General features: G+C 43.0%; 2 protein-coding genes across 2 annotated transcripts; one reads left to right on the top strand and one right to left on the bottom strand.

Moving 5' to 3' along the window:
• Positions 1-29,499: 29,499 nt before the first annotated feature.
• Positions 29,500-44,662, bottom strand: FAM228B (family with sequence similarity 228 member B). Its single transcript, XM_049784672.1, has 6 exons — positions 44,573-44,662; positions 42,085-42,153; positions 39,656-39,847; positions 36,805-36,885; positions 29,750-29,837; positions 29,500-29,660 (listed from the first exon to the last, which is right to left on the bottom strand). The coding sequence occupies exons 1-6, from the start codon at positions 44,660-44,662 to the stop codon at positions 29,500-29,502; spliced, it is 681 nt and encodes a 226-aa protein (XP_049640629.1).
• A 2,556-nt stretch (positions 44,663-47,218) lies between these two features.
• PFN4 (profilin family member 4) lies at positions 47,219-55,323 on the top strand. Its single transcript, XM_049784500.1, has 4 exons — positions 47,219-47,335; positions 50,470-50,611; positions 53,226-53,327; positions 55,295-55,323. Exons 1-4 carry the CDS (start codon positions 47,219-47,221, stop codon positions 55,321-55,323), a joined length of 390 nt encoding a protein of 129 aa, XP_049640457.1.
• Positions 55,324-67,806: the final 12,483 nt, after the last annotated feature.

Raw genomic sequence — 67,806 nt, 5'->3', positions numbered from 1 at the left:
AAGGTGAAACACTCCACCAGTACAAAAAGAAGTGTCAAATATCCAGTGAGGACTCCAACAATAATGATAAGCACCACACAAAAAAAAGCCATGGTCTTGAGATAAGAAACATGGCAGAGCACATAAAGATTTCGAAAAGAAAAGAGAAAAAAAAATAAGTATAAATGGGGACAACAACTTCAATAACCACACCAAAGCTAAGAAATCGACCAAAAATAGATATGTAAATAAAAATAATAATAATAAATGAAGATAAAAAATAATATATAAAAAATAAACAATGTTTTGTGCTTTCTGCCTTTTTTTTCCCCTCCTGCCCTGGCACAGTAAATATTGGGGTCATTCGAAAAGGAATTCACTTGGCCTAAGAGATATGGGGTTTCTCCACCCTTGGAGTATATTGTCATGGGACTAACTATAGACTTCGTTCAGGTTCATTTACTCTCCCGGTGGTGCTTTCGTGGTGTTTGGAAGACTTCTGCTCCATCCTGGGTGATAAAATCAGACCTCTGTATCTAGAGATCTCAGTATCTGCACAGGTCCAGGAGTGGGACTTATGATGAAGTCAGTCTTTGTGGTTCTAGAAGTTCTGTTCCCTCAGTGTCATTTTAATCCATCTTCTGTGGTTGGTGGTCTTGGTCTTTGCACTGAACCTAGGATGGCACCTAGGATAGCGTCTTTCTTTGTGTTTCCAGAAGCCCCATTCCGTTGCAATTGTCTCTGCCAGACCTTTGGAACTGGGGATCATGGTTATTGTGCAGGTCGTAGTTCAAACCCTAGACTAGGGCTTTTTTATTGGTCCCAAGATATATACAGTCTGGTCATGGTTCTAGCAGCCAGTCATCTGTAAATCACGATCTTGGCTTTTGGACCTACCAAAGGGTGACAAGTCTTCTGATTTTGTCTTATCATTAGCTGGTAAGGTAGGATAACCTGCTCTTAGGTCAAGTTGTTCCCATTTTCCTCGTTGTCAGGATATTTAATTCCCTTTTTATAACCAGAATCCTGAGATGGATTCCATTTTTCACACCCTGAACAGACTGACTTTATAACTGAACTGTTTCTGGAACACATAGACACCCTGCTCTTTCCTACTCCTACTTCTAGGCATTCCCATTCTCCCCTGGGAAGTCCAGGACTGACTGGAAGGAACTCTTGGGGCTGGAAACCTTCACTGCACAGGGGGCTAGGTGCTGACCTTGGATCCCTAACTGCATTTGGTCCTGTAGGAGGGACCCATGAGCACAGACCCAGGAGAAGCTCCAGAGCATCACGGGGTCATGAGGCCCATCCCCTCCCTTAAAGAAGAACTTTCTTCATTCACTCCTCCATTGAGCCAGCTCTGACCCATGTCCTACTCTCCACTAAGGGGCTTCCCAGGGGACTGCACATTGGGCAGAGGCAGGGAATCGGGGTGGAGGCGTATGTGAGAGCGGCAGGAAAGTGGGAGCAGTCAGGGAGTTCTCCAGAGTCAACAAGACCCAGACATTTCTTCGAGGTTTAGGTCTCCTTTTTTTTTGTTTGTTTGTTTGTTTTTGTTACCCAGTAACGCTCAGGGGCTCAGGGGTTACTTCTGGCTCTGCGCTCAGAAATTGCTCCTGGCTTGGGGGACCATATGGGACGCCAGGGATCAAACCAGGGTCTGTCCTGGATCGGGCACATACAAGGCAAACGCCTTACTGCTGTGCTATTGCTTTCGCCCCTCAGATCTCTTTCTTTTGGGGTGGGGATATGTGTTTGGGGGACCAGAGTCACAGAGTGCCAGGGATTAAATCAGAGTCAACTACATGTTAGACAAGCCCTTTATTTTACCTCTGGGACCCGGATACTTCAGACAGAGATAGTAAAGGGCGGGTGGTGAGCACTCTGCTCAGAGTGTGGGAGTGGGCCGGGGCTTTTTGTTGGGGTTCTATCACTTCAGAGTGATTCCTCCAGCTGCTGGGCCGAGACCCCACAAGAGAGACACAGACAAGTGCCCTGGAGTTGGTCTCCTGCATGCTGCCATATGGAGGCCTAGTGTCCCCACGCCCTTGGTTCCAAGCATCATCACATGGCCAGATATGAGCACTGGACCATCTGTCCTGGATGGCAGCGTAAGGCTGGGCCTGACTCCCTTGAGTATGGCTTGGAGGTTCCTCCCCCAGGAAAACACAACAGGGCAGAGGTAGGATGTCATGTAAGGGACTTTAAGGGTGGGAGAAGCAGAGAGTAGAGGAGGAAGTCAGGCCATTGTCTGGCGAAGGGTGGGGGGCGCTAATCACGTTTGATGTTTAAATAAAAATATTTGCTAAGCGTGATTAAGTATGAACCCAGAAATAGAAGATACAATTTCCAGATCACTAGGGGAAACCGAAACAAAGTGACCCTGTTTATTCCGGCCAAACACAGGATGGGGCTACAAAGGAAACATCCAAAGAGCATGACAGGGCTTCTATTTTGGGCTGGACACCGAGGACTGCCCGCTCCATGGCTCCAGATGGAACCACCAGAAAACAGCAGGAAAGGCAACATCCTTAAAAATAAAATCAGTTCAAAGCCTCTGGGGAGCTGTGGACAAGGTTTAGAGAGGAAAAGAATTTTCTGGAACGGAACGAAGTCTCTGGCCCTTTTCTCCCCAGGATGTTTGCTAGCTAGGTTCCAGCAGCCTGAAATCTAGATTCTCCCCCAAGCCAGCCTCCAAGGAGCCCAGGCTCGCAGCATCTCTCGCCCCCTGGTGGCCATATCAGGCAGCGCACAAGGAGTAGAAAGGCCCCTGCCTAGGTGTAGAGAAAGACCCTGCCCCCCAAAAATCTCTTTGCAAAAAAACCAAATAAAGTGTTAGAACTCTTAAGGCTGAACCTAAAAATAGAAACTTTGTGTTCGGGCTTTACAACAGATCATTAGGTATCAACTCTGAGCACAGGACCGTTGGCAGGTGTGCAGGATAAGTCACTTCTGCACGTGCATAGCATGCAGGAGACCTGTTTAATTCCTAGCACTACATGGTCTCCCCAGGACCTCAGGAGTAACCCCTGAGCAATGAGTCAATAATTGACCTCCCTGATCACTGCCATCCCCCCCCCCAAAAAAAAGAACTCCTAGAGTCACGAGCATCCCCTGAGCAGTATTAGGTGTAACCGAAAAAATAAGCCAAAATATGAAAGAATGAGACATTATCTTGAAACTACTTTATTCCAGCCTTAGGAAGATTTTTTTTTTTTTGGTTTTTGGGTCACATATCTGGCAGTGCTCAGGGTTTACTCCTGGCTCTATGCCTAGAAATTGCTCCTGATAGGCTCGGGGAACTATATGGGATGCCGGGATTCGAACCACCGACCTTCTGCATGCAAGGCAAATGCCTTACCTTCATGCTATCTCTCCGGCCCCTAAGAAGATCTTAAAAGCAATAAAAGAAATGTTGTGTTGAAGCAACATTGTGTTTCTGAAAAAATTAATATTACATTATTTCAAGTCATAGGGCATAAATAAGTAATCAGCCAAATTAAAAAGATAATTGTCTCCAAAGGAACCACAGAACTGGCTGCTCAGTGAAAGAATAAGAGAACAGAATATACTTTAAAAATAAAGTGCTTGTTAAGGCTTATGCCTAGTACAAAGCCAAACCTGGTTGAATTGACTACATTATGAACAATTCTGTAAACTATAGTGTCTAAAATAAAAAAAATTTAATTAAAAAAGATTAGAACAAACACCCAGCTGCTCCAGCCATATTTTCAGCAGAAAAGCAACCCCACTCCTCTATCAAGCTCAAAAGAACAAAATGGCTCCTGAGACAGCCCATGTTGCCCAGTCCAAGCTGAAATCTCTGTGGATTTCTCAGAAAGGGGTGGGGGGATATAGACTCCCTTTCCTACATGAACTACAGCAGCCCAACACTACCCACTGCACCAGTGCTTCTCAATTATTTTCTGTCATGTCCCCCAGGAAGAAGAAAACATTTTTTCGCGCCCCCCCGAGCGACTGTAAATAGTATCTTTATTAAAAAAAAAACTTTAACCTGCAAAACAAAAATATATAAAATAATTTGAGTTGATTTTTTAATCAGAGGTGATGTCTGGATTAATGGCTACAATGAGCACTTTTTGCAATGCATAGCTTTTCGAAGTGGGGTTTGAAGCAGGACACAGCAACTCTCAGCTCCAGAGACATACAGAGACATAAATAAGGGGCTTAACTTGTTATGACAGTGTTTGCCGGGGGGGGGGGGTGCCTGCGGGGTGCGCCCCACTATTTGAGAAGCACTGCCTGGAAGGCAAGGCAACCATATCAAACTTCCAAGCCACCAAATTTGTTTTAGGTCTTATAAATCCTGGATACCTCAATATTTTATAATAGTGTCTTCCCAGTAGTATCACAGGAAATATGAGGGGAAAGTTATATAAATATCTCCCAAGCCCAGGGAGTCTAGACAGCAATACAAAAGACTCAACTGGCACCAACCACAGCCTAATGACACTTAGACATTGACTTTATTAACATTTTGGGGAAATAGAACAATCTTTTCAAATTGACCCATGTTGATCTAAGTTTTGATAATTTCATTTGCCTTGAAAGAATTTGAGTCCATGTGTTTGTGCCTGTATGAAGGCAGGCTATGGTGGTGGGTGGGAGATTGGGGACACTGGTGAAAGAAGGGTCACACTGGTGGTGGGGTTGGCGTTTGAAATTTAATGACTGAGATGACTTATTATGATCAATTTGGTAAAACACGGTATTATAATAAAAATTAAGGATAAAAAAAGAAATCAAGGCAAAATGTGGAAAATGCGTGGATATGTATAATTCTGACGCTGCAATACCTATAAAAGGAAAGTAAGAGGAGAACAGGAACTTGGCGCTCACCTGGGATTCGTCTGATATCTGCCTCGAGCAGACCTCTCAGAGGTCTGATCCTTGTGCAGATCCTTGGGAGTGGCTTCATGGAGAGAAAACGGGCACTGGGGCAATCCAGAACACTGCTTGGTCTTCTCTATTTCTTTCAACTCCTGGGAGGTTGAAGGTCTTTCTACAGGAAAAGTACAAAACCCAAATGAGCACCGTAAACGGCCACTCTGGGGTCGGAGAGAGAGCACACTGAGGAGGGTGCTTGCCTTGCACCCAGATGACACTATTCAGTCCCCAGCACCCTGTATGATCCCTGAAGCCTGCTAGGAATGATCCCTAAATGCAGGGCCAGAAGTTACACCCCTGTGTACACTGTCAGGCATGGCCCCAAAGCAAAACTGAAAAAAAATTAAAAAATTAATAAAGACCATTCTGGGGCTGGAAAGACAGTACAGTAATGGGATGTCATGCACACAGATAACCTGGGTTCAATTCCCAGTACCCCATCTTTTCCACTAAGCCCCACTAGCAGTGATACCTATACACAGTACCAACGGTAGCCCAAAGATGAAAAAAAAAATTCAGGGGCCAGAGCGGTGGCGCAGTGGTAGGGCATTTACGCCTTGCATGTGGCTGACTCAGGATGGACTGCGGTTCTATCTCCCGTCCCTTATATCCCATAAGGTCCCCTAAGCCAAGAGCAATTTCTGAGCACAGAGCCAAGAGTAACCCCTGAGCATCACCAGGTGTGGCCAAAAAAAACAAACAAACAAACAAAAACGAAAAACAAACAAAAAGCAAAAAAATTTTTTCATTACATTACATTACAGCACCTGTGTCAAACTGCAAAGTGATTCTCCTCTCTTCATCCTTCCTTCGCTGGCTTTGAAACAAAGGGTCGTAAAGTGCTGGTACTGTGACCTACAAGAAAAATGACTCTGAGGACTCTGGGTACTTTGGAGTCAGCATTTAACACCCTTCCCAAGGGAAGGGCACAGGGAGGTCCAGGGCAGCACTGAATTTTCCAGTGGAAGCTGCTGCTCATGAAGTTCATACAAAGGGGATTGGACTTAGAAACAAAGGTGATGGGGCCGGAGAGATAGCATGAAGGTAGGAACTCCAGAGTAGGAAGGCTGATGCTTCAGAGGATTGTGGAGAACAAAACGGCAGAAGATGCAGAAGAAAGACCTGATGGCTGCTTGCCTTGTCCACAGGGAAAAACTCCAACCATGGACCACACTGGGCTCAGGGTAAATGCTTTTGTGAATGTGATTACAAACAAGGGGGCTCAGGCAGAAGCTGGGTGTGTGCAGCACCCACTGAGTCACATTTCGCAGCTTCCCTAATATCATCACACGTGAGCTTGGTTCTCCCTGCTCGTGGCTGGGCCAGAGCACTGCTGGGTGTAGGGTCCCCAAAAAGTGAATGAGTCATCCTAAGGCCTCTGAACCAACTCTGCCCGAGATTCTAAGAACCTAGAAACAAAAGAAAGAAATGTTCCTACCTTTCCATAACTCGGATGCTTTACTTTCAGGCTGTATGGATCGTATTCTTCAGGATCATAGAGATCTCCAAATAGATTTGGCTTTAGAGAAAAATAATGAAAGGTATAGCTAGGAACAAATCCATCCATACAAATATGGTTTTGTCAGATTAAAAAAATATCCAAGTACTTTATTCCATTTTCATGTAAAACCAGAGATTCAAAGGATCAGAAGAAATCTCAGGGGCCAGAGCAATAACACAGCGGTAAGTCATTTGTCTTGCACTTGGCCAACCTAGGACAGACTTGGGTTCGATCCCTAGCATCCCATATGTCTCCCAAGCTTTCCAGGAATGACTTTTAAGCATGCCAGGTGTGGTCCCAAAATAATAATAATAATAATAATAATAATAATAATAATAATAATAATAATAAATAATTTATTTAATAAGTCAGAGGGAGAGAGAGACACAGAATTGTCTCACTTATCTATAGATTTTAAGAAAAATAAGGCATTGTTGTATTAATGACCAGAGACAAGGGATGGAAGGACTGAAACCCAACTACAGTCATGTTTGTAATCTCAGTGTTTAAATAAAAAAATAATAAAATAAATAATTTGTCGAAAATAAAAGAATAAATCTCAGAAGTAACCGGAACTTTTGTGAATCTCCAGCACCTTCTAGAAGAGGCCAACCTTGGGTCTGCCATCATCCATCCCCCAGAGCCTCTCATATCTTGCTTTGGGTTTCCTGAGGTTTCCTTCTGGTTCTCTCCCTCAGGGGGGTGCCCTCTGTTTTTCCTCACAAAGCTAGGCCAGAGCAGAAAGTCTCCTGGCAGTTAGGGGAGAGCAGAGAGAGCTGAGAGAAGTCAGCTTTGCTCTTAGGCACATTTTTTTTTTTTCCTTTTAGCTTTTTGGGCCACATCTGGTAGTGCACAGGGGTTTCTCCTGACTGAATTCAGGGATCATTTCTGGCAGTGCACAGGGAACCACGTGGGATTCTGGTGATCGACCTGGGTTGACCATGCATGCTTACCTGATGTACTATGGCTACGGCTCAGACACTTGCCTCTTTTCTTTCATTCATCCCCCAAGCTTGGATGTTTTCCTGGAATCCAGCTTACTTGGTGAATTCAGCTTGAATTTACTATCACTGAAAACCAACTGGGAGGCTATGTAGAGTGTGCAGAGGGCTGGAGTATGAGCCTGGCATGTGAGGCCTCAAGTTTGATCCCCAGATCTGCATGGTTCTCCTGAGCACCTTAGGTATGGACCCTCAGCACTGTCTATGCAGGACAACTGCACTGAATGCACTGGAGGTAGCCCCAGGACCCAGGACTGCTTCAGATACCAGACCTCCCCTAAGAAAAAAAACTGGACTTAAATATGTGGTTTTTCTTTTTTTGAAGTTAGTGTTATATGAATTTTATTTTTATTAATTATTTACTTGAATATCCATGAGATACATGGTTACAAATTTGTTCGTGATTGAATTTCAGTCATACAATGTCCAACACCCTTTACCAGTGCACATTTCCCACCACCAATGTCCAGTTTTCCTGCTTGCCTCCATGGCAGCCGTTTCTTTTCTTTTTTCTTTTCTTTTCTTTCTTTCTCCCTTCCTTTCTTCCTTTCTTTCCTTCCTTCTTCCTTCCTTCCTTTCTTTCTCTTTCTTTCTTTCTTCTTTCTTTCTTTCTTTCTTTCTTTCTTTCTTCTTTCTTCCTTCCTTCACTTTCTTTTCTTTTTCTTTCTTCTTTCTTTCTCCTCCCTTTCTTCTTTCTTCTTCCTTTCTTTCCCCTTCCTTCCTTCCTTCTTCTCCTTCCTTCCTTCCTTCTTTCCTTCTTCTCCTTCCTTCCGTCCTTTCTTCCTTCTCCTTCCTTCCTTCCTTTCTTCCTTCTTTCTCCTTCCTTCCTTCCTTCCTTTCTTCCTTCTTTCTCCTTCCTTCCTTCCTTTCTTCCTTCTTTCTCCTTCCTTCCTTTCTTCCTTCTTTCTTCTTCCTTCTTTCTCCTTCCTTCCTTTCTTCCTTCTTTCTCCTTCCTTCCTTCCTTCTTTCTCCTTCCTTCCTTTTTCCTCCTTCCTCCTTCCTTCCTTTCTTCCTTCTTTCTTCTTCCTTCCTTCCTTCTTCATTCCTCCTTCCTTCCTTCTTCCTTCTCTCTCTCTCTCACTCTCTCTCTCTCTCTCTCTCCCTTCCTCCCCCCCTCCTCTCATGTTTCCTAGTTCTACTTCTAGGGAGGTCTTGGAGTATGGCCTAGTTAAGGCCAATGGGACCTCAAGGAGCTTCCCAGAACTTTATTTTCTGGTCAGATTCAGGTGGGATAAACAAGCCCCCTGGGGCCACTTGCACCCGTTCTTTATGCCTTGAACACAAAGACCTAATGCTTGAAGCTGCAAGCAACCAGCTGTGCTTCTGACCTTGAGGGAAAGGGGAGAAATGAAGCATTAGTGTCAGTTCTAAAGGAACTGACTTGGGTGGGAAGTGAGGACATGTTACATTGTTAGAACATGTCTGATAGCACCTAACCCCCCATATGTTTTCCTTTTATTTGAACACTGTGATTACAAAGTTGTTCATAGTACCCCCAATCTTTGTTAAATAAGAAATATCCTGGGGCTGGAGAGATAGCATGGAGGTAGTGTGCTTGCCTTGCATGCAGAAGGATGGTGATTAGTATCTGGCATCCCATATGGTCTCCCCAAGCCTGCCAGGAGCAATTTCTGAGCATAGAGCCAGGAGTAACCCCTGAGCGCTGCTGGGTGTGATCCAAAAACCAAAAAAAGAAAAAAAGAAATGTCCTCGGAAAATGTGCAATGGTGAAGGTTGTTGTACATTGTATGACTGTAATTCAATGATGAACAACTTTATCTGTGGAAACAAAAAACTGTAGTATGAACAAACTTGTAACCATGGTGTTTAAATTACAAAAATTTCTTTAAAGAAATGTCTTATGGTTTCAGATATTATTATCTTAACATATATGTAAAAACAATCTGATAAATCTGGTTCCAAATTAATACTTCCATAGCCAATATGAATTCTTTGTTTTGTTTTTGTTTTTGTTACAAGATCAAACCCAAGGCAAGTGCTCTGTTGAACTATATATAGTCCCATATTTTCATAAATTCATCTAAAATTCAAAAATAAGCATGGCAATATTTGTATAGCCCAGGGCTGTGGAGTCAGAGTCAAAATCGGAGTCGAGGAGTCAAGAGTCAGAGGAAATTTTGTGTACCTGAAGTTGGAGATGGAAGTACAAAAAAATGAGTCGAAGTTGGAGCATTTATCTACCAATTCCACAGCCCTAGTATAATCAATAATAATATTGGCCCAACTCTTTAACTTATACTCTTGGAAGGGACACCTAGTGGTGCTCAGGGGCTAATCCAGACTTTGTGCTCCAGAGTCGTCCCCACTGGTGCTCAAGGAGACGATGAGCTACAAGGGGATCAAACCCAGGTCCGCTACATGAAAAACAAGCACCCTTACCCTTGGAAAAATTATACTTTGAAAATAACAATTGAGGATCTATAGAGATATTGCAAAAGTTAAAAGTAGTTTTTCTAGCATTTGGCCAAAACTTCAACCCTGGTTCCAATCCCAACCCTATATATATGGTCTCCAGAGCACCTACAAGAGTGATCTCTGAGCAGAGCCAGATTTGGCCATGAGCACCAATGGGTCTTATCAAAAACAAAAGGCAAACAATAATAACCAAACTCAGTACCTTTTTCCTTGTGTGACTTAAAAACTGTTCAAAATCTTCTTCTTTCTTTTTTCTCAACCCTCGGTAGGAAAGTACTTTTTTCATAACACTCTCCTGAAGGGGGAATGCAACATTTTCTGTCCATTTTTTATGTAACAGCTCTTTTTTTCGTTCCTTCAAAGTATCTAAGGCCTTAATATAGGTATCCAATCTCTAATAAAGAAACAAGAAATGATTAAGAGTTTCTTTTCATTGTCATGGGGGTGGGGGGAAACTACTTTTTTTCAAACCTCAACTCTCTGTACAGAGCAGTTGAATATGATAATGAAACAACAGCATTAAGTTCAGAAATACAAGCAGAATAGGAAAATTCATGAAAACTTCCAAACCTCAGCTTTGCCTCGGATTAAATCACAGCCCTAACTCCTAAAATTGCTGCTTTTTGAAGATTTCAAAGCCTTTTCTGGTTCTAGCCATGGAGTATAGACATATGAATCGAAGGAGGCCCATTGTTCTCAGACATGAATTTTCTTATTGCTGAAACATGCCCTTGGCCTTATTGTCCCATGTCACATCCACTTACCTAGAACATACTAAGAATCCATGAGCTGCAGCCAACTCTTACCTTCACAACATACTTTTCTCTAAATAATATTGCATGCACAGCTTCATCAATGTCTTCTCTAGCTAATTCCTAAAATGACAGATAGAAAGTATAAATCCTGAAGAAGTAAACCAGACTAACCAAACTGGATGTATGTTACCAACAATATTAGAGTAAATCTAGAATCCATATCTCTGAGGATATTTTGTTTATCTAGTTATTGGAAGTTTTCAAACATAGTTCTGTGTAAACCTATCACCCAGATTTGTAGAGATATGCAGCATGCATGATTCCATTTATTAGGGAAGCACGCATTAGACATGGCTTTTGGCTTTCCTGGTGCAGTGCCTAATTTTCCTCTCAAGAAATATCTCTGCCAGAAGGCCCATTGGAGAAGTCAAACTCCTGCATGAATCACTGGCAATATTTCTGTCATACTTCTTACATGGTAGTGACTTAACATTTCCCTTTAATTCGTTTCTGCTATACTACTAAAATTCGGCCTTAGCTATCCTGCAGTCACAAAGAAATTTCAGTACCAAAGAAAGCCCGCCAAAAGCTCCCTGCTGGCTAGTTTATTTGTAACTCTTCGAGTATAACCTGGCGCCAGCAGCTTGTTTTTATGAGTCTAGCTCCATGATGGTAAACAATTATTTCCGTTCCCCCCCCCAAAAAAAATCCATTTTCTGGCCACTGCAAATACATTTCTTCCAAAACCTGTCTCTCTCCTCCTGTTTCTTGAAAAACCCGTTTTTTGCTTACCTAAAAACATCTTCAGCTCATGTTTCCCTTTACCTCTAGCAGGGCTCTTTCTTACCTATAGTTATTTGATATGTAGATTCTAGGGTCTGGTACCATTGTGTTGTTCCTCCTAACAATCCTCTGCTCTTTGTTTTCCCTGAAGACACCTTGCATACCAGAGTTGTGCTTAAAACGTCATCAGCTGAACAGTAAAATTTGTTTCTTGTCTCATAGACATGGGTCCCCATACAATGCATTTTGTGTGGTCTCAATTATTTCATATTTCATATTCATCCATCTCATGTATCCACTTTCTTGTGTGAAGGTTTTATGACCCCACTAAGGTTTTGCTTAGGGATGCAAGATGTCTGCAGCACAGGTTCAACTCTCGTTATATCTAAATCCCTACCTAAATCTCCTGCCTCACACCCAATATCTTCCTTTTTTTTGGGGGGGGGTCATACCCCGAAGTGCTCAGGGGTTACTTCTGGCTCTCTGCTCATAAATCCCTCCCGGCAGGTTTGGAGACCATATGGAATGCAGGGATTTGAACCACTATCCATCCTGAATCAGCTGTGTGCAAGGCAAATGCCCTACTGCTGTGGTATCTCTTCGGCCCCCAATTTCTTTTGAAACAAATTTCTTTTTTCTTTCTTTCTTTCTTTTTTTTTCTTTTTTTTAGAAACAAATGTCTTACATCTTATTCATCTTATTCATTTAGCAGTGTTTTTGACAGGGATCAAACTCAGACCCTCAAATAATAGGCAAAGCATGTGTTCTGCCACTAATTTACATCCCTGGCCCCAAATCATATTTAAAGTACTAAGAAAGCTAGGGACTGGAGTGATAGTACAGTGGTAGGCATTTGCCTTGCACTCAGCCAACCAGGGACAGACTCAAGTTCTCCTGGTATCCCATATGGTCCCTGAGCCTGCCAAGAGCACAGAGCCAGGAGTAACCCCTGAGCACTGCTGGAGTGGCCCAAAAAACCAAGAATCAAAATAAGATAAAGTACTAAGAAAGCTTACTAATTAAAGCTTCTCTAACATTTAGTATATATAGTTTTATGTTTTGTTTTGTTGTCCTTTCAGCTACACCCAGCCTGCTCAGGACTTATTCCAAGCTCTATATTCAAGGATCACTCCTTGCTGGACTCAGGATATGTGGCTCTGCAGATAAGACTCAGGCTGGCTGTGTGCAATCAAGCATGCTACCTGCTGAACTACTGTTCTGGCCCCTTGGTAGATCTGCTTTTTTGGGTGGGTGAGCTTGGGGACCACACCTAGCAATGTTCAGTGATTACTCCTGGCTCTCACTCAGGAATTACTTCTGGTGGTGATTGGGAATCATAACAGGATGCCAGGGCTATGCAACCTAGGTTGGCCATATGCAAGGCAAGCACCCTACCTGCTGTACTATCATTCCAGTCCCCTCAGTAGATATGTTTTAAAGATCCCTTGAAGTTTCCTGAGTTCTAGGTCTCTTTAAAAATAAAAATTAGAAAAAATAAAATAAAATAAAATAAAAAGTAGAGGGACCGGAGAGATAGCATGGAGGTAGGGTGTTTGCCTGCAATCAGAAGGACGGTGGTTCGAATCCTGGCATCCCATATGGTCCCCTGAGCCTGCCAGGGGCAATTTCCTGAGTGTAGAACCAGGAGTAACCTCTGAGCGCTGCTAGGTTTGGCTCAAAAAGCAAAAATAAATAAATAAAAATTGGAGGGGCTGGAGTGGTAGCACAGTGGTAGGTTGTTTGCCTTGCATGTGGCTAACCCAGGATGAACGTGGGTTCAATCCCCAGTATCCCAAGCCAGAAGTGATTTGAGTGCAGAGCTAGGAATAACCCCTGAGCACCGCTGGGTATGTCCCCCCCCTAAAAAAAAAATCAAAATTGGGGCATAAAAAAGAAGGAAAAATCAAAACTGGAACCAGAGACATAGGACAGTGTGTAGGGTGCTTGCTTTACATGCAGTGACCAGGATCTATCCCCAGCACTACCCTACATAGCCCCCTCCCCCCAGGTCCCACTAAAAATTTTCCCTGGGCACAGAGCAGGAAGTAAGTCCTGAGCAACACTTGAGTGTGGCCCAAAAAATATGAACACCAAATATATAAAAATAAAATCTACATTTTATAAATTGGGAGGGTCACACCCAGCGATGCTCAGGAGTTTACTCCTGGCTGGCTGGACACTGAAGATTCACTCCAGGGCAATGTGGGGTGTGACAAACACACACACACACACACACACACACACACACACACACACACACACACACACATTTTTGCTAGGGGCCAGAGCAATAGATAGCACAGCGAGTAGGGCTTATACACAGCAGATCCAGGACCTATCAGGGATTCATCCGTGTTCTATTACCGGTATCCCTTATTGTCCAAACCTGCCAGGAACAGTTTCTGAGCACAGAGTCAGGAACAACCCCTGAGTGCCACCGGATGTGACCCAAAAACCCAACAACAAAAATCTTGCTAAGTAACATTGCTCTTCCTGCTCCAGAATGAACAAGGGAAGCCATCCAGACCTGGGGGTCGCTTCTTCCCATAATCGATCCCAGCAATATTAATATTATTATTATTATTCCAGGAATTATTCTGAGTTCCAGTCAATGCCAGGTGCTGTTTCAGATCTGGGGGAGACACCACTGTTTATACTAACTCGATCATGATGGCAAGAATCTCAGATACCCCCTAACCCCCAAGAACTCACCCACCCCATCCCACCCCCATGAGCAGATTCTAGTTTTACCTCCATCAAAGCAACTGTGTCAGGCTCAGGCCAGTCTTTTAACTTTTCGACCTTGAAATGATCCAGGAAACAGGGCGACTTGGTGATGGACATCGCTAAGGACTCCGGGGGGGGGGGGGGGGAGGGGGCGGGATGCAGAGAAAAATCAGGGCTGGGTGAGAAAGGGGTGGGTTCCCCGAGATGGTTCCAGAAGGTTCTGAAGGCCAGTTGAATCCCCCAGCTATTTGCAGAACCACCTAATTGTGCTTCACCCTGAGACAGGTAAAGTCCCAGTCCCGAGGGCTGGCGAAAGCTGGGGTCCCCTTAGGCAGGTAGGCGAGAGCGAGTTCCCCCAGATCTCCTCGTGGCCTCCTGCACCCGTAGGTCCCGAGGTCAACCGCCGCAGCCAAATCCGGTTCTGTATTGGATTGTGTCGTTGTTTCAACCGAGGTCAGGTAGGTTTATGCCCAAGAGAACTGAGACGTTTGTCTGTATCTTTGAGGGCTCCAAAAAGGAGGAATTTTTTATTGTTCGTGTTGGTTCCTTTGGTGGGAACACCCCTGTTTTTCTTTTCTTAGAAATCCGCTTGGTTTGAAGGTGCAGGCAATTCAGCTCTGAGTTCTTACGTGGGTAAACAGCTGTTGAGAACAGCTGGAGCTGGGTGAAAGGCAGGCTGGACTTTCAGACTCTAGGTAGCTCTGGCTCATCTCAGCCAAGATAAAGCAGAGAGGTAGATCAGTTTATAATAAGTGGCGCACAAGTTCTGTTGGTTCCTTTCTATGGACCTCTTTGCAGCAAAATTGGGCCCTGGAACGTGGTAGGTAGAGCCCAAGTACTAAATATGACCAGAAAGGCCAGAGAGATAGCACAGCTGTAGGGCATTTGTCTTGCATGCAGCCGACCCTGGAGGAACCTGGTTCGATTAAGGCATCCCATGTGGTCCCCCAGCCTGCCAGGGGCGATTTCTCAGTGCTGAGCCAAGAGTAACCCCTGAGCACTGATGGGTGTGGCCCAACAACCAATCAATCAATCAAGTTTAAAAAAAAAAGTAAAAAAAAAAACAAAACAAAAAAACATGACCAGAGAAGAGAAACTTCAGAGAGGTTACATCTGTGGGCCCCAGAGAATGTTTTCCCAATCTTGTCTGTGAAAAGTTCTCCCAGCCCCAAGACATTGGACTTTCCTCTCCAGGTAAGAGGCTCACTCCAATCTTAGCTCCCGGAATGAATGGGACTTTTGCCTTGCTTGGGGTTAATCTGGGTTCAGTTCCTGGCATCCCATGTACTGGTCCCAGAGTCTACCAGAAATAATTCTTGAGTGTAATTAGGAGTAACCCCTGAGCATCAACAGGTATGCCCCCCCCCAAAAAAAACATATAAAACCCTGCTTCCATGAAGAAAAGAGGAAATAGGAGAGCAATAGCAGCAGGGTATTTGTCTTGCATGTGGCCAATCCAGGTTCCATCCCCAGCACCCCATATGGTCCTCGAGTCCTGCCATGAGGTACCTGACTACTGCCAGGTGTGGCCCCCCAAATAAAAACAAAGTTTCAATTTTTCTTTTTTCATCTGCTCTTTTCAAATTTCTTTAATTCAAAAGAATCCTTATGCCAAAATGGTGGCATATTTGCAGGTGACCTGCCTGGCCACCTTCCACAAGGTAGCAAATGTGAAATGCTAAATATTTGACCCAGTTCAATTTTATTCTGTGTGTGGGCATCAAGTTCATAAGTTGGTCTTATGTGACTCCAGTGCAATCAACACTGCTGCTGTCTTTCTGTGGAAGTGAGATCACTGTCTGGTGGAATCCTGAGATTAATTGTGGATAGAGAATGAAGACCTGTGACTTCCCCCAAAACCCTTTAAAAAGGTTCTCTGGGGCCCGGAGAGATAGCACAGTGGCGTTTGCCTTGCAAGCAGCCGATCCAGGACCAAAGGTGGTTGGTTCGAATCCCGGTGTCCCATATGGTCCCCTGAGCCTGCCAGGAGCTATTTCTGAGCAGACAGCCAGGAGTAACCCCTGAGCACCGCGGAGTGTGGCCCAAAAACCAAAAAAAAAAAAAAAAAAAAAAAAAAGGTTCTCTGGTGTCCCCTGTGCCTCAGGAAAACATAAATTCTGTGCTCCCAGGCTCTGGGACCTGTTGTCTTCCTATGTCCAAAATTCAAATTCCAGACGACAAGAGGCAGCAAGTGGGTAACCAGCCTCAAAATGAATTTTTATATTTTCCGAAGATCTATGGGAAAGCATGAGAATGCCCAGGGGTGTCTGACAGAAGGAGCACGCCATACTTGGAGAATTGAGCAGGCATTGGTCAGTCTGGTTTTTATTGAGTGTTTCAGGTAGTACTTCTTAATTTCCGGGGGAACTACATTTGCAGTAACTGTCAGTGCATGACACTGTTATTTCTTAATTATCACACAGACTTACTTTAAATTAAGTGAAGTTTATTATGGATTATTTTTTGGGACACAGAATAATTCTTGGGAAGTTTCCCGCCCTCGCCCTGTGTAGTTTCTGCTGGAAGTCGGCACCTCTGATGCAGCTCAGTCAAGTGTCAGGTATGTATGTGCTCCTGGGGGAGGCAAGAAAAAAGTTCAACTTATTTCAAGAGTCTATAGGACAGATGTGGTTCTGCGGCCCATCCCCTTGCTATGAGAGTTTTTAAGAATAGACACAGCTTTGCCGGCCCATCCTCGATGCCCACTTCTGCCAGGGCTGGATGACTCCCCTTGCTAGCAGGATCCTTCCCAAATCACCTGCAGCCCCTCTCCTGACCATCTGGATTCAAGCAACATGTAGCAGGGACACAACCAATCCTGAGGGGGGGTAGGGGAGGCAGATCACTATGGATCACAAGGTTTGAGGGGTTCCGCTCAGGATTCTGAGTTCACTCTGTTTAGAGCAGGGACTTACATTCAGTCTACAATGAGAAATATAAGATTCCTTTTTCCCAATCTCTATCTAATCCCCAAATTTGTCTTCCTTTTCCACTGTTTGTCAGTGTCTGGCCTCATTTCTGAGAAAATGAAAAGGCAGAGAAGAAAGCTCTCCTCCTTGAGGGTCCATCTAGTGAGCTTAGCTTCCAGCTTTAGCCCTCGCCTCACAAGGACAGGAGAAGCTGTTCTGCCTCCCTCCCTAGGAGCCTCAGGAGGGTTTTAAGTAGTAGAGGCAGAGAAAGCTTCTCTGAAGAGGTATTTGTGCAGAGGGAGGGCCATGGAGAGGTCTGGAAAGAGAGTTCTAAGGTATGGTTCTAGTTAGTGAAGTAGGGAAAATTGGAGGAAATTCCAAAAATAATAATATTTTGGCATAAAGAGAAGCAAGAAGTGCCTTTGGATCCTGCTTAGGGCTGATTAAATCCAAGACACATGTAACTGTTATAACATGTAAGGAAGGTCTGTAAAGCATGATTATAATGCAACTTAATATTTCCCCTTGCTGTCCATTTTAGCCTTGAGGTGGTTGTGCCCCCACTCTACAGCCCCTGTTGTATTTTCTTCACTACACTTATTAATAAGCCTTTGTAATAAGTACATTTGTTTGCTCTTCGTTTCCCTCATAAAAGCAGTTAACACCTCAGATCAGAGCTTCCTTTTACTTACCACCTTCTCCTGCCTGTCAAACAGAGTTCTAACTTGGGCCTGACCGACCAAGTGTGACCAGTGTGGAGAGGCTGGCCAGGAGAAGAAAGTGTCTCCAGGGCTGCATGCGGGAAGGGCAAGTCTGCCTGTCAAACAGCCAAGTTCATGCAGTTGCCTAAGAATGAGGACTCTGTCCTCTGGGTTCTACACATTTTCCACTTTAATCTGGGGACTTCTAGTTTAGTTCTTAAATTTTACTGCTTTAACTAGGATATGGTCCCTTTGAAAATGCTCTGCTGATCTTGACTGAATTAAAAGAAACAAAACGCAGGACAGAACGATAACACAGTGGGAAAGGCGTTTGCCTTGCACGTGGCAGACTCAGGTTCAATCCCTGGCATCCCATATTGTCCCCTGAGCCTGCCAGGAGTAATTTCTGAGCACAGAGCCAAAAGTAACCCGAGTACCACCAGGTGTAGCCCAAACACCAAAATAAAAAAAAGGGAACAAAACTTAAGACTCCAGCTCAGGGGCCCGGAGAGATAGCACAGCGGCGTTTGCCTTGCAGGCAGCCGATCCAGGACCAAAGGTGGTTGGTTCGAATCCCGGTGTCCCATAGGGTCCCCCGTGCCTGCCAGGAGCTATTTCTGAGCAGACAGCCAGGAGTAACCCCTGAGCACCGCCGGGTATAGCCCAAAAACCAAAAAAAAAAAAAAAAAGTCCAGCTCAGATGTGTTTCACGGTGAGTGGCAGCAAGGTGTGGAGATGATGAAAGAACGGACTCGGGAGATGGGCCTAGGAGCTCATAGTTCCCCCACCTGAGGCTTCCTCTTCCATGCAGTCCTCCTAGATCGATTCTTCCAGGCCTCCCAAGGGACACCTGTCTCTTGGTTTCTTCTGTGCCCTTCTGCCTCTGAGAGGGCTACAAAGTCTCGACTTGCTTGGACTGATAAGTCATTGTTGATCTGTCTGTAGGGTGTCCCAGCCCCAGCTCTCATTGCATCCTGCTGATCGAGGGTCAAGGAAGGAAAGTGCTCTTCATACATGATTTGTTTGAGGCTTGAGTTTTTTCCCTCCTGAGAGTGAAGAGGCATTTTTTTCAGAAAGGGAAAACCTTTGCTTCTGTAAAAAAAAAAAAAAAAAAAAAACCAGAAAAGGGTTTAAATTTTATTTAAATTTGATGAGTTCTGCTCGTGGAATTTTTTTTTTGGGGGGGGGGCACACCCAGTGACACTCAGGGGTTACTCCTGGCTATGTGCTCAGAAATCGTTCCTTGCTTGGAGAACCATATGAGATGCTAGGGGATCGAACCGTGGTCTGTCCTAAGTCAGCCGCATGCAAGGCAAACAAACACCCTACTGCTTGCGCCACCGCTCCAGCCCCTGCTCATGGAATTTTTTTTTTGATTGTAATGGCTTACATTATTAGAGGCATTTTTAATTTTTTTCACAAATCTTACACAGTGATATTTAAGGTACACAGTGACAATAAATGAGGGCCTTTCCACCACCAGTGTTTCCTCCCTTCATCCCTGTTCCCAAGCATATATCCCTTATCTCCCTCCTTTATCCCCCAGAATGCTAGTGTAACTAAAAGCATATATGCAGTTCCAGATATTTTTACTAGTGGTTTCTTAAAGGTTTAGAGTTAAAGGAGCTCTGTAAAAACAATGTTAGAGTGACAATTATCGTTTGCATGGGCCCACCAAAGTATGGGGGTCGTGGAAAGGAAAAACTTTGGCCTAAGTACACGGAGACCCTACCCCTTAAGTTTCCTGACATAAGACCATTTCTAGGCTCCAGGCAAACTAGTTTGTCCAATCCCCGTCATTGTCTGTAGTGCCCATACAGTTATATTTTTCACAGTCTCTGTTGTTGGTATCATGTTTCTGTACTGAAGATCCTGGAATCTGTATATCCTACATTGAAGTCAGGATGGTGCGGAGCGGCGTCTAATTTCAACTCACAATTGAAGGGCAATGCAAAAAGTCCTGTACAGTACGCAGGTCATTGTTATTGTTTAAATCTTCTCAGTGTTAAGGGAAGACTCTTTTGAGTAAATCGATGTCAGAGCAGCAGTAGGTCTTCCCTGGTAGAGGATTGCTTCCAGGTGATGTTATAGATAACTTTGGATGTTTCGTAGATGGCTTCGTAGGGGTGCCTGGAAAATGCCCAAACCTCTGAGGCATGTGCCAGGTCATCATGTCAATATTCAGAGTGTAAGGTTCCATTGCACCACAAGATTTGTGTGTTCCTATCTCTATTAGATAAGAACTTATTTGTATGTATAGTATTTTCCATTTTAATGTGCCCATGCAAACAAGGAATAATGCCAACTAGCATTATCAGCACATAAGGGGGCCGCCAGAACAAGTTCAACAATCCCCATGACCTAGTTCAAACATAAGCATTAAACTGAGGGACTCTTTCACCAAAATTCCTTATTGAACAGTTCACAAAGAGAAAAAAAGATAAAAAGTGGGGAAAATAAACAATCTAACTTAAGACAGTGGACACAATAGTCACCATTTAAGAAAATTTGTGTGTTCCCATCTCTATAAGGGAAGAATGTGTTTGTATATAATTTCCCATTTTAATGTGCCTATGCAAAGGAAGAACAGTATCACATGGCGAGATTGGAGCCTATGGGGATGCTAGAACAAGTCCAACAATCCAATTGACTTGGTTCTTATATAAATGTTAAATGGAAGGACACTTCTACAAACTTCCTTATTTAACAAATAACAAAGGGAAGGAAAGATAGAGAGGGACTCTTTCACCAAAATACCTTATTGAACAGTTCCCAAAGAGGAGAAAAGATAAAAATTGGGGAAAATAAATAATCTAACATAAGACAGTGGACTCAATTGTCACCGTTTATGGGAATTAATCAAAAACCACAGTTACACAATGAGAAAAGGAAGAGGCCAAGAAGCTGCTGGGAGTAAACAAGTAGGTAAAGAGTACTGGCCTCTTCCCAGCCTGAGAGTCCATCCTCTCATTTTTATTTTGAAAATATGGGGCTGGAGAGATAGCATGGAGGTAAGGCATTTGCCTTTCATGCAGGAGGTCATCGGTTCAAATCCTGGCGTTCCATATTGTCCCCCGTGCCTGCCAGGAGCAATTTCTGAGCGTGGAGCCAGGAATAACCCCTGAGCACTGCCAGGTGTGACCCAAAAACCACAAAAAAAGAAAGTATATGGTACTCCCACCTGAACTGGTCTCTTCCCAAACTGAGAGTCTATTCTCCCATTTTTATTTCAAATAAATATGGTACCTCTGCATGGTTTTTGAAATGGAGACCAATGAGAGAAAAAAAGAATACCAGTGGTTGTCACGACATAATGTCCCGACATACACCAGTGCTGCATCGGCCCACCATCCACCCCATGTGTCCACCCTTTAGTGAAAGGGGGAAAGCCTGAGGACCACGACAGAGTCCACCTGGGCCAGCAACCAGGGAAAAACTGGAGTAGAAGGGGTGATAGGGGAACGGCTGGAGGCCTGTCAAGCCTCGTAGCACCCCCCAAGCTAGGGAGAATAACTCCGGCATAGGGTGTCCCCTAACCCCATACCTGGGTAGAGCAGGCCTCCAGGATCAAAACACCAGAAACCAGCTATCTGCCCGGCCCCTCCCTGAGCTCCTCCTCCCTGAGTAGGGAGGAGGGAAAGCCTAGAGACCCCTAATAGAGTCCCCCTGGAACCCACGGCAGGCCACCCGAGGTGGCACTCAGGCCAGGCCTAGAGTCCAGGGGGAAATAGGGGAACGGCTGGAGGCCTGCCAAGCCTCGAAGCACCCCCCACTGCTCATGGAATTTTAAGAAATCTAAACAATACCTTTCTTGTCCTCGTAATATTCCATATGAATTCTCTGCTTTTTAAAAACTGTTTTCACTCATATTATTATAACTTGGGTTACAGAGTTATAATAATTTACATTTCTGGTACTAATATACAAAGTTCCTGCCCATCCCATCATCAAAGTGTCTATGACCCTCATTGCATCTGTATATCACCTCCAGTCCAGTGTTCCTCCTCTCAACAACCATCCCCCCATTACTGAAATCTCTGCTGCATTTTTGTTTGATTGGCTTTTGGGGTAAAATATAGCAGTGTTCAGGGGTTTATTCCTGGCTCTACACTCAGGAATAACTCCTGGCAGTCTCAAGGGACCATATGAGATGCCAGGGACCAAACATGGGCTGGCCACATGCAAGTCAAATGCCTTAGGGGCAAGAGCAATAGCACAGTGGGTAGGGGTTTGCCTTGTCCATGGCCAACCTGGATTCAATCCCTGGCATCCCATTGATCCCCTGAGCCTGCCAGAAGTAACCCCTGAGTGCTGCTGAGTGTGGCCCAAACCCCACCCCCCAAAAGCACCTGATCATTGTACTATTGCTCCAGCTGAGTGATTGCCTTCTTTTACTAATTATATTTGTTCTGAAGTTCATCCATGTTATAGGATTAATCAGTAATTCCTTTAATTGTTAATAACATTCCATTGTATGAATACATATTTAGTTTATCTGTTCTTCAGCTTATGAACAGTTGTTCAACTTTTTGGTTATTTTGAGTAATGCTGCCATAAGTTAACTCATGTACAAGTCTTTGTGTGGACACATATACCATATACCCCTTTCATATTTTTTTGGCTTTGTTTGGGTGTGATACCAATATGTCCTCAGGACTTACTCTTGGCTCTGTGCTCAGGCATCACTTCTGGTGAAACTCAAGGGACCATATGGAGCATGGGAATCAAACCTAGGTCAACTGCATGCAAGACAAGTGCCCTACTCACTGTACATAAGCCCATTCAGCCCCTTGAATACCCTTTCCTCTTAGGTAGAAATACAAGAGTGAAAGTACTATATCATGTGGTAATTTAATGTTAAAATTTTAAGAAAGCATCCAACTGTTTTTCTAAAGTTACTAAGCCACTTTATATTCTCTCCATTCAACAATATATGAAGGAGAGTAAAACTTTTAAATATATAATAAGTTACTCAACTATTCCCTTAAATTTCATAACTAGATCATTGAGTTGATTTTCACCTTAAGGCATGGTAATATGTAACACTTCTCAGTTTTGTTTCTTGTTTGTTTTTGAGCCTTACCCAAAGGTGCTAAGTGCTTACTCCTGGCTGTGTGCTCAGAAATCACTCCTGGCAATGCTCAGGGGATCACAAGGATCAAACACAGGTTGCCCATGTACAAGGCAAGCATCCTACCCACTGTACGGTTATTCCAGTCCCAACCCACTTCTCAATTTCTTTTTTGGGGGGTTTTTGGGTCACACCTGGCAGCGCTCAGGGGTTCCTCCTGGCTTCACACTCAGAAATCACTCCTGGCAGGCTCGGGGGACCATATGGGATACTGGGATTTGAACCGATGTCCTTCTGCATGAAAAGCAAACACGTTACCTCCATGCTATCTCTCTGGCCCCAACACTTCTCAATTTTTGAACACTGTCTCATTCAGGATATTAGAACAATACTAGAATAACTATTACCACCAAACTTGTCCAGCCCTGTAACATTTAATTCCTGTATGAGTTACTAACCAGTTTTAATCTGTTTATAATTTCTGAATCTGTTGGCATTTTTTCTTTAAAATCATAAAGTCATAAAGGGAGGCTGAAGAGATAATATAGCATGTAGGGTGCTTTCTATGACACAGCCAATCCTGGCTCCATCCCATACTCATGATCCCCAGCCCCAGTGAGAGTGATCCCTGAGCACAGTGCCAGAAGTAATCCCTGAGTTCTACCGGGTGTGGCCCAAAAACCAAAAAAATTAAAACTAATAAAAAAACAGAGAAGCCACCTCATATCCTGCAGCTACTGTCATGTAAATTCATCTGCCAGCTTTCATAGACTCATTCTATTTTCAGAAGAGACGCAAGCCAAATCACTAAAATTCATGGGCATGCCAGTGTATTGGCTGAAACTCTAGGGCGTCCTCAGCAGGAAGATGGGCCAAGTCCCCATTATGCAAAGCCCTGGCAGTCATTTCCATACCCCACATTTACCAGCACACCAAGCGCCCAACTTCATTGCTTTACAACTAATCTCTGCAGAAACACCAAACCAACAAAAACTCCAAGTACACAGGTTTTAATGAAAATTCTCTTGTTTTCTCAGTGGGGGTATGCAACTACCCTCCAGAAATGCCCCACCATACTTACAAAAGCGTAGCAGCTAAACTCACATCCTATATCCACCACCATGTAAACTCATCGGTCCAATTCTTTAAATCCTAAAGTTCTTAGAGCATGTGGCCACTTATGTAGCCATATATGTGACCATGCAACAACTCCAAATTCCTTAACAAGGGACACACTATGTTAGATGAAAAGGTAGTATAGAAGCTGCCTAAACTCAACAAAAACACCACCACAGAATTCTCAGTTGGCAGTTTAGTAAACCCTAAGAGAATAACTTACTCCATTTTGAGATGTAATAATTTCCACAAATTTTCTCTTAATGAAGTTTTTTTTCTGATAATTCTATTACCAATTAGTTATAACAAGCAATATAAAAGAAATTATTTTGTACTTCTTTTTTTTTGTGTGTGTGTGTGGTTTTTGGGTCATACCTGCCAATACTCAGGGGTTTTTTCCTGGCTCCGTGCTCAGAAATTGCTCCTGGCAGGCACGGGGGACCATATGGGACGCCGGGATTCGAACTGATGACCTTCTGCATGAAAGGTAAATGCCTTACCTCCATGATATCTCTCCGACCCCTATTTTGTACTTGTTGAGGCTTATAAGTGAATGGAAAACTTGGAACATTTGTGGAGGGGATGTAACATTGGTGGTAGGACTGATATTGGAACATCGAATGCCAGAAACAACTGAATTAATGAAAAAAATTTGTAAATTGAGGCCGGAGAGATATCACAGCAGTAGAGCATTAGCCTTGCATGCAGCTGATCCACAACAGATGGTGGTTAGAATCCTGGCATCCCATATGGTCCCTAGAGCCTGCCAGGGGCGATTTCTGAGTACAGAGCCAGAATTAACCCCTAAGCGCTGCCACTGGGTGTGACCCAAAAACCAAAAAAAAATTTTTTTTGTAAATTATGGTGCATAAATAAAGTAATTATTAAAAATTAAAATAAAAATTTTAAAAGATAAGGGCCAAAGAGATAGCTCAGTGGGTTGAGCTGGGTTCAATCCCTAGAACCACATGTTCTCCTAGGCCCTGAGCATGGAGGTGGAACTAGGAGTAGTTCCACCACTTCATTCCAAGCATCACTTAATTTGGCCCCAACAACAACAAAAAATATTTTAAAAGCTAGAGAACATTGTCCCTACCCCCACCCAACCCCTTGGGGATCTGCCTAATGCCTGTCCAAAGCAGAGTCTTGAGTAAGAGCCTTGATTATAACCCCAACATGTTCCAAGACAAGCAGGGGAGACCATATTCAGCATCATAAATGAAGCAAGAGCAAGGTTCTAGAAGAATGTATTTACCTGTTCATAAATTTCGTTTTCTCTTCATGAGATTCCAGAGGATAAAGAGCTGTTGTGCAGTGTCTCCAAATACTACCCTCATTGATATTCTTTTTGACTCGTAACCTTTATCAAGAAAACATATGTGAGGATGGTTTGAAAACAATACCAACTTTCGTTTATATAAAAATCATTGCTACACAATGACTATATATTCAGATGAACTGCCCCTACCCCTAGTATTATTGAAAACTAATTTACTTTCTGGGGTGCCTAAAGTTGCTGACACAAGGGCCGGCGTGGTGGTGCTAGAGGTAAGGTGTCTGCCTTGCCAGTGCTAGCCTACGATGAACTGTGGTTCGATCCCCCGGTGTCCCATATGGTCCCCCAAGCCAGGAGTGACTTCTGAGCGCATGGCCAGGAGTAAACCCTGAGCATTATTACCAGGTGTGGCCCAAAAACAAACAAACAAAAAACAAACAAACAAAAAAAAAGAGTTGCTGACACCATAATGCAGGTTAATTTACTGAGAAATAAATACTAAAAATTTAAATCATTCCCTAGTCCCTGAGGTATAAAAAGAAGTTAAAGTGATATGTCATTTAGAACATAACTAGAGACTGTTTTTCCCCTGGAAGAATCCAAACAGTTCTCCAGATGTTGCAAAGGAAAAATTTGGGGAGATGGGGAGGTTAGGGCCATACCCAGTGGTGCTCAGGGGTTATTCCTGCTCTTTGCTCAGAAATTACTCCTGGTTGGAGCAATAGCACAGTGGTAGGGCATTTGCTTGTACGCAGCTAACCCAGGATGAACCTTGTTTGATCCCTGGCATCCTATATGGTCCTATATGGAGCAATTTTTGAGAGCATACCAGGAGTAACCCTGAGCCTCACCGGGTGTGGCCCAAAGAAAACAAAACAAAAAATTACTCCTGGCATGCTCAGGGATCAAAGGATGCCAGGATCAAACCCAGGTTGGCTGCATGCAAAGCAAATACCCTATATGCTATACTATTGCTCTAGTCTCATAAAAAAAAATTCTGAACTAAAAAACATTTTTTAAGTTACGGTGCTGGAGAGACATCACAGCACAGCAGTAGGGTGCACTCAGCCAATTCAGTTAGGTCAGTCTCTGGGTCCAGATCACTGGAACCTCCCCTGATGGGGCAGGCCCAGTCCCTGCATGGGTAAAGGGCCCAGTGCTCCAACCCTCACTCCGCTCCCACTCAAATTTAAACAGTTCTGCCTGTCCCTACCGTGCCCCACTGACTGATTTCAAAGAGAAACTGCCACCCCATAGTGTTGAATCAAATAATTAACGATGGGGCTGGATGGAAGTGGATGCCATCCCAGGCCACGTGGCTCCACAACCCCCATCCAGCCAGCGGGTCCCAGGCCCAGGTGAAAGGCGGAATCAGACTCATCCAGAGACAGGCATCAGGAAGCATCAACTTTATTCATGCCCTATTCACCACATGTGTGGCCAATATCATAACCAATTAAACATTCAGCCATTCTAGGCTAGCCCTGCATCTTAATTCCTTTCAGCCATCTTCCTTTGGCCTCCATCCTGGTCAAAGACCAAAAGAGGCAAAGACCCAAAAGCCAGAGAGCCCAGCAGGGCAGAGGGCCGCGAATCCCCTCGGTCCAAGGCTTATCTATCTTTTCCAAGACCCCTCCCAGGAATGGGCGGGGTCTTGCAGGTAAGGTCACACATAATATCTGGTTCCCAAGACCCCTCCCAGAAATGGGTGGGTCTCAGGTAGCTACACCTAAATCCAGGGTCTCAGATAGGTACACCTACACCATAGAACCTGGTAAGGTCGAGGCACTATGGTGCTTAATCATCCTAGTGGTGTAGCTGTGGGAGGGCAGAGCAACATCTCCAAAGATCACAGTCTAATAGTACAGTAGGAACACAGAAAATCAGATGGGCAAGTTTTGTAGAAGCCCACTAACTGCAACTGGTGAAAACAGTAGCACAAAAGGTTCAACTATGATCAAATCCTTGGACCATAACTTCAGTTAACACCACTGTGAGACATATGTTGTAAATACAAAGTAAATTATTATGTCCATGCTAAGGTAAATTGTTTTTTGCATGGCTGAGAGGGTATGTGGGTAATTTGGGACACTGGCAGAGGAAGATCACAAATGGTGATAGGGCTGGTGTTGGAATATTGAGCATATGAAATGACTGTACTATGAATACTTTATTATACAGTACAAATACTGTAAATGTTGTACATCAGTGTTTAAATAAAATTTCAAATAGGGGGAAAACGAACATAGCTTATGTTTTCCTCAAAATTGAGAGAATACCCAACCACAAATAAAAGAATCTTGGAGAGTCCTAGTGGTTAAACAGAAAGAAAGAAAAAAGGAAAAACCAACAAAGTAACAACCTAGACAGAGCACAGTTCAAGTTCAAGTTCAAGTTCAAGAAAATCTTGAAAGTAAGGGTTTGGAGAAAGAGCTTAGCCTAAGGGGTCTCAAACTTGCAGTGGGCAGCAAACGGCCCTCGGTACAACATTTTGTGGCCCTGCCCTAGAGGAATCTTTTTTGTTTTGTTTTGTTTTGTTTTAGTTGTTTGGGTCACACCCCCCAATGTTCAAGGCTTACTACTGACTTTGCACTCAAGGATCACCCCGACTTTGCCTCCTGCGGCCCGCAGGTAAATTGAGTTTGAGACCCCTGGATGAGTAAGTGAATACTGTGCATTCAGGAGGCCCAGGTTCTATCTCCAGCGCCTCAAGATTCCACAACACTACTAGGAACAATCCCTGAGCATAAAGCCAGAAGCAGCCTCTGATCACTGCCAGGCATGGTACAAAAACAAAAGAAATCATGAAATTACTAAGGAAAAGTGCCCAATAAAAAGTTACAGGAGTGGCCAGAGAGAGAGAGCACAGCAACAGGGTGTTTGCCTTGCATGCAGCCGACACAGTTGCATGGTAGTTCAAACCCTGGCATCCCATATGGTCCTCTGTGCCTGCCAAGAGCAATGTGTGAGCGAAAAGCCAGGAGTAGCCCCTGAGCACCACTGGTGTGACCCCCCCAAAAAAATTGGGTCCAGAGAGATAGCACAACAGTAAGGCATTTGCCTTGCATGTAGCCAATCCAGGACAGACGGTGGTTTGAATCCCGGCATTCCAGTGCCTGCCAGGAGAGATTTCTGAGCGCAGAGCCAGGAATAACACGAGTGCTGCCAGTGTGACACAAAAACAAACAAAAGACAAGAATTGGGCCGGAGAGATAGCATGGAGGTAAGGCATTTGCCTTTCATGCAGAAGGTCATCGGTTCAAATCCCGGCGTCCCATATGATCCCCTGTGCCTGCCAGGAGCAATTTCTGAGCATGGAGCCAGGAATAACCCCTGAGCACTGCCGGGTGGACCCAAAAACCAAAAAAAAAAAAAAAAAAAAAAAAAAAGACAAGAATTGCAGTAGATTTTTTTTTCATTGAAAACAAAGATGTAAATCATAAGTATGATAAATTTTTATTTTATTTTTAGCTACTCCTCAGGAGAGTGGTAGTGCTGAGATAATATATGGGATACCAGGGATTGAACCCAGGTCAGTCATGTGCATGGCAAGTGACTTAGCTGCTATAATATTGCTCTGGCCCCATTATTGACAAATAGTTACACTGTCAAAAAAGTTTTCATATTCTAAGACTCCCTAAGTTTTTTGAGGGGGAGCACACCTCAGAGGTTACTCCTGGCTCTTCACTCAGGGGACCATATGGGGTGCAGGGAATCAAATCCAAGTTGGCCCTAGACTCCCTAATTTTGGGGGAGGGTACACCCGTTAACGCTCAGGGGTTACTCCTGTTTATTTTTTTATTTTTTTATTTTTTTGGTTTTTGGGCCACACCCTGTGACGCTCAGGGGTTACTCCTGGCTATGCGCTCAGAAGTTGCTCCTGGCTTCTTAGGGGACCATATGGGACGCCGGGGGATCGAACCACGGTCCGTCCTAGGCTAGCGCAGGCAAGGCAGGCACCTTACCTCCAGCGCCACCGCCCGGCCCCATACTCCTGTTTATGACTCAGAAATCGCTCCTGGCTTGGGGGACCATATGAGATGCCGGGGGATTATCCTAGATTAGCGCTGGCAAGGTAGATGCCTTTCCACTCTGCGCCACCACTCTGGCCTCTGACTCCCTAATTTTTTGTTTGTTTGTTTGTTTTTGGGTCACACCTGGCAGGCTCAGAGGTTACTCCTGGTTCTGTTCAGAAATTGCCCCTGGCAGGCACAGGAGACCATATGGGATGCTGGGATTCAAACCACCATCCTTCTGCATGGAAGGCAAATGCCCTACCTCCATGCTATCTCTCCGGCCCCAAGAGTCCCTAATTTTTAACTCCAGTACTTGTTTACCTGCTCTTCTGACAAAGCTCACTCTCTATGTAGCATTCAGATACTTTAAACCAGTCTTTAGGAGTCAGTGAATGCCTTGGCATGGAAAGTTTTGGGAACTTGGAAAGTAGCATGGCCTCCTCAATCTCTTTAAATTCTTTCATTGAATATCTTTTTCCTGCAAGAAAATTAATAACCTAAATTAAGATCTTGAGTGCAACTTCCATTGCTCTTGGATTAGGAAATCCCCACTTAAAAATGTAGTACCTGTCTCACACTGAAGGAGAGTTCTTTTTCCATCATCTCTGTCAAACTGTGCCTTTTTCAAAGGATCGTGTAATGGTGGCATGGTAACCTACAAGAGAAGCACTTCTCGAAGGACTAGGTTGTGGGCCTTTTTCCATCTTTCCTAGGCACCAATGTGTGGTTCATAAACCAGGAAAATTAAAACTACAGTCTCACCCACTAATGGCAATCTAACCTAACCATTATAAATATTTGACATCTTACATAGGATGAGAGACTCTCTTGGCAAAGTCCTCCAGTCAGAAACATGGTTAACTCATATACTGATGGTCTCTGTAGCTCACAGTGAATATTCTTGTTTTTTTGGTATAAGATGAAAGTGAGGGGCCAAAGCAATAGCACAGTGCATAGGGCGTTTGTCTTGCACGTGGCTGGCCTAGGTTCAGTCCCTAGCATCCCATATGGTCCCCTGAGCCTGCCAGGAGCAATTTTTGAGCACAGAGCCACCAAATTATACCTAAGCACTGCCAGGTATGCCCCCCCCCCAAATAAAATAAAATGAAGGTGAGTTATCTGACATCTTCTAAAGATCAATACATTTCACTATAAATAATCACAACCCATAATATCATCACTTAACTCATCAGTGAAATCTAGGAGTACTAGGATATTGTCATACTCATTATGGCAAATATGACTTTTCAAAATTTAATTTTTTGCTTGAAAGTTCCTAACTTATCACTGGCTATAAAGATTATTAGGGGAAAAGAATCACATTTTCCTGATGATATCTAAGACTTAAATTGACACATTTTTTTAAATTTTTATTTTGATCATAATGGCTTACATATCTTTCACATTAGTATTTTAGGTACATATTAACATTGAATCAGGAGAATACCCACCACCAAATTTGTCCTCCCCCTTCCCCGTGCCCTTTCTGCAACCTATATCCCCCACCATCATCCCCCAAGCTGCTAGAGTAGGTGGTCCCCTCTTTGTCTAGCTTACTAACAGTGATCATACATCTGTTTGGTCCTGGTGCCCTCCCTTGTTTCTCCCTCTATTTGAGAGGCTAACCTAGATAAATTGCATTGTGTGGTTTTGTTTGAGGGAAATAAATTTTGCCACATATTTTAAAGTTATTTTTCCAAGTAAAAAAGAGATCCTTAACCATACATCAATCAGTTAGCTTGTAATTCAAGCAATAACATTAAATACAATATGTAGCAAAATGTTATTACATCACCCAGAATATTAAAGAGATGTATGTTCAAGAAGCAAGATTTAATGAATAATAATTACTGCTTGATCAGACTTTCTTTAGTTTGTTTTGTTTCTTAGGTAACATCCAGCTGTACTCTAGACTTACTCCTAGCTCTGCACTCAGGGATCACTTCTAGAAGGCTTGGGACTATCTAAGGTGCTAGGGATCAAACCTAGGTTGTCCACATGTGAGAAAAGCATCCTACCTTCTGCAGTATCTCTCCAAACCCTAATCAAAGATATTCTAAAGTAAAATTGCAGTTTTAAACTATGTGAAGCACTACAAAAATATAATAACTAGCGGCCAGAGAGATAGCATGGAGGTAAGGAGTTTGCCTTACATGCAGGAGGTCACTGGTTCGAATCCCGGCATCCCATATGGTCCCCCATGCCTGCCAGGAGCAATTTCTGAGCCTGGAGCCAGGAATAACCCCTGAGGACTGCCAGGTGTGACCCAAAAACCACCAAAAAAAAAAAAAAAAAGAAGAAGGATGGTGGTTCGAATCCCGGCATCCCATATGGACCTCCCACCCCCACCCCCGAGCCTGCCAGGAGCAATTTCCAAGTGTAGAATCAGGAGTAATCCCTGAGCACTGCCAGGTGTGACCCAAAAAAACAAAAATAAAACAAAATAGGGCCCGGAGAGATAGCACAGCGGTGTTTGCCTTGCAAGCAGCTGATCCAGGACCTAAGGTGGTTGGTTCAAATCCCGGTGTCCCATATGGTCCCCCGTGCCTGCCAGGAGTTATTTCTGAGCAGACAGCCAGGAGTAACCCCTGAGCACCGCCGGGTGTGGCCCAAAACCCTAAATAAATAAATAAATAAATAAATAAATAAATAAATAAATAAATAAATAAATAAATAAATAAATAAAAATAATAACTACTATAATTTGGTGACACAAATATAGAAGGTGTAAGATGACACCCAGTCTTTAACTCAAAACAAAGGTGTTTCCTCATCTTCCTCTTTTCTTTAAACCTATCCCTTTGATAAGTAAAAGCACACCACGATCACTTTACCCTCTCCCTGCCTGGTGTAATTTGTACTGGGAGAATAAAGAAAAGTCATTTTGGCTTGGTGCACTCGGAGAGGCCACTGACTCCATGACTCTATCCTGACTAGCTTGGTTTATTAATCCTTTGCAGCTATCTGCCTTCAGATCCCTCCGCCTGAAGGTGGAAATACGCATATGCAGTGATTCCACATTTTAGAAAGGCAATACATTTCTTTTTTTTGTTTGTTTTTGTTTTTGTGGTTTTTGGGTCACACCGGCAGTGCTCAGGGGTTATTCCTGGCTCCAGGCTCAGAAATTGCTCCTGGCAGGCACGGGGGACCATATGGGGCGCCGGGATTCGAACTGATGACCTCCTGCATGAAAGGCAAATGCCTTACCTCCATGCTATCTCTCCGGCCCCGAAAGGCAATACATTTCTGGCATCAAAAGATAGGGTTTTAGGGCTGGAGAGAGAGTACAGTAAATAGGACACTTGCCTTGCACACAGTCAATGAGGTTTTGATCCCCTCAAGCATTGCCAGAACTGATTATCCTTGACAGAGTCAGGGGAAAAGTACTGCCAGATATAGCCCAAAAATAAAAGCAAAAAGTAAAGCACAGTGTATATGTGTGCAAGTTAATAAATTAATTTTAAATGACATTTTTCTTATATGAATGAGATAAGTTAGCAGTTTCATTTCTACAAAGTTACCCTAAAGGAAAAAGTAGAGAACAAATAACCACAAAGTGTTCATTATAATATTATTTATAAGCAATAGATCAAAGTGAATCTAAGTGTTTAAAATAAAGAACTTATTTTCAAAAGTATGCAATATATCATATATGGTTAGACATACTTTTATGCTCTAGTTAGAGATGCATAACCCTTAGACTAGTAACATCTGTCATGACTTTCTGTCTCGTCAGTAAGCCAGTTCATATGGTACCTCTGAAAGTAAAATAAAGTGGGAAAAAAGTCCTAATAATTGGTTATACACAGTGAAATTAAGCAACTATTAATGATATAATATAATTCAGTGGTCTAAATTAATATCTAAGTTTAGTGACAAAGAAGCAAACCATAAACTATTGTTGAGAAAAAACTGATTACAAAATCCAGTGTACAGCCTTTGGGCCTGGGAGGGCTTTCCTCCCTTCCTGGGGCAGGATTTTCAGCCGGCACGGGCTGGCTCCTGGCAGACCTCCGTATGTGCCAGGGGCCTCTTGGCCCGGCCTAGGGTAGGGGGGCCTGGACTTGGGTCACCCGACCCCCCTCTCCCCCTTTCCTCCGGATCTCCAGGTGGGTTTCTGGGAGGACCTGATGGGGCACCCTGGGTTTTCCCCACCCCCAGGCCAGCTGCGGAGATTGGCCTAGGGTTGCGCTTGAGCTCGTGAGATTGGCTTGGGGGGTGGTGTTTGATCTGTGGGGTGGCAGATAGTTTGTCAGTTATACTCATGCTGTCACTGGCAATTTCATACTAGTCTACATGATGCAAACCGCGCGGGGGCTAGCGCCCCCGCGCGAACGTATACTCCTCCCAACCATCACTACCCCCGATTTACCCCTCTTAAGTTCTATAATACACAGTTTTAATCTCAGACCAAAGACATACAGTGGATCTAACAATCCCAGAACTATTTAGAAGGACATAAATTAAACACATATATCTTTTGAATATTTCATGTATATTTTCTTTAATGGTGTAACTCTCTCTATATTCTTCTACCATGATGTTTCTATCCACTTTCATCTTGTCTTTTCTTTGTAAGCTGTTCAATAAGGATTGTTGGTGGAACTGTCCCTCAGTTTGATGCCTATGATTGAACTATGTCATGGAAATTGCTGGTCTTGTTCCTATGGCCTCCAGATGCACCAATAACGCTTCATGGCATTGATCCTTCTTTGCATAGACACATTAAAATAGGAAAACACTATACCTACAGATAAGTTCGTATCTAATAAATCTCAGTACAATGTACCTTACACCCTGAACATTGATAGAATGACCTGGCACAGGCCTCAGAGGAATGGGCATCCTCCATTCACGCCAGAACCAGGCAAGCTATCTACGAAACATCCAAGGTCTTTTATAGCAACAGCTGGAAGCAGTCCTCTACCAGGAAAGACACTACCAAGGGTCTGACATCGACCTCCTAAAAAGAGACTTCCGATTACACTGAGAAGACTTGACAACAACAATGACCTGCTCTACAGGACATGGTTCTCTCTAGTGCCCCTTAAGTGTGAGATGAAACGAGAGGATGCTCTGCACCATCCTGACTGCAATATGGGATATGCAGACTCCAGGACCTTTAATACAGAAGCATGATACCAACAACAGAGAATATGTGAGGAATGAAGGTGTATTGCCACTACAGACGATGACTTGAATTGGACAAACTAGTTTGCCTGGAGCCTAGAGTCAGTCCTGTGCCAGGAAACTTCAGGGGTAGGGTCTCCTTGTATTTAGACCATAATTTTTCTTTCCATGTCTCTTATATTTTGGTGGGCCTATGCAAACAAATGCCACTCTAACACCATTTATTACTACTTTCCCTTGACTCCAATCCTTAAGAAAAACAACCCACTAAAACTTTTGAGGTTAACTTAAACTAGTAAGCATGTGCATGGAACAAGATAAATGTACTTTGCCCTCAATGTTTAAGGAGTTACATAAGTCTAATCTCTTTGGATTATATTGTGTGCTGCTAAGAAATAGTATGTAATACAACTGGGGATTTGAGGGACAAATTAATTGTATTGTACATGGGTTCAGTTTTGTTTTTCTTAATTTTCTTTGGTTGAAAGATCAAGGCTGGGATATCATCGATGGGACTACCGAGAATTCTGCTTATGGGTGATTGGGCTTCCACTGTAACTTTACCCTGTCCTCTCTCTTTGCATCTTTGTTGTCATAATTAATAAAAGCAAAAAAAAAAAAGATTACAAAAAGAAATACAATAAAAAAAAATTTTAAACAGATGAGTTAACATACAAAAGACAGGACCAGAATAATACAAAGACATATAGGGTAATTTCCTTGCGTGTAGCTCACCCAGGTTCATCCCAGTCCTCCCATATAGACCCTTGAGCCCACCAGGAGAAATTGATTTCTAAGTACAGAGCTAGAATTGAACTCTGAGCATTGCTGTGTGTGGCCCAAACACCCCACCTCCCAAAAAAAGAAAGTCCCTGTACTCCTAGGGTCTTAGATGTTAGTCAGAAGAAGGAGACAGATACAGAATGATCTCCCTTATATGAACAAAATCCAGTGTACAGTATAATCCCATTCTTGGAAATAAAAATGTGTATATATTTACAGATAAAAGACGAAGACTATACAAAAAATTGTTCTTTTTTTTTTTTTTTTTTTTTTTTTGGTTTTTGGGTCACACCCGGCATTGCTCAGGGGTTACTCCTGACTATCTGCTCAGAAATAGCTCCTGGCAGGCACGGGGGACCATATGGGACACCGAGATTCGAACCAACCACCTTTGGTCCTGGATCGGCCGTTTGCAAGGCAAACGCCGCTGTGCTATCTCTCCGGGCCCAAAAAATTGTTCTTTTTTTGTGTGGTGGGAGTCACAGTCAGTTTTGGTCCTAGAAGACCATACAGTGCTGGGCAACTAAAGCCAGGGCTATCTCTCTGGCGCAGAAAAATTGTTAATAAAGGACCAGAAAGATAGTTCAAGGGAATGAGCACATGGGGACAGCTAGGGTAGCTTCTGACCGCCAAAAGTGTAACCCCTCAAAAATTGTAATGTAATTATTTTCAGAAATATAACAAAAAATTAAAAATTAATTATGTGTTATGGAATTATATAGTTTTTTAATTATTTATTTTAGAGCTAGAAAGAGAGTAAAGTAAGTAACCCACTTGCCCTGTGCATGATTGACCTGGGTTCTATCCCTAGCACCCCAGATAGTCCCTCAGTACCCACAAGTACCCACACCCTGAGCACAGCTGGGTGTGGCCCCAAAAAAAGTTAAATGATAAAAATTAAAATAATTGGGCAAGAGTAATAGTTCAATCAGTTTCAAGTAACAAAACTTACAAAGTTCCATTTGTAGTATACAGCCACAATACTTTGCAACACAAAATACATTGGTAATGTATTGTTGGAATTGTGTACAAGAGAATCCATCATAATAGTATTGTAAATAGTAAAACTAAATCAATCATAAAACACTAATAAAATTTGTTCAAATAAAAATACATTTGTGCTAGAAAATACATTCTTTAGTTTCACTTTTGTAAAAGTTTCTGAAAATATGCATCAAACATTAGCAACATGGTTTGAATTTAAAGCACTAGCACAGTGGGTAAGGTATATTTTTGTTTTGTTCTGGGCCACACATGGGGTTACTCCTGGCTCTGCACTTAGAAATTATTCCTGGCAGGCTGAGAACACCATATGATGTGCTGAGAACTGAACCCTGGTCAGCCACATGCAAGGTAAATGCCCTACCTGCTGTGTTATCATATCACTCCAGTCCCAGCGAGAAAGGTATTTTCTTGCAAGCAGCCAACTTGTGTTTGATATCACTTTCCTAAGATACTTAACTATGAGTTATTATTGCATGAGGCTGGGTATATGGCTCAGGGGTAAGAGCACAAGCTTCAAAGATGAGTTTCTGAGTTTGATCCCCAGTACCACACATACACACACACACACACACACACACACACACACACACACACGCATATCTACACACACAAGAATGCATTCTTAGAGTCAGTAAATCATCACTCACATATTACTGCTGCTCAAGACAATGAAACAACATCGAAACAAAAATAAATGACCCTACCTTCAGAAATGTGGGGTCCACTTTGTTCCTATGAAAAGGATCATACTCCTTTGGATCATAATGCTCTCTAAATGCGACTCCCTGTTAGGAGATTATAGTGATACCTATTGATTACCTTCAGTTGTCTCCAGTAAGACATTATCTACAAAGCATTTGCAAATAAGATTGGTTAAAGTGCTACTTTCAAAGTTTTTTAACTTGAATTTTTTGGTGTTTTTTGTCTGTTTGTTTGTTTCTTTGTTTTTGGAACACTTCCAGTGGCGCTCAGGGATTATACTCCTGGCTTTGAGCTCAGAAATTGCAGCTGGCAGGCTTGGGGTATCATATGGGATTGCAAGGAATTGAATCTGGGTCCCTCCCGGGTCAGCAATATTTTTTAAATAAAGAAAACCAAAAGGTCTCTGTTTTTTGTTTTTTTTTGGGGGGGGGGGTTGGTTTTTGGGTCACACCCGGCAACGCTCAGGATTACTCCTGGTTCTATGCTCAGAAATCACTCCTGGCAGGTTCAGGGGACCATATGGGATGTTGGGATTTGAACCACCGACCTTCTGCATGAGAGGCAAACGCCTTATCTCCATGCTATCTTTCCGGCCCAAGGTCTTGGGTTTTTTTTGTTTTTTTTTGTTTTGTTTTTGGGCCACACCCACTTGACGCTCAGGGGTTACTCCTGGCTAAGCGCTCAGAAATCGCCCCTGGCTTGGGGGGACCATATGAGACGCCGGGGGATCGAACTGCGGTCCTTCCTTGGCTAGCGCTTGCAAGGCAGACACCTTACCTCCAGCGCCACCTACCCGGCCCAGGTCTTGTTTTTTATTCTGCTTTCTGACTGCATTTGTTAAAACACTGTTAAATGATCATTTTTAGTGGGGAAAAACTATACAGAGAAGGTTCACAATACATTTACAGAATAATCAGACTCAAGAGTCACCTACTTGCATTTGGAGGGACCACAATGGAACTCAGACCAGCTGTATGCAAGGCAAGAAGCTTACCTTCTATACTATTTTTTGGCTCTATTAAGTAACATTTTTGTTTTTTAAATGACTAAATGTGTTAGTATTCTGGGGCCAGAGAGATAGCATGGAGGCAAGGTGTTTGCCTTGCATGCAGAAGGATGGTGGTTCGAATCCTGGCATCCCATATGGTCCCCCGAGCTGCCAGGAGCAATTTCTGAGCACAGAGCCGGGAGTAACCCCTGAACACAGCTGGGTGTGACCCCCCCCTAAAAAAAAACCCAAATGTGTTAGTATTCTAACATTCTTTATTAAAATTTGCATACTTTGGGGCCGGTGAGGTGGCGCTAGAGGTAAGATGACTGCCTTGCAAGCGCTAGCCAAGGAATGGACCGTGGTTCAATCCCCCGGCGTCCCATATGGTCCCCACAAGCCAGGGGCGATTTCTGAGTGCTTAGCCAGGAGTAACCCCTGAGCATCATATGGGTGTGGCCCAAAACAAAAAAAAATGCATACTTTAAGCATATTCTATCATTTTAATATTTATTTCTTGAATAAATTCCAACTTGGTTTTCCCTTCCCATTTGTCACTGAAGCATAAGAATGTAACTAAGGGGACCAGAGATTGTACGAGGATTAGTTACAGCATTTGCCTTGGATGTAGCCAATTCAGTTTCAGTCCTGGCACTAAATTTTGTCCCTTGAACACTGCAAAGAGTGAGCCCTCAAAAAAAAAAAAAAAAAAAACACCGCCAATAACAAAAGGGGACCAAAGAGATAGCATGGAGGTAAGGCATTTGCCTTGCATGCAGAAGGACGGTGGTTTGAGTCCCGGCATCCCATATGGTTCCCTGAGCCTACCAGGAGCAATTTCTGAACATAGAGCCTGGAGTAACCCCTGAGCGATGCCAGGTGTGACCCAAAAAAAGAAAAAAGAGTAAGCCCTGAGTACAGAAACTCTGAACACCATCAGGTACAACACTAAAGCCAAGATAATAAAATAATAATAACTGAGTAACAGAACTATAGAACCTGATTATATACACATATATATCCTGAACATTGTATAAAATTTTAATTGGTATAGAGAATCATTAATTACATAAGCACAAAGTGGTTGTGTAAAAATTAGAAAATTATTTTAATTATGCTTATTTTGAGGGGACCATACCCTGCAGTGCTCAGGGATTACTTCTGGGTCTGCAACCAGAAATCATTCCTGGCAGGGGACCATATGGGATGTCAGGGATCAAACCTAGGTCGGTTGTGTACCAAAGCAAATGCCCTACTACTGTGCTATCACTCTGGCCCCCTAATTACATTTTAAATCCAAACCTAACATTCTTCCTCCATCCGTTATATATGCACTAGATTTAAGAGTAGTATATGCTATAATAGAATGTAGATTATATCTGTATTTTGTTTGGTTTTTGTTTTGGGCCATACCCAGCGATGTTCAGGATTTACTCCTGGCGCTGCACTTGGGAATTACTTATGGTGGTACTCAAGGGACATACAGGATGCTGGGGATTGAACCCAGGTCAGCCAAGTGCAAGGCAAGCACCTTACCCACTGTACTATTACTCTGGCCCTGACTATGCATATATTGAGAGATAAAAGAAAGGACAGACTATTTGTCTGTAATTATAAATAAAGATGGAGCCAGAGAGATAGCATGGCATAGTAAGGCATTTGCCTTTCATGCAGAAGGGCGGTGGTTCGAATCCCGGCATCCCATATGGTCCCTTTTGCCTGCCAGGGGCAATTTCTGAGCATAGAGCCAGGAGTAACCCCTGAGCGCTGCCAGGTGTGATCCAAAAAATAAATAAATAAATAAATAAATAAATAAATATAACCTCAGCTCGAGCCAACTGAAAAGTCAAGTGATATCTTAGTACCTTTTTATTTACATAGTTTATAAAGTTCTCTAATTCCTCCTGTCTTCTTTTTATAATCTTCTTATGTGAAGAAACTTTCTGCATAATTTTCTTTTGGAGAGGACATGCCACATGATCAACCCATCTTCTATGTAATAGCTCTTTTTTTCTTTCATTTAAAAAATCATGATGTTGCAAGTATTTATCTAGCTCCTAGAAAACAGTATCAAAATATATTATCCTATATACAAAATATATTATAATACCTTGTTATAACAGATATAATACCCCAAATATATTATCCCAATTGCTTGTTCTTGCTTTTTCCTAACATTAGCTCACAGTCATTTATTAATTCAATCACTTATTTGGTTTGCATGTGACACAGGGGACAGTGGAAATACTGAGTACACATATAAATGAGAACAGGCCTGTTTTCTTGTTCACATTACAAATCCATAAAACAATGGGCAGAGGGATGATACAGTAATAGTCAAATACACATAACATATGAAAGAGAGATTTTAGAGATTCCCCTAAAACTTAGAAGAAAGCTATTTGGTGGTGTTTCAAAAAGGCCCAATTTAATGGTTTCTTAAAGTTAAACAGGGGCCTGAGCGGTAGCACAGCAGACTGGGCATTTGCCTTGCATGCAGCCAAACTGGCTTGATCCCCAGCATCCCACATGGTGCCCAGAGTACCACCAGGAATAATTCCTGAGTGGAGAGCCAGTAGTAACCCTTGAGTACTCTCAGTTACTCAGAAAAAAAAAATTCAACAAAAATACCTCAAGATCAAACGATTGACTCTTTCTAGGCAAATATACTCCCAAATGTGAATTCCTGGACTCAAATGATACTGTACAACATTATTCACAATAGACAGAAGATGGAAACAACCCAAAAGATAAATGGGCATCAAAACAGAAATGTATAGGGCCAAATAACTAGCTTTGCATGTAGGAGGCCTGGGTTTGATTCCTAGAACCAGTCGCAAAGCACTGTTCCAGAAGTAGACACTGAGCTCTTTCAGACACAGCCCACAAACAGAAAACACCACAAAAAAATGTATAAATAAAACGTCATATATAAATATAATGAAACATCATTTGACCTGAAATAATGAAGTTCTAATACATGATATAACATGAATAAATTTTAGAAATAATGTTAAGTAAAAAGAAGTTAGATACAGAAATAGTACAGCAAGTTAGGTACTTGCTTGCCTTGCACTGAGTCAGCCCAGGTTCAATCCCTGGCATCCTATATGGTCCCCTGAGCAGAGTCAGAAGAGATCCCTGAGCATTGCTGGGTGTAAGCTCTCCCCCTCAAAAAGAGTCAAACACTAGGATGGAGCAATAATATAGCAGATAGGGCACTTGCCTTGCAGGCAGCTGACCCAGGTTCAATCCTCAGTATCCCATATAGTCCCAAGCCTGCCAGGGGTGATTCCTGAGCACGGAGCCAGGAGTAACCCCTGAGCATGGCCAGATGTGCCCCCATCCCAAAAAAAAGAAAAAGTCAAACACAAAAGGACAAATGTAATAGAATTCCACCTGTATAAAATAACAGGCAAAATTGGCAATGGGTAGGTACCTCAAAAAACTGAAGTTCGGGGCCGGAGAGATAGCATGGAGGTAAGGTGTTTGCCTCTCATGCAGGAGGTCATCAGTTCGAATCCCGGTGTCCCATATGGTCCTCCCGTGCCTGCCAGGAGCAATTTCTGAGCCTGGAGCCAGGAATAACCCCTGAGCACTGCCGGGTATGACCCAAAAACCACAAAAAAAAAAAAACTGAAGTTCATGCCTGAGGTGCAAAATTTGATCCCCACAACCTCATGGTCCAAAGCATTGACAGGGGATCTGATGATACTCAGCAGCACCAAGCCCAAGCAGGATTGCATTGCCAGGTCCAAACCCCAGTCAGGCCAACAACCACTGAGCTCATATTGCCAAGAGATATGACAGGGAAGTCCCCCATCTGATTTTTTTCAAATTAAACTAAACAACAACAACAACAACAACAAAACGTATAAAATGGGCCAGAGCCATAACACAGCAGGCAGGACACTTGCCTGACCATGTTTGATCTGTGGCATCCCACATGGTCCTCCAAGCCTGTCTCAAGTGATCTCTGAGCACCAATGCAACCCTATAATTGCAGAAAAAAAGGAAAAGGGAAAAAGAAAAGGGAAGTGGGACAGTAGTAGAATACATGGGAACTCTAATAAAGCCCACTAAGGTTAAGAATCAAATGAGTAGGGGGAAAATCTAGAAGGTTATCTGGTGAAAGACTTTCCACAAAATACAGGAAAAACAAAAGTCCAATCTCTATATCACTTGAAGTTAATCCTTGAGGTAAGAATGTTTTAATTGTTTTCTAAAAATTATGCAATAATGGCCTCTCAGGTAGAAAAGTTAATTTTGGAAGTAGTTTTTAGCCAATTCTTACCTTAATGGCATACTTTTCTCTATGTAATATGGATTGGACAGCTTCATCAATATCTTCTTTAGCGAGTGCCTAGAATGACAATAAAAATTGCAAAATTAAAGAATTATTGGAGCCAGAGGGATTACAACACTTGCCTCATTGTGATCCCTGGCACTGCATAAGGTCCCCTGAGCACGACTAAGGGTCACTCCTGACCAGAGTTAGGAATAGCCCCTGAGCACTGGGAGGAGGGAATTGAATTATTAGTGTTGTTGAGGCTCAGAATTTTGTGACTCACATATGCCAGGACATTTTCTAGGGTGGCCGAGTCTCCTCCACTGAGCCACATCCCTAAAAGACTGTGAACCTTTCTACAGTCAGTACAGCTTACTCTTGGGCAAAAACAAAAAGCACAGGCAGTTTGAGTACCGTAATAGTATGATCAAATGACTTGTAAATACATATGTGTATATGCACGTGTGGTGCTAAGAATCAAACATGTAAGGTAAACTGAATCACATGCCTAGCCTAATTTTGACTGATTGGTTGATTGGTTTGGGGCCACACCAATTTGTGCTTAGGGCTTTTACCTAGTTCTGTGGTCAGAGGCATTCACGTGCTTAGAGCAGCTGGGGATTAAACCCAGGTTGGCCACATGCAAGGCAAGTTCATTCACCCCTCTCTCTGACCCCCCAGTTTTTTAATCTTTCTCACTTTTTTTTTTACATTCCATTATGGGTTAAATAGTTTTAATCAGTTTTTTTTCCCCCCAATTTGGAGAAGATTGACAAGAGTGATTAGGAGACCCAAGGACCACTCTTGGCTAGACACAGCCCAATGATGAAGCCTAGAAGTGCTCGGGGCCAGCAGGGTCACTCAGGCAGTGATCAGCAGCCATGAGATGCTAAGAATTGAATTTGGGCCTCCTCTGCCAGGCATGTACTCCAGACTTTTTGAGCTATTTCTGTTAAAGTAGTTCTTTCTTTAAATTTCTTTTGGGTGGGCCACATCCGGTGGCTCTCAGAGGTTACTCCTGGACCTGCACTCAGAAATTGCTCCTGGCAGGCTCAGGGGACCATATGGGATGCTGAAAATAAAACCCAGGCCTGTCCTGGGTCAGCTGCATGCAAGGGCAAATGCTTTACCACTGTGCTATCAGTCCAGCCTCTAAATTCTATTTTAATTCATTTAGTCATTTTACATGTCTCACTTTTAGATTTTTATTTTATTTAATTGAACCCATTGTGATTTACAAAGTTGGATTTCGAACACAGTAAATCACTTTTAGATTTTAAAGTAACAGTCTTCATATAGTTCATGACATTAATCTCACTTCCATTTTCAAAATAAATTTTCCACAATTGATTAGCTGCCAGTAAATACAATAGATTGATTTCTATCATAGACATATTCTCAAATTCACACAAAAGTCAAATAGTCCTAAACTGTCAGTGGAAGTAGTCATCCTCCTACCCAAGACTCAAAGCAGATGTTTAAAATCTCAAAATCTAAAAGCTATCTTCTCCGTTAACATCAAAGAGCCTTAATTGAGGCTCATGCACATGGTAATTAAGCAATGGCTGAAAGCTTGAAAATAACTGTGCTAAGACAAAATTTAAATTCAAACATGACATTTCTATTTAATTGCCTTTGCTCTCTTAGCCTCAAAGAGTTGCTAGTCCTTGCAAATCTATTGTTTTCAACCAAGACAAGTAATTAATATTCTAGACTAAAATATAAGAAAACCAACAATCTGAAGACATTGGAAAGTAACTAAAAGCAGGAAGAAACTAGAAAATAGTCAACATTTGGAAAAAGAGAATGGGGGAATCCCATATGGCCCTCTGAGCACTACCAGGAGTGATCGCTGATCAGAACAAAGAATAAGCCCTGAGCACTGCCAGGTGTGGCTCCAAAACCATGAAAAGCCAGTCACACAGGTCACCTACTTACTATATAATTCAGTTTGCATAAGAGTCCAGAATAGAGAAATCTTTTTTTGTTTTTGTTTTTACATTTGATTTTTTAGATTTTTTTAATTTTATATAAATGCTTATGTAAGCATCATGGTTACAAGCATGTTTGTAGTTGGGTTTCAGTTATAAACAGAACACCCCCATTACCAGAGCAACATTCCCACCACCAATGCCCCCCTCTTCCCCAACCCCTGCCTGTATTCTCAACAGGCATTCTACTTCCAGAAGGGAGAAATCTTAAGTAGATGAAGTAGTTGTTTGTTGGGACAGGGAATGGGGAGTGACTGCTTAAGGATATGAGATTCTTGGGCCCGGAGAGATAGCACAGCGGCGTTTGCCTTGCAAGCAGCCGATCCAGGACCAAAGGTGGTTGGTTCGAATCCCGGTGTCCCATATGGTCCCCGTGCCTGCCAGGAGCTATTTCTGAGCAGACAGCCAGGAGTAACCCCTGAGCACTGCTGGGTGTGGCCCCAAAAAAACAAAATAAATAAGTAAATAAATAAATAAAACATCAAAATGCTCGACTCTTATACCTCCATAGAAGTCACTGACGGTGGGGCCAACTGTTCTTTAGAGCTCTTCAGCTCCTGCTGTTGGTCAGTCCCTGAGTCTAAACTTCTCATTGCAGTCACAAATAACAAGAGTCCCTAAAAAAAAAAAAAAACTATTTAAAAAAATGCAATTATTTAGGGCCGGAGAGATAGCACAGCGGTAGGGTGTTTGCCTTGCATGCAGAAGGACGGTGGTTCTAATATCAGCATCCCATATGGTCCCCTAAGCCTACCAAAGGCAATTTCTGAGCGCAGAGCCAGGAATAACCCCTTTGCTCTGCCGGGTGTCACCCAAAAACAACAACAAAAAAAGCAACTATTTAACACAACATTCCCCATAACAAGTTTTCTCTTGAAAAAAAAAAAATAATAATCCATCCTCATTCTCTTCCATCTCTTTAGTTTTTCTTTCAATTTTCTATTTTTTTTTAATTATGCTGCTTTTGGTCTTCCTAAAACAAATGTATTATCAGTTACGTCAACTATGTAATGCATTTTCTTTAAATAAATTAAAAAAAAAAAATCCATCCTTGAGAGCATGAAGGCAAAGGTTGGCCATCCGTGCCACACTTCCCCTTAGCATGCTCTGCAACATGGGTTCCAATTCGGGTGTTTTTTGTTTGGTTTTGGTTTTAGGGTCACACCCGGAGGCGCTCAGGGGGTTCCTCCTGGCTCTGAGCTCAGAAATCGCTCCTGGCAGATTCTCAGGGGGACCAAATGGGATGCTGGGGATCGAACCCGGGTCCGTCCTGGGTTGGGTGCGTGCAAGGCAAAAAAAAAAATCGTTCCAACCCCAATTTTTTTAAATGTTTTTTTTTTAATTTTTTAATTTTTTTATTTTTTGTGGTTTTTGGGCCACACCCGGCAGTGCTCAGGGGTTATTCCTGGCTCCATGCTCAGAAATTGCTCCTGGCAGGCACAGGGGACCATATGGGATGCTGGGATTCGAACCGATGACCTTCTGCATGAAAGGCAAACGCCTTACCTCCATGCTATCTCTCCAGCCCCGCAACCCCAATTTTTAATCTTTGGATGCAGCCCCCCTAAAAGCACCCGGGGAGCTCCTTGGGCCTCCCCCAAATTGCACAACAGTTGGGTTAGCCTTTAGGGGGGTCTCCAGTGCAGCTTTTTCTAGAGTGGGCTTGACTAAAGGGCGAGTTACAACTTTGGGGGAGAAAAGGGGTTACAGGGTCTCCCCGAAAATAGGGATGTCAAGGCCCCTCGGCGTCCTCTTCTCCTGACACCTCAGTTGCTCCACTTCCAGGCGCGCCTGGAACAGGCCCTGTGGCTCGAGGCCCTCGGGGGGTCGCGAGAGAGAGGCCCGGGGGTGGGCTCCGTCGCCTCCGAATGTGCGAACGTTCTCGGCCAAAGTCTCTAGACGACGCAGTGGCCTCCATCCGCCTCAGGGCACCGCCCGCGTTCGGAGCTGAGGCCCAAGTCGCTAGCAACGCCTCAGCGTCCCCGAGTTTCTTTCGCAACCTCGCTGGCGCGGACCGGAAGCGGAAGTGAATGCTCGCTCGGATTGGTCAGTGGTGAACCCCAGGTCCCGCCTTCTTGTGATGGGCAACTGTGACCGCCAATAGATGCCGCGTATCCTTTTTCCGCCCCGCTCTTCCGGGAAGAGTTTGTCGTTAGGCGCAGCTACTCTGCCTCTTGATCTGATTGAGCTGTCAGTGTGTGGCACTTCCGGTTGTCTCCTTCCTGTCTCCCACACAGTCTCCTCAGCCTACAAAATTGATTGTTAGACCCCCCACATCACCATTCTCCTCTGGGGTTGAATGCCTCCATGAATACTTCCCAGAGAGTGTCTGGCCTCCTACCTCCTTGGAAGGCCCAACTTTTGGGGACTCTCTGTTCTGAAGACAGGCTCACAAGACTAAGGGACTTGTGTGGGAAATGTATTAAGTGTGGCCCATGAACAAAAAAAATAAAATAAAAAGAAAATGAGTGTCCTAACGGATGCTTTTAGTGCCCTAACACTGAATGGCTTAGCTTCAGAACAAGTGCCCTGCTCTGCTCCTGTAGCAGAAAGCCATTAAGAGAATTCAGCACCAGTCTGGTTTCTTTCCTTTCATGGGAATTCCCAATTCCAGGAGGATTTTCTGTGATTTTGTTCAATCTATTCCAAGTGATTCTGATACACACCACAGACATAGTATTTGTTGTTTCTGGTTTTGTGTTTATGGGATGGTGGGCCAGAGATTGCCCAAAGGTTTGAGCACATATATCTTGCATGCAGGGGACCCGGGTTTCATCCACAGCACCAAATAAATGGTCCCCCCACCCCAAAGTTGATGGGTCCCATAGTGACTTTTCCTCCCATCCTCAGCATTGAATCAGGACTAGCCCCTGAGCATCTCTGAATGTGACTGCCCCCTAAAGCAAAAACAAAAACAAAAAAACAAAAGATATTAGGTTTTCCAGATTCAATTCATAATCTGCTGTGGGTCTTCATTTCTTCTGATTCTACTCATCCATGAGTAGTAGTGGTGGGCACCAAACAATGAGTTACCATTTCCCCCCCCCCCCCGCTCCATTTTTGCCACGTTTACTGCTGATGATCAAACTGTCCAAAGTGTCCAAGAGACATTTCTGTTCGCAGGCCGTCAGTGCAGATAACTGGGACCGATGAGCCATTTGCAGAACTTTCTGTTAGAAACACTTCTAGGATCCAAGCATGTGGACAGCGCAGCCCTCATCAAGCTTCAGGACAGTTTTATGTGTATCTCATCACCTGGATTTAATGTAAGAGAAACAAGACTGGGCATGGGAAGAGCATTTTGGATGGGGAGTGGAAGGTAAATTGGGGTTTTCTTATTTTGTTTGGGGGCCACACTCAGCTGTGATTAGGGGTTACTCCTGGCTCTATGCTCAGACATTCCTGGCAGTGTTTGGGGGGACCATGTGGGCTGCTGGGGATCAAACCCAGGTCAGCCTTATACAAGGTAAACTCCCTACCCTCTGTGCTATTGCTCTGGCCCTAAGCATGCAAATGTCAAATATAGTTTTCTATCAATATTTTAGGTCTCTGGGCCCTATAGCTCTCCTGCTTAGCTTCTCTGTCAAGCCCTGGTGATGGGAAATCAGACTTAGATAATATATCTGCTATATATATAATCGGACAATATTCCATTAAAAACTATAGGGTGTCTAGGGAAAAAAAAATAACTGACAACGATCTGAGTACTAGGACACAAACTGAGAACACTTTAGGGGGACTAGATGGACCATCTGTAACATAAGGGCATGAGTAGGGGGTCCTCAGACACTTTGATGGTGGTGAGGTGACCTAACTTTATATACACCAAGAGCATAAATGCCAACTCTACTGTACGCATTTTACCTTAAAAATAATGGGGCCGGGGCTGGAGAGATAGCATGGATGTAAGGCGTTTGCCTTTCATGCAGAAGGTCATCAGTTCGAATCCCGGCATCCCATATGGTTCCCCATGACTTCCAGGAGCAATTTCTGAGCATGGAGCCAGGAGTATCCCCTGAGCACTGCCGGGTATGACCCAAAAACCACACACACAAAAAAAATGGGGCCAGAGAGATAGCACAGCGGTAAGGCATTTGCCTTACATGCAGAAGGATGGTGGTTCAAATCTCGGCATCCCATACGGTCCCCTGAGCCTGCCAGGAGTAACCCCTGAGCGCTGCTGGGTGTGACCCAAAAACCAAAAAATAAAATAAAATAAAATTTAGGGCCAGCGTGGTGGCACAAGGTAGGGGGTGTTTGCCTTGCACATGCTAACCTAGGACAGACCTTGGTTCAATTCCCTGGTATTCCATATGGTTCCCCAAGCCAGGAGCAATTTCTGAGTGCATAGCCAGGAATAACCCCTGAGCATCACCAGGTGTGGCCCAAAAAAAGTCAAAAAGAAATAATAATATAAATTTTTAAACTCCACAAATTTAAAATTTCTATAATTAGGGCCCAGAGAGATAGCACAGCGGCATTTGCCTTGCAAGCAGCCGATCCAGGACCAAAGGTGGTTGGTTCGAATCCTGATGTCACATATGGTCCCCCGTGCCTGCCAGGAGCTATTTCTGAGCAGACAGCCAGGAGTATCCCCTGAGCACCGCCAGGTGTGGCCCCAAAACCAACCAATAAATAAATAAATAAATAAATAAATAAATAAATAAAATTTCTATAATTGTCACATACAAAAATGTCACTGAATTTTCCTCTCAAACATTTAAATAAAAATATAAAATAGGGACCGGAGAGATAGCATGGAGGATAAAGGTAGGGCACTTTCCTTGCATGCAGAAGGATGGTGGTTCGAATCCTGGCATCCCATATGGTCCTCCAAGCCAGCCAGGAGTGATTTCTGAGCATCGAGCCAGAGTAACCCCTGAGCGCTGCCAGGTGTGACCCCAAATCCAATATATATATGAGGGGGCAGAAGCAATATCACAGCAGGGAGGATGCTTGCCTTGCATACAACTGACCTGGGTTCAATCCCCAGCATATCATATGGTCTTCTGACCCTCCCAGGAATAATTTCTTTTTTTTTTCTTTTTTTTTTTTAGTTTTTGGTTTTTGGTTTGGAGGCCACACCTAGTGGTGCTCAGGGATTATTACTGGCTTTGCATTCAAAAATCGCTCCTGGCGGATCTTTAATACAGAAGCATGATATCAACAACAGAGACTATGTGAGGAATGGAGGTGTATTGCCACTACAGACGATGACTTGAATTGGACAAACTAGTTTGCCTGGAGCCTAGAGTCAGTCCTGTGCCAGGAAACTTCAGGGGTATGGTCTCCATGTATTTAGACCATAATTTGTCTTTCCATGTCCCTTATGTTTTGGTGGGCCTATGCAAACAAATGCCACTTTAATATCGTTTTTTACTATGTTCCCTTGACTCCAATCCTTAAGAAAAACAACCCACTAAAACTTTTGAGGTTAACTTAAACTAGTAAGCATGTGCATGGAACTAGAGAAATGTACTTTGCCCTCAATGTTTAAGGAGTTACATAAGTCTAATGTCTTTAGATTATATTGTGTGCTGCTAAGAAATAGTATGTACTACAACTGGGGATTTGAGGGACAAAGTAATTGTATTGTACATGGGTTCAGTTTTGTTTTTCTTAATGTTCTTTGGCTGAAAGTTCAAGGCTGGGATATCATCGATGGGACTACTGAGAATCCTGTTTATGGGTGATTGGGCTTCCACTGTAACTTTACCCTGTCCTCTTTCTTTGCATCTTTGTTGTCATAATTAAAATAATAAAAAAAATAAATAAATTAAAAAAAATCGCTCCTGGCAGGCTCTGGGACCATATGGGATGCTGGGAATCAAATCTGGGTTCATCCTGGGTCGCTCAAGTACAAGGAACACGCCCCACCACTGTGCTATCTCTCCACTCCCCCACCCCCACCCTCAGGAGGAGTAATTTTGTAATTTCTTTCTTTTTTTTTTTTTTTGTTTTTGTTTTTGGTTTTGGGTCACACCTGTCAGCGCTCAGGGGTCACTCCTGGCTCTATGCTCAGAAATTGCTCCTGGCAGGCTCGAAGGACCATATGGGATGCCGGGATTCGAACCACCGTCCTTCTGCATGCAAGGCAAATGCCTTACTCCATTCTATCTCTCAAGCCAAGGAGTAATTTCTTAACACAGAGCCAGGAGTAACGCCTGAATGCTGCCACCTATGGTCCAAAACAAACAACAAAAGATTTAAATGAGAATCAAAGAGAGTAATCCCCATCCTACATATAGTCCCCTGAGCAAAACCTAGAGTAATCCCTGAGCACTGCTAGGTGTGTCCCCAAAATACACGCACCTTGATTTTCAGTTTTTTTAAAGTCAGCAAGCTTAATCTGTCCAACCTGACATACTTTGCCAACTTCTGGTCTATTTAACTCCTGCAGGTGATGCCCAGTGATATTTTTAAGCTTGTGAATGGCTTCGCCAAGAATCCTTTGCAAACCCGAAGAGAAGGATTGTATTTCAAAGAAAAGGATTACGTATGTGTCCGGGCAGATGACTATTCTCTTTATGCTAAGAATGTGAGTGTTCGGGCTTTGAAGGCATGGGGCTGGGGAGATAGTACAGGTTGGATGCTTGCCTTGCACACGACTGACCAGCGTTCAATCCCAAGCATCCCATGTGGTCCCTTGAATTCCACCAGGAGTGATGTCTAAAGCCAGAGTGGTCAGTCACAGATAATAAATAAGCATATAAACATATAAACACACACACACAACTATTGAAGCTATTGAACTATTGATGCAATCAAACCTGGGTCAACCATTTGCCAGGCAAGCACCACTATCCACTGTTCTCTCTCTCTCTTTCTCTCTCTCTCTCTCTCTCTCTCTCTCTCTCTCACACACACACACACACATACATACACACACACTCATCCTCTCTCTCACTCTCTCTTTCCTTCCCCTCTCTCCCTCTCCTATTTTTGTTTTTGCCCACATAGTCCCTACATCTAAAAGGTCTACATCAGGGCTGGAGAGATAGCAGAACCAAGACAAACAATAGTTCAAATCCCAGCATCCCATATGGTCCCCTGAGCCTGCCAGGAGCTATTTCTGAGCAGAGAGCCAGGAGTAACCCCTGAGCACCACCCAGTGTGATCCAAAAATCAACAACAAACAAACAAATAAATAAATAAAAGGTCTACATCATAGCTGGAGAGAGAGTACAGCATGCAGAGCACTTGCCTTGCATGTGAACCCAGGTCATCCCTGGAACCCCATACAATTAATTCTCTCAAGCACTGCCAGGAGTGACTGCTGAGTGCAAAGCCAGGAATAATTCCTGGGCATCACCAGATGTGGTACCAAAATAAAAATAAACTAACTTGTGGGCATATCCTTATCTTTGGTTGTTTTTTGTTTTTGTTTTTTTTTTGTTAGGGGAACCAATTCTTTTTTTTTTTTTTCTTTTGGTTTTTCGGGCCACATCCGTTTGATGCTCAGGGGTTACTCCTGGCTACGTGCTCAGAAATTGCCCCTGGCTTGGGGGGACCATATGGGATGCTGGGGGATCGAACCATGGTCCTTTTCTTGGCTAGCGCTTGCAAGGCAGACACCTTACCTCTAGCACCACCTCGACGGCCCTGGGAACCAATTCTTGAACACTAAGTCATGAGTAATCTCTGCGCACTATCAGGAGTAACTCAAAACCAAAAACCATACAAACAAACAAGAAAAACCTAAAATTAATAACCTTAAAAGAGATAGTACAAGTAAGGCATTTGTTTTTTCATGTGGCCCATTTGAGTTGCTCTCTGACACCCTTATGGTCACCTGAGCACCAGCAGGAATGACCCCTGAATAGGTCAGGAGTAGTCCTTAGCATTCCCAGGTGTGTCCCAAAAACAACAATGAAAAAAATTTGCTTCCAGAACTGAGGAGATGCTGGTGGTACTTTTAGTTGCCATGCAGGAGATCCTGGTTTCATCCTCACCTAGCATGGGTTCCTGAGTGCTAACAGGAATAGCCTCTGAGCTCTGAGCCTGGAGTAACCCTGAGCACTACTGGGTGTGACAAAAATAAATAAATAAATAAATTTGAATTTTTTTTGTTTCTCTTGAGACTGAGTCCACTGGTCCATGGCAGTGTTGGAGATATGATTGCCTACCAACCTAGTGCCAGGAAGATCCATGATAACAAAAGCTCCAATAGAGACTAGTTTTGAGAAGTTTGCAGTAGCATATATGACCTGAACTTCACCTGATATTTCTATTAGAAACCATCCTTCATACTCGACATCTTCCTACTTCAAAAGAAAGGAGAGAGAGGGGCCGGGAAGGTGGCGCTAGAGGTAAGGTGTCTGCCTTACAAGCGCTAGCCAAGGAACAGACCACGGTTCGATCCCCCGGTGTCCCATATGGTCCCCCCAAGCCAGGAGCGATTTCTGAGCACATAGCCAGGAGTAACCCCTGAGCGTCAAATGGGTGTGGCCCAAAAACCAAAAAAAAAAAAAAAAAAAAAAGAAAGGAGAGAGAAAGATACCATTGTTGTGCTTAAAATTTATCTTGATGCTAAGGAATTCATTAGATTTACTAGGGATAACCTTATTTTATCATGTGTATGTATGTGTGTGTTCAGGTGTTACTCCTGGCTCTGAACACAGGATTCAGTCCTGGCATTGCCTTGGGAACCAACTGCAGGGCCAGGAATTGAATCAGGGCCAGCCACATACAAGGAATCCATTACCCACTGTACTCTCTCCTATCTTGCATTCCATCCACTTTATAAACTAAGTAACCTCCTTATAGAGCTAAAAAAAAATTGAAAAACCCCAGAAGCTTAAGCATAAGGATCTCCAGAGATAATGCTTCCAGTGTCATATGATAGGAGAAGTGGGTTTTAAAATCATAATGATACATTTCCAAAATGTGTTAGTACTAAGTTCCATGACTGACTTCCATTCTATATGTGGAACACTGACTAGGAATCTATTACCAAATGCATATGCTGTCATTACAACGGTCTGAAACTTTTTCAGGAAAGACAGTTGAATGAGTGAAAAAGAGCAGAGAGGCTGAGAACAAAAGTATGTAGATATATGGCAGTACGGAAATGGTGGGGAATAGAACTGGAGATTCCTGTGAGTCCTGTGATTAGAAGCGAGAGAGGAACATTCTGTTTTGTTCTCCTCCAGGGAGACTCTGGTGTGATTGTTGTGAAGACTCATATGTATCTTGTGGTGTCAACCTACATTAAGGGCATGTACCCTGGTGTCTGTGTAGAAGCCACAGAGAAGCTGGGTGAGTTTGTCTCTCCCTACCTCCACCTCCACCTCCCCTGTCTGTCTGCATTTGCTGTAGTAGACTGACAATGACAAAAAACCTTCTCAGACCAACGGGGCAGAAAGGAAGGATTTATTGGAAAGATATTGGAAAGATATCACCTATCCACTGATGGAGACTTGAGGAAATTGAATCCCAAGGCTGAAAAACTTTCAGAACTCTCCTGCCCTCTCTTCATCTCTCCCCATCCTTTTCATGGTGTACCATCTCCTTTCCTGACTGGCCAGGCCTCACTATGTTTCTTTGAGGACCCTAATTTGGGTTTACCCTAATATCAGTGAATTGTTGGGGTGGGGCCAGTGCAAGAGAAAGAAAGAAAGGAGGAAGAAAGAAAGGGAGGGAGGAAGAGAGGAAGGGAAAGAAATTGGATGAAAGAAAGGGAGAAAAGGAGGGAAGGAAGGAAGGAGGGAGGGAAGAAGGGAGGGAGGAGAGAGGGAATAGAGGGAGGGACAGAGAAGGAAGGGAGAAGGGAAGTGAGGGAATGAAGAAAAGGAAGAATGGAGGGAAGAACTAGGAGGAAGGAAGGAAGAAAAGGGAAAGAAGGAGAAAAGAAAAAAGAGAAATGGAGGGAAAAATGGAGGGAGGAATATTCTTGGCTTTGTACTTAGGAGTTACCTCTGGTGGTGCTCAGTGGACCATATGTGGGAATTTAAGCCAAGGTACAAGGCTTTTAAACCCTGTACTATCTCACTTTTTTATTTTTATTTTATTTTATTTTTTAATTTTTTTCTCAAAAAATATGCTTGATCATTATAGAACATTTGGATAGTAAAGAATTTTGATTATGTTCCAGAAAGATAACTCAGATAATTTTTTTTTTTGGATTTTGGGCCATACCCAGTTTCACTCAGGGGTTACTCCTGACTATGCACTCAGAAATTGCTCCTGGCTTGGGGGACCATATGGGACGCCAGGGGATCAAACTGCAGTTCGTCCTAGGCTAGCGCACGCAAGGCAAGATGCCTTACGCCCTGAGCCACTGCTCTGACCCCAACTCAGAGAATTTTTTATTTTAATTTTTTAATTATAGCATCATGATTTGCCAAGTTGTTCATAATACAGTTGTTTCAGGCATTAAATATTCAAACACAAATCCCACCACCAGTGTGACCTTCCCTCAACCAGTATCCTCAGTTTCCCATCCACCACCCACCCAAACCTGCATATACAAATAAATGTAATTACAACACAAAGGCAAATGGAATTATCAAAACTTAGATTAACACAGGCAATTTGAAATGCTCTGGGGTTACTCCTGGTTCTACTCTTAGTAGTTACTCCTAGAAGTGCTGAAGGGCTCCAATGAGATGCTGAATATTGACCTAGTTGGGCACATGCAAGGCAAGTACCTTACCTACTGTACTACCTCTCTAGCTTCAGTGCCACCACATATGGCCTCCAAAACAAAGTTTTTTTTTTAATATTATGCTTTATTATAAAAGTGTCTAGAATTAAGTTGGAAGCTATGGTTCCATAACATGTCTTGCCTTTGGAGAACTGAAGAACCCCGCCCCCCAGCACTGCAGAAAATAAAATAAACAAGATTTTAGGAGCACAATTGATGTTCAGGTATCTCTCTCTCTGACTAAGCTCCAAGATCAGAACTAGGTCTTAACTATTCTTAGTCAGCTCCAGGACGTAGCCTGGTGCTTAGCTCTCAAAAGTCATTATGACCATTTATGGAATAAATCATTGCAATACTTTGCTACTTACAAATAATGACTAGGCAACTCTTCAAGCCTGTGTTGTCTTTTGAATATGTATCTGCTTTGCTTATCTGTTTCTTTGCCCTGTGTTCTCTCTTTAACACATATGTGTCTCTTTATCTCTCCTCACATCTTTTAATATAAGTTTCAATAAAAATTATCTTGCTTTGCCAAAAGTGACAATAATTAAAATAATAACTAAAATGTTTTATTTTCCAGGTGATTATCTAAGAAAAAAGAGAAGTTAAGGCACCAGACTATTGAAAGACAACTTTTATTGGCTTAAAAGAAAACTACAAATCCTATAAGAAATAATGCCTTGTTTTGTAGTTGCAAAACACTGGGCATCGGATATTGCAAAGGAAGAGTGCATTAAGGGAATGTTTTTCTTTTCTGTTCTTTTGAACTTTAAGTTAAATTTAGGCCCCGTTGTTAACAATACTGTTAATGGTAGGGTTCCTTGCAAATAAATCTTTCCAGCACCAAACTGCCTACCAGTGTCCTACTGTTCTTTTCTGTCCCCTGTAGGAACCTCCTTCCCCATCTGAAGTAAACTTCCTACTGAAGACCAGTTCCCCATTTCTGTTGCCTTTGAGCATTTGTTAATCCCCTACTATGTCTTTTTATATTTTTTCAGGAGAAAGATTATCCTGTGTCTGTTCCTCTCCTGTTTAACTTTACTCAGCATGAGTCTCTCCCATTCCACCCACATAGCAGCAATTGGCATGATTTCATCTTTTCTTACAGCTGAGTAGTATTCCATTGTGTATGTGTGCCATAATTTCTTTATCCACTCATCTGTTTTTTTGACACTTGGGTGGTTTTTCAGATTTGGGCTACTGAGAAAAGTGCTGCAGTAAACATAGGCATGCAAGTGTCTTTTCTGAATACAGTTTTGGGGTCCTTGGGATAGATGTCAAAAGTGGAATTTCTGGGTCACATGAAAATTATGAAAAATTTCTAGTTTTTGAGAAGTATACTTATTTACCAAAAGGTTAACATTCCCACCAGCAGTGAATGAAGGTCCCTTTTATCCTGAATCCAGTCAATACAGGTGGTTCTTGTTGTTTGTGATGTGTGCCAGTATCATTGGTGTGAAATTATATCTCATTGTTTTGATTTGCATTATCCTAATGTAAGTGATGAAGAACATTTTAATTTCTATTTTATTATTGTTTATGCTCTTGTTTTGTTTTGTTTTTGTTTTTGTTTTTTTGGTCACATCCTGATGCTAAGCACGCAGGTATCACTCCTGGAAGCCTCCTGAACCAGAAGTAGCCCCTGAGTACCACTGAATGTATCCCAAACATCACCACCCCAAATCAGTTAGGTACTGGTAATTAAAAAACAAAAGAAAAAATATACAAACCCACCCCCCTCAGATAGGATTACAATTTTGGTAGACAAGAACAATTTATAAACAAATCTTATTTCCACATGATAAATGCTGTAACATATAAAATAAGGAACAAGGGGCCAGAGAGATAGCATGGAGGTAATATATATATATATATATATATATATATATATATATATATTGCTTTGGAGATCACACCAACCAGTGCTCAGGGGCTACTCCGAGCCCACTGCTACGTACTCAGTGCACTATGATAGTCAGTGGACTACAAGGATTGAATCCAAGCTTCCTCAACCTGGTAAGCCAGCTTTCTGGCCCCAGAAAGTATTTTTCTGAAAATACAATTCTAATTACAAAATTTAGAAACACTAAAAGGTAATATGAAATTCAACTAGTAAATACATTATTTTTACTTTTTTTTTTTTTTGCAATTTCTCACACATTGCAAACTGTGTGTCCTATCATGCACCTACATCCTGAGCCCAGTTTCACATTAAATTAAAATCATTATTATCTTTGTGTTTATTTTCTAAATATGTTTCATTTGGGGTTTCTTGTCTGTTGTTTGAGCCACACCCTGCAATGCTCAATGGTTACTCCTAGCTTTACACTCAGATATTACTCATGGTTTATTCAGGGGCACTATTGATGCTAGAAATCTAACCTTGGTTGACTGCATGTAAGGCAAGCACCCTACCAACTATACTAGGGGTGGCGAACAGGATTTTGACCCTCACTCAAAATGGCAAAATGCAGTATGTGTTTAATATATTTTTTTATTATTTATTATTATTATTTATTTATATGCTACTTCTGGCAGCACTTGTGGGTTGCTTCTGGCTCTGCATTCAGTAATCACTCTGGGCAGGCTCAGGGGACCATAGAGATGCCTGGGATGGAACTTGGATCTGTCCTGGGTCAGCTGCCTGCAGGCCTAATGCTCTACCCCTGTGCTATCATTCTGGCCCAGAAATTTTTTTTTTTTTTAGTTTTTGGGTCACACCCGGGGGTGCTCAGGGGTTACTCCTGGCTGTCTGCTCAGAAATAGCTCCTGGCAGGCACGGGGGACCATATGGGACACCGGGATTCGAACCAACCATCTTTGGTCCTGGATCGGTTGCTTGCAAGGCAAACGCTGCTGTGCTATCTCTCCGGGCCCCTGGCCCAGAATTTATGATTTTTTGAGGGGGGGATTTTTGGGTCACACCCGGCAGTGCTCAAGGGGTTACTCCTGGCTCCACACTCAGAAATTGCTCCTGGCAAGCATGGGGGACAATATGGGATGCTGGGATTCGAACCAGTGACCTTCTGCATGAAAGACAAAAGCCTTAACTCCATGCTATCTTTCCGGCCCCCTAATATATTATTTTTAAAATTAGATGCTTTTGTGTGAGTGTTTGTCTGTTTTGGCAGGTCACTGCGTGGTGTGGCTCTCTGACTCCCACAGTTTAAAATTTTGGCTCTTTGTGTCAAACTTGTTCACCACCCCTGAACTATACTATTTCTCCAGCCCCTATAGAATTTTTGGAGGGGTCACATCCAGTGACATTCAAGGTTTACTCCTGGCTACGTGCTCAGAAATTGCTCCTGGCTTGGGGGACTATATGGGATGCAGAGTGATCCAACCATGGTTCGTCCTAGGCTAGCACTGGCAAGTGGCCTTACCACTTGTGCCACCGCTCCAGACCCAGCATTTTTATTATTTTTTGTTGTTTTTTTTTTTGTTTTGTTTTTGGGTCACACCCAGCAGCGCTCAGGGATTACTCTTGGCTCTATGCTCAGAAATCAGTCCTGGCAGGCTTGGGGAACCAGCTGGGATTCGAACCATCGTCCTTCTGCATGCAAGGCAAATGCCCTACCTCCATGCTATCTTGCTGGCCCCCAGCATTTTTATTCTTTTTTTTTTTTTTTTGGTTTTTGGGCCACACCCGTTTGATGTTCAGGGGTTACTCCTGGCTATGTGTTCAGAAATCACCCCTGGCTTGGGGGACCATATGGGACGCGGGGGGATCGAACCGCGGTCCGTTCCTTGGCTAGCGCTTGTAAGGCAGACACCTTACCTCTAGCGCCACCTTCCAGGCCCCAGCATTTTTATTCTTTAAGAAAGAAATTTTTTGGGTTTTGAGCCATACCCAGCTGTGCTTAGGAGTTACTCCTGGCTCTACAATCAGAAATCGCTCCTGGCATGCTCGGGGAACCACATGGGATGCTAGGGATCGAACCCGGGTTTGTTCTGGGTTGGGCATGTGCAAGGCAAATGCCTGACCACTGTGCTCTCTCTCTCTGGTCCTCTAAGAAAGGAATTTTATACAGCAGTTTAACTGGATGATTTGGCAATGTTGGATGAAGGTAGAAGTAAGTAAAAGGTTTCTATGTATTGAGCTTTAATTTATCAGTTTCTTCTGCTTATATAGTTGGTCTGAGAAAGTCTGTGCAAGTGTCCCAGTAGGTCAGCAAACCAGGAAGCACTGCATTGGGTTGAACTGATTGAGTCAGTCTGGAAAGGGAGTTAACTTTTTGAGCATCATATAATGCTAAATCATGGTGACAGTGGAAATTGCTCCTTCACAATATAGAGATGTACAGTGGACAAGCTGGAAATCAGGAAGATTTGGGCATCATTTAGCTGCAATTCCAAAGGAGACTTAGTGTCAATGACCAGAAAAAAGGCTGAGCTAGCCAGACTTTAAGACTAATGGCCAACCAGATCATCAAAACAGTATGGGGGCAGAAGACAGCTCAAGAGGTTAGAGTGCAGGTTTTGCATGCAAGAAGCCTGGGTTCCATCTGCCTATGGTTCCCCTAAGCATCATCAAGAGTGATCTTCCAGCATAGAGCTGGACTAATCCCTAAGAACCCCTACCCTTTCTAGATCCCAAACAAACCAAACATCTAATGGGCTAGAGCAAAAATTTGCAAACACTGAGGCCAGATACATTCCCCAAAGTCTGCCAGGAGTGATCCTGAGTGCAGTGCCAGGAGTAAACCCTGAGCATCGACAAGTATGGCCCAAAAACCCAACGAAAAAAAGAATTGCAAAGACTAGCATTTGAGCATGAAAGACTTGAAGATATGAAGATATTTGTGTATATCCATAAAAGGAAGAAGATGGGGGCCGGAGAGATAGCATGGAGGTAAGGTGTTTGCCTTGCATGCAGAAGGACGGCAGTTCGAATCCCAGCATCCCATATGGTCCCCTGTGCCTGCCAGGGGTGATTTCTAAGCATAGAGCCAGGATGAACCCCTGAGTGCTGTTGGGTGTGACCCAAAAACCAAAAAAAAAAAAAAAAAAAAGGAAGGAGATGATCATAAAAGGACTCAGGGTTGCAAATCCTGTTTGGCCCATTCAAGGAAAGAAAAGCAGTGTAGACAATTCAACAAACTAGTACTTCCCCAGGTAATTCTCTTGACACTTGAAGGGTATCCCACAATTCAATTCTATTTTAATATTGTCTGGATACAAAGGCAGGAATTCTCTTGATCCCACCTTAGGTCAATCATTTACTAGAAAGACTCAAAGAACTTAGGAGCTATTATGTGTTATTACAATTTAAAGCTGGTGCAATAGTGTTTAGGGGTTAAAGCCGCTTGCTGGTTCCCTAACACTGCATGTAGTCCTCCAGCACCACCAGGGATGATCCCTGAGCATAGAGCCAGAAGTAAGCCCTGAGCACCACCAGGTGTGGCCCAACCCACCCCCTGAAATGAATAGTACTCTCAGTAATTCCATTTTTTCCTGAGTGCTAATTAACATTTGGCTTTCCATGTTGATCTACCTATAGATTTGGGGATTCAAGTCCTTTGTTTGGTTTTAGGGTGGTTTTTTTTTTTTAGGGCCATACCATGCAATGCTCAAGGATTATTCCTGGCTCTGAACTCAGGGATCACTCCTGGCAGTGCTCAGGGGACTGGGGGACTATCGGGGATGCCAAAACATGAACCCAGGTCATCTGCATACAAGGCAAGCACGCCCCCCCCCAAGTCTTACATCAATGATTTCTCCTGACAAATTAACATAGTAACATCTGGGTTTTATGACTCACTGTGTGAACTGTACACACACTCTCCATGTGCAAACAAGCTGGGGGTATGGAATTGTGCTAGATTACATCTTATTTTACCCAAAACAAAGATCACCCCTGGTTTCTTTTTCTTGTGTGTGTGTGTGTGTGTGTGTGTGTGTGTGTGTGTGTGTGTGTGTGTGTGATGCCTGATATCAAATTGAAGGTTTACATTCTCTAGGAGATGGTTGAGTTGATTGGTTTGGTTGAGTTCCTATTCCCTTGTCCAATTAGGACAGGGGGAACAGTTCCAGTTGTAAAGATCCACAGAAAATAATTCACAAAGGGAAGAGGTACAAGAATGGGTTCAGGAAATCCAGTGCTCAAGCAAGGAATTCAAACCACTCAAGCTTTCTGCTCCTAAGAAGGAGCGCAGTTCAGTGGAAGAAGACCAAGCATGAGCCCCTGCCTTCCTCAGAACCCTACTTTTATTGATAAGAATCAGGTTCCACCCTAGGGTGAAAGAAGAATACCAAGTAGAGAATAATCCAAAATGCCATCACACCCTAGGGTGGAGTACAATTATTGATTAGGGCAGGATCAGCAACCCAACATCAAACCTGGGTCTGCTATGAGCAAGACAAATGCCCCACCTGCTGTGCTGTCACTCATGTCCTCATCCCTAGTTTCTTTATAGCTATTAGTTTACAATTTGGTTTTACCCCCAGACATTGTCTTACATGCAAACCTGAGTGGGACCACAATGCCTCTAATGTATTGAATGAGCCCTTATGAGCCTTTCCACCAGATATAGCCTCTGTGCTATATCAGACATCTTCCTGTCTGGAGCCTTCCTATGTGGAATGTTCTGCTGTGTCAATTACTTTTCATTATAAAGTTCTTTTTTTTTTTTTTTTGGTTTTTAGGTCACACCCAGCAGCACTTAGGGGTTACTCCTGGGCTCTACACTCAGAAATCGCCCCTTGTAGGCACGGGGGGGGGGGGGGGACCATAAGGGATGCCGGGATTTGAACCACTGTCCTTCTACATATAAGGTAAATGCTTTACCTCCATAATATCTCTCCGGCCTCCCTTTTTTTTCTTTCTTTTTTTTTTTTAATTATAAAGTTCTAATTGTATTAGAATTCAGACCCACACAAGTGACCTTCCCACTGGAACTGCAATCAGTCTATGGAGGTGCCTAGGGAGTGAGTGAACTTCTGTTCTCCAAACCCAGAAATCTGTGTCCTGATGGTCACTGGAAGTCTTCTTATTCTTTTTTTTTTTTGTTTTGGTTTTGGTTTGGTTTTTGGGTCACTCCCAGCAGCGTTCAGGAGTTACTCTGGCTCTATGCTCAGAAATCGCTCCTGGCAGGCTCAGGGGACCATATGGGATTCCGAGATTCGAACCACCGACCTTCTGCATGTAAGGCAGACACCTTACCTCCATACTATCTCTCCGGCCCCATGGTCTTGCTATTCTTATGCTTCTCTCCCATCCCCTTCCCAAGGCTTTCTTTTTCCCAGGATACACACACACACACACACACACACACACACACACACACAACATATCTATCCACACATGACCACATGTGCACAAGCATGCATTCATACACATATACAATGGCACACACATGCATTCATATACATGCTCTTCCACATGTACCATTAACACACACTTGTACACAGTTGTGCTTGTGCCCATTCACATCAAGCACACACATACATATTCACGCAGTCACACACTCACATACCAGCACCTGTCACTCTGCACTAGTCCTGCTGTGATAGGAGTGTAAGAGCTGCAGGGTGCGAAAGGAAAGAAAAAGTTTATTTTCAATGTTATGACCTTTTTCATACTCTTGTCAAAAAAAAAAAAAACAGCTGTGCATATAGCTGAGTGGTAGATCATATTCTTCTCATGTAGGAGGTGCCATCCTCCCCAAAACAATAAAAAATAGATCATCTGCTGAGAGCTCCAGTCAGAAATAGAGAAAGTCTTTGTATCATGATTCATCTAGAAAGGAAACCCCTCCTTCTTATCTATCTATATTTTCTTACATTCTAAAGCAAGACTTGCCCACTAACCGCATTAATAGGATTATTCCAACTAAAAAGTGAAAAACGAGACACTTTTTCTGATAGGAAGTAAATCAAATTGGCAGATTAGATTAACTTAATCTGCCCATAAATTTATCACAGAGGGGCCAGAGAGATAGTACAATGGATAGGGCATTTGTCTTGCATGTGATTGACTCATCCGGGTTTGATCCTCAGCATCCTATATGATCCCCTGAACACTACGAGGAGTAATTCCTGAGTGCAGAGACAGAGTAATCCCTGAGCATCGCCGAGAGTGACCACCATAACACTCCCCCCAAATAAAATCACGGATGTTTTTCAGAAAAGAATTAAAATATCACTCTAAAATACGAATAAAAGTATCATTATAGGGTATGTGATAAAGTCAAAAAGAGTTGATTTCTCAAATCTGTATTAATAAAATATATTAGAATTAACAGTTTTTACTTTAGAAATACTTCCTGTGCATATAAATGAAACAAATTGCCTCTAAATGAAAAACTATCAGACATAATTAAAACCCATTTGATTAATCTTTACAAAGCCTTGCTGGTTTAAATTACAGAAGCTGAAAGTCTGGATAACATTTAGGACTGAGTAACAAATCCTCTAGTGATGAAATAGTTAATAAATCTTTGCCTTCAACAAACAGAAAGAAGACTTAATTCAGTTGCCAGTTAATAGACTATTAAAAATAATTTGATAAATAATTTGCTGATAGATCATTATATGGTTCTTATCCTATAACCCAGAGACATTCCATTCAAAGAACTGACAGGTATTCTATAATGAAATTTCTTTCATTTCCATTCAATTCACTCAAATTGGGTTACTTGGACCTTTTTATATGAAAATGAAAAATAGAAAATTAAAATGGATCCAGTTTTATTCTGGCAAAAATATCCATCCACAATATAATTATTTCAAAAAAATCAGCCACACCAATGATCATTAAGAGACTATATTTCTTATTTTGAGGTTTTGGGTCCCACACACACTGGCGTTCAGGGGTTGCTCCTGGCTCTGTGCACAGAAATTGCTCCAGGAAGGCTCAAGGATCATATTGGATGCCAAAGATCAAACCCAGGTTGGCCATGTGCAAGGCAAATGCCCTATCCACAATGTTATCGCTCCGACCCCATGAGAGAACATATTTCTAACTAAATATTACTCTTGGAGATAATAGAGTGGGCAGGGTGCTTGTCTTGTCAGTGGCCTATCCTGATCACTGAAAATCTGTTGCAAGTCAGCCCCTGAAGAGGTTGACTGATGGAGGGATGGAGGATGAGGCCTTTCTTCTCCAGCTCGGACCACACATCTGTTACCCTGTTTAGTAGGCGGTCCTGAGGTGAATGCAGCGGGAAGAAAGCCAACAGGCAGTTAGGCTTCCAAAGAAAACAGCTCTTTATTCTGTGAAGCCAAAAGGCCTAAGAATAGGCCCCAGGAAACAAGCCTCTCACCTTCCACAGACCCTTGCTTTTATGACTTCAAATCAGGTACCACCCAATGATGGGAGCAGAATCAGGTACCACCCTAAGGTGGGAGCAGAATGCCAGGTCACACCCTAAGGTAGGGCACAATCATCGATCAGGGTAGGGTCAGTAACTTACTAATTTCATTAAAATGTTTACATACACAACAGAAATCCACAAAGTCCTCCAAGAGTGGCTTGGTAATCCCTAAAATGAGAGCTCCATAATAAGCTCTGAGTACAGCTAGGTATGGCCCCCAAATAAAATTAAATTAAAATTAAATTGTAGAGGGCCAGAGAGATAGCATGGAGGTAAAGCATTTGCCTTGCATGCAGAAGGTCGGTGGTTCAAATCCCAGCATCCCATATGGTCCCCCGAGCCTGCCAGGAGCGATTTCTGAGCGTAGAGCCAGGAGTAACCCCTGAGCACTGCCGGGTGTGACCCAAAAACCAAAATAAATAAAATTGTAGGACCACAGTAGTAGGACTTTTGCCTTGCATGCAGCCTACTTGGGGCGAACCTGGGTTCTATTCGTGGCATCCCATATGGTTCCTGAGCCTGCCAGGAATGATTTCTGAGTACAAAGCCAGAAGTAACCCCTGAATGCTGCAGGGTGTGGCCCCCACACCAGAAATAAATAAATGAATGAATGAATGAATAAATAGTACATTTTATGGTCAAAAATTAATAGTCAGGGCCAGAAAGATAGCATGGAAGTAAGGCGTTTGCCTTGCATGCAGAAGGATGGCATTCCATATGGTCCCCTGTGCCTGCCAAGAGTGATTTCTGATCTCAGCCAGGAGTAACCTTTGAGCACTGCTGAGTGTGACCCAAAAACCAAAAATAATAATAATAATAATTAATAGTCAATTTTTAATCATTTTCCATTTCAAAAATGTTTGGATCAATTATAACATGATACTTTTATAATGACATAAATCTTTTTTTTTTTTTTTTTGGTTTTTGGGCCACACCGGTAATGCTCAGGGGTTACTCCTGACTATGTGCTCAGAAGTTGCTCCTGGCTTGGGGAATGATATAAATCTTTATAAATTCAACAGAAATTTAACTTAGACCTCTGTGATCATAGGAAATAAAGTCTTTGATTAATATCAATTAGGCCAGAGAAAGAAAACACAGGTAAAGGCATATGCCTGGAATGTGGCTCATCCTAGTTCCATCTATGGCACCACATGGCTCCCTAAAGACCATCAGGTGTCGGGCCCGGGCGGTGGCGCTAAAGGTAAGGTACCTGCCTTGCCTGCGCTAGCCTTGGACTGACCGCGGTTCGATCCCCCGGTGTCCCATATGGTCCCCCAAGCCAGGAGCAACTTCTGAGCACATAGCCAGGAGTAACCCCTGAGCGTTACTGGGTGTGGCCCAAAAACCAAAAAAAAAAAAAAAGACCATCAGGTGTGGTCCCTGACACCTCAGAACTAGGTGGCAATAAAGCCCGGAGTTATTGACTGAGAATTAATTACTGGGAGGTGCCTCTGGGCTTTTTGAGAATCACTTGGGAAGCCACAAAATCAACTAATTAAATGAAAGCCAGTTTACTGGACCAGAGAGGTAACTCAATAGGCTGTAGAACATGTTTTGCAGGCAGGAATCATGGGTTAAATTTCAGGATCCCTACACACTGTCCATACAGTGGGCACTGTGAATGTGGACACTGTCCACACAGGATATCTACGCACTGTCATCCCAGTCATTGAGTTGAGGGTAGCCTCTGTGTACCACTGGTTGTGACCCAAAATAAATAACCATGTCAAAACAATAATAAAGAATATTTACATGCATATTATTCATTGCATGTAAGAACAGGATACAGAGAGCTAGTACAGTTTTTTGAGAAATCCCCGTATTGTTTATCATAAAGGTGGACTAGATGGCATTCCCATCAGCAGTGAATAAAAGTTTCTTTCTCCGGGCCCGGAAACAAGCAGCCGATCCAGGACTAAAGGTGGTTGGTTCGAATCCCAGTGTCCCATATGGTCCCCGTGCCGGCCAGGAGCTACTTCTGAGCAGATAGCCAGGAGTAACCCCTGAGCACCGCCGGGTGTGACCCAAAAACAAAACAAAACAAAACAAAACAAAACAAAACAAAAGTTCCTTTCTCTCCACATACCCACCAGCACTAACTGTTCTTGTTCTTTGTGATGTGTGCCAGTCTCTGTGGTGTGAGATGGTACCTCATTGTAGTTTTGATTTGCATCTCCCTGATGACTAGTGATGTGGAGCATTTTTTTATGTCTTTTGGCCATTTGTATTTCTTCTTTGAGGAAATGTCTGTTCATTTCTTCTCCCCATTTTTTGATGGGGTTATATGTTTTTTTTTCTTATTAAGTTCTTTTGTTTTTGTTCTTGTTTTTTTGTTTTGTTTTTTTTGGGTCACACCCGGTGGTGCTCAGGGGTTACTCCTGGCTGTCTGCTCAGAAATAGCTCCTAGCAGGCATGGGGGATCATATGGGACACCGGGATTCGAACCAACCACCTTTGGTCCTGGATCGGCTGCTTGCAAGGCAAACACCGCTGTGCTATCTCTCCGGGCCTCTTATTAAGTTCTGTCAGCACCTTGTATATTTTTTATATTAGTCCCTTGTCTGATGGGTAGTGGGTGAATAGTTTCACCCATTCTGTGGGTGGCTTTTGTATCTTAGGCACTATTTTCTTTGAGATGCAGAAGCTTCTCAGCTTAAGATAGTCCCATCTGTTTCTCTCTGCTTCCACTTGTTTGGAGAGAACTGTTTCCTCCTTGAAGATGTCTTGAGTCTCAATGTCATATAATGTTTTACCTACATGTTGTTTTATATACCTTATGAAAATTGAGCCCCCATTTGATCCCAGCTATTCCACTCCTAGGGATATACCCTAGGAACAAAAATACAATTGAAAAACCCTTCCTCACACCTACATTCATTGCAGTGGTATTTACAATAGCCAGACTCTGGAAACAACCAAGATGCCCTTCAACAGATGAATGGCTAAAGAAACTGTGGTACATATATATGATGGAATATTATGCAGCCATCAGGAGAGATAAAGTCATGAAATTTTCCTATACATGGATGTACATGGAATCTGAGTGAAATAAGACAAAGGAAGAGAGATAGACACAGAATAGTCTCACTCATCTATGGGTTTAAAGAAAAATTAAAGACAGTACTGTAATAATGCCCAGAGACAATAAAATTAAGGACTGGAAGGGCCGAAGGACCAGCTCACAATTTGAAGCTCACCACAAAGAGTGGTGAGTGCAGTTAGGGAAATAACTACACTAGCATCTAGCATGACAATGTTAAAGAATGAGAGAAATAGGGCCCGGAGAGATAGCACAGTGGTGTTTGCCTTGCAAGCAGCCGATCCAGCACCAAAGGTGGTTGGTTCAAATCCCGGTGTCCCATATGGTCCCCCGTGCCTGCCAGGAGCTATTTCTGAGCAGACAGCCAGGAGTAACTCCTGAGCACCGCCGGGTATGGCTCAAAAACCAAAAAAAAAAAAAAAAAAAAGAATGAGAAAAATAGAATGCCTGTTGCAAATACAGGCAGGGGCAGGGGAGGAGGGGGCATTGTGGTAGGAATGTGGCACTGGTGAAGGGGAGAGTATTTATGACTGAAACTCAACTATGAACATGCTTGTAATCATGGTGATTAAATAAAAATTTATATATATGTTATATATATATATATATATATAAATATATATAAAGAGAACTAGTATGGAGGTAAGGTGCTTGCTTTGCATGGAGCTGACCAGGTTTGATCTCTGTCACTGCATATGCTGGTTCCCGGAGCACTGCCAAAGATAATTCCTAAAC

The sequence above is a fragment of the Suncus etruscus genome, chromosome 12 (genome assembly GCF_024139225.1).
Source record: "Suncus etruscus isolate mSunEtr1 chromosome 12, mSunEtr1.pri.cur, whole genome shotgun sequence".
In the NCBI taxonomy this organism is placed as follows: domain Eukaryota; kingdom Metazoa; phylum Chordata; class Mammalia; order Eulipotyphla; family Soricidae; genus Suncus; species Suncus etruscus.
Note: the sequence above shows the minus strand (reverse complement) of the source record. Positions and strands in the feature narration are given on the sequence as shown.

Excerpts from the sequence above, each read along its gene's own strand:
- PFN4 (XM_049784500.1), top strand. The coding sequence starts at position 47,219 with ATGAGCCATTTGCAGAACTTTCTGTTAGAAACACTTCTAGGATCCAAG. Across the intron at positions 47,336-50,469 it reads TCTCATCACCTGGATTTAAT|GTGATGCCCAGTGATATTTT; the intron begins GTAAGAGAAACA and ends TAACTCCTGCAG. Across the intron at positions 53,328-55,294 it reads AGAAGCCACAGAGAAGCTGG|GTGATTATCTAAGAAAAAAG; the intron begins GTGAGTTTGTCT and ends TTTATTTTCCAG.
- FAM228B (XM_049784672.1), bottom strand. The coding sequence starts at position 44,662 with ATGAGAAGTTTAGACTCAGGGACTGACCAACAGCAGGAGCTGAAGAGC. Across the intron at positions 42,154-44,572 it reads CGTCAGTGACTTCTATGGAG|GCACTCGCTAAAGAAGATAT; the intron begins GTATAAGAGTCG and ends TTGTCATTCTAG. Across the intron at positions 29,661-29,749 it reads TCTCCTTCAGTGTGAGACAG|GAAAAAGATATTCAATGAAA; the intron begins GTACTACATTTT and ends ATTTTCTTGCAG.